At 38.5% G+C, this 72,089-nt stretch overlaps 1 protein-coding gene across 1 annotated transcript; it reads left to right on the top strand.

Moving 5' to 3' along the window:
- Positions 1 to 34,811: 34,811 nt before the first annotated feature.
- LOC139725878 (uncharacterized) lies at positions 34,812 to 70,471 on the top strand. The gene is made up of 3 exons (XM_071636954.1): positions 34,812 to 35,270; positions 65,191 to 65,478; positions 70,302 to 70,471. The coding sequence occupies exons 2-3, from the start codon at positions 65,226 to 65,228 to the stop codon at positions 70,448 to 70,450; spliced, it is 402 nt and encodes a 133-aa protein (XP_071493055.1). The 5' UTR covers positions 34,812 to 35,270; positions 65,191 to 65,225; the 3' UTR covers positions 70,451 to 70,471.
- Positions 70,472 to 72,089: the final 1,618 nt, after the last annotated feature.

Below are 72,089 nucleotides of genomic sequence, written 5' to 3'. Positions count from 1 at the left end.
TGCGAACAGATTTGTGTATGTATAGATATACACGTGTATATATATATTCCAAAAATTCATGACAAAAGAGAAATAATAAGCTGGCGGAAAAAAGACTCACTACGCCCAACGCTTCATTTCTCTTTCTCAAAGGAGACGAAGCTTATGCCTCACTTCAGTAATGAATGGAATTACAACCAAACGTCACAATTTCCAGGTATCTATCGGTACATACCCTTGATTTGTGGTGCCGTGTAGCATAATTTGCAATATTTTCAAATGCTAAAAGTTAGCCTCGTTAATGGTGATTTGAATTACGTAATTGCTCATATAAATAAATATTTCGTAATGTAGTCTTGCGTCACTCCTGCTATTCGTGCAGTAAAATAAGAGAAGGCTGAGGAGAAAAGCGCAAAATCAGTCTTTACCAGAAGACGAAGTAAGACTTCCGGTGACGTATGCAAGGTAAAGTAACTTGCTTAAGCCATTTTGAGCGTAGGTGGCGTAGGCCTGTGAGGGATATTTGTGTGTGTGTGTGGGGGGGGGGGGGGTCTGAGAGAAAGGGAGAGAGAGAGAGAGAAAGAGGGAGGGAGCGAGGGAGGAGACCTACCTTCACCCGTTGAACTGAGCAAAAAGAACAGACCGCAGCTGATAATGTCCCCCTGCCAGCAATGTTGCAGACGTTGCGTCTATTTTCGCAACAAGTATTCCATCAGAAATGAAAAAAAAAAACAAAAAACGCAAATAAACAAACGAGCATACGCACATGCAAACATTTCAGACGATCAACTGACACTTTCCTCGGCGCCAAATTTTTCTCCTCGAAAGCATGCAATCTTCCAATGTGCTTCAAATTTAGTTTTCATGCATAAACGGGGCAATTCTAAGAAAAAAAAAAAGAACACGTTGCAGATAACAAGCACTTAGGGGAAGGTGCAGGTGGCATTAATTTACCTTGAAGGTGGTTCAGTTTTAGAAACAAAACTTGCGCATACGAGCAAGCATTCATGAATTCTGATGAAGGCACTTATTAAAAAAACAAACAACCAAAACGTTTCTTGAAAGAAGGAAAGCCCATGACACAATATTGTCAGTTTTGAATGTGTGTGTGTGTGTGTGTGTGTGTGTGTGTGTGTGTGTGTGTGTATATATAAACATTGTAGTCATTGTTTAATGAAATAATTCAATAGAGACGAATCAAATTATTCAACTGAAGAATCAGAATCGCGTGTTTAATACCACGTGTATTACAGAAAACAAACAGAAAAAAGTTCCGTGATGGGAGGGGATCTATAGAATGGGAATTGTCAAGATGTCGTAACTGCAAAAATGCTGTGTTACTTCTTGTATAGGCTACGTTCATCAATTTCCCCATTTCATCCTTTACACTGTAATGTGTCTATCATTACATTATCACAGGTGAAATCTACATGGGCTGTGTTTAATATGCTACTCGACATACCTTGACTGGAAAGCGATTTTAATTCTGTTATACACTTCGTTGTTTAATACTTGCTTCATGATTCTTGTGCTCTTTAAACGTGTTAAACGATTGAAAATTTGAATTGGAGCGAGGTATAGAATGCCAAGAGTCACAAGAATGTGCCAACTCCTTAAAAACGAGAAAAGTGTGTATCACATTCGTAACTAAAATAGTGTATACATCACTCGCATTTTGAAGATTTTGTTTGTAACTTTTTGAACGACACCATGAAAAGTAATTGCCTCCTATTAACAACAGTTCGAGCCACGTTTGATGGCTTGATCGTGTAAGCGTTTAAGGCTGATGTGAGCTGTACTTCTTGAATATAAATCAATCTACGTGTCGTGTTAGTAACTCTTTTTTCGTGTAATCCGTTGAACTATTTCACGTTTTTTGTTGTATCTGTTCCCAACAGGAAGCGGGTAAACTCGTAAATAGACCACCGCGGGCTGGACGATACTGTTATAGGTCCACTTCTTCGTGCACACTATACCTGTTTTGAAGGTGTGAGCAAACCATTAGAAAAAACTGTAACAAAGTACGTGAGTATAGAGGGAGAGAGGTATATCGGTACAGGACTATGTCGCCAATTTGTGATTATCCTTTGGTTTTCTGCATACTTTTTAGATGTTGTCTTTAATTGAACAACTTTGTGATTATTTCAATTTGCGATAATGGCAACTCATTGCGTAAAGACTCAATTGCTCCCAGCTGTTTGGTTGCTTTCGAGCTTCTCCCATAGCTAATGCAGTTACTGTATTAAAGTTACAACAGGTAACAAACGCTTTGGAAAGCAGACACCAGCTATGGCTCAATATCATAGTGTACGTTTTAACTTAATACCTTGAACAAATATGTCACTCGCATTCCGTTCTCTGTTCTCTGTTGCAGTGACTTTGGTATTATAGTCCACATGCCTATACTCTCTTAACAACACGTAAATCCACATAACTCATACGCTCTACATACACACATATTACAGCACAAACACACACATCACACACAAACATCAAAACTCGTAATTGTGTATTGAACCACACAACGGACTAGCTGTGGTTATGAATTACTTATGAAAAAAGTCAAATAGTAAAACACAATTAAATGAGAGACAGAGAAAAAAAAAGACCACAAATGGTCTTTCATTATTTCTTTTCATCAGGGAATTCTTATTGTTATCAAGGGTAGATATGAAAAGAGCGTATGTGACCAATTCTGTTTTGCAAACGACAATGAGGAAAACCTCATGGTCATATATGGGACTGCCATATTCGAGAGAGACGAGCTTTAAGTCGTGACGAAGAGTGGCTGCGAGAACAACTCCATTGGGGGCGAGAGATCAAAATTGAGATTCTCGCGACCGGCCGATTATTCTAAAGCCCCTTAGATTATCCCATTAACCGTGAAATCCAATCTATTACAGATTCGCTGTCGCCAGCGATGATAAGCTGTGTCGCTCTAAATGACACTCGAGTGCACTATGGTGTCGGTAATTAACATTCTTAGATATCGTTTCATACTCACTGCATTTGATTAATGGATCACATGGCTTGCGTATGGTGGGGGGGGGGGGGGGGTGGGGGTGGAAGATGCTTATTGATGTCGTTGTTTTCTTGTTTTCTTTGAAGAAGTCGCGAGGACATACCGTTCGTAATGAACGACATCAATTCCGCCGTAAACGTTTCATGTTTCAAGATTTTTCATGATTTGATTGAAATTATCCAAAGCGGTATGGGATAGCAGATAGGCATTTTCAAATTACGTAATCCTTATACTAATGACCCCCTTCCTTTGACGTCCATGCACCCATGCACGTCACTGCTGTTCCTTGCGTACTTTTGACTTCCTGGTAGTCGACGTATTTTGCAAGCCGTGAAAGATTTATTTTTTCCGGAATTTCATCCGACGCTTGAAACTTTAGAAAGAAAGAGAAAGTTGGGATGAAATCCCTTGCCGGCGTTGAAAAGGAGACTTGCAAGGGGAAAAACACACAGTAACTGGAGTCTGATAAACAAGCCATTCAGATATCTGTCAACTGGCTTTTTAATTCCTACGGAAAGGTCCCCTTGTGGTAACAGATTATCCTCAGAAATTTGATATTCAGTGATTTTATTATTTGTCTTCTCGTTAGAATATAGGGTAAATATATCTTTTTATTCCATTACCATTTTCTAGATCTTTAATCATGGTAAGCAATCAACACTTGGAAACAAGCACTTACGTTACAGCGAGTTTATTTTTTAATACTCTTTTACAAAATAAGGGAGAGAAAGGGAGAGAGAGAGAGAGAGAGAGAGAGAAAGAGGAAAATACAAGCAGAATTTTTCGCGAAGTACTAAAGGTATTTATAGTGAAAAGCGAGTATTGTGCAAGAGTTGATTTTTCTTTGAGCTCGATTTAAAAGAAGACGGATGCAAATCTGGATCGATGGTTAACTAATTTTCAAGAAATACAAACGCAAACCATGTTATTAGTTCTTTGTTATTCTCTTCTGAATAAGCAGCATGTTGTCAAATAAGCTACTCCAACCAGCATTGTTACAGCCTAACATTCGCTCCTGAATTTCAAATAGTTTGCAAACAATGTATTACGTGGAATTATCACTGTCGTATTCACTTCTTGCATTAATGCTGAATATTTGAGAAATAAATCAGTAGAGATTTGAAAATCTATAATTGAAATGAATTGATAAATTAGTCGATAATTGAGTAAGTATATAAATGACCACAGCGCTGCCAGAATCTGAAGAAATATCAACATTTTTGTTTTATTTTTGATTTGCCAACTAAAAAACAAAACATAACCAAAAATTAAACTACACTCCCACATTTTTCAGCTCAGGGGATGAGTCAATACCGAATACATCGTAAAGACAAGTTGCACGCCGCAGCCAAAAAGACAAACAAAATAAGTCCAAATTATATTTGCTTTGCTCATATTTGCATAATTCCATTCCCCTGTAGAGCACTTCTGTTGATAGGGGGTCGAGAGATTCGGCCGAGACGTCAAGTGGTCGAGACTCGAAAAGCCGTCTGACCGCCTCAAACCAAACGTGACATCATAAAGCAATGTGATCACGTGATGTCACACCCGACTCACCCGAGTTCTCTCTTCGCAGAACGCGGAGAATGTTTACATTACCTTCTCTTCTCTCGTAAGTTAATAATAGAATATAGCGAGCCGATATCTGCGTTTAATTTTAGTGATCACTGCACCGTAAATTTGAGAATCCGAGCACAACCTACCTCAAGTGCGAGGTTTCACTGAAGTGTATTCTTTCGCGCTAAACATCTATACCAGTTTATGTCATCGCTGTAGGCCTACGGGGATGATAATGCCAACATGGCCAAACGCCAGCATAGTTTCCCCAACATACCTCCAGGGCCATTCGATTTACTAGAGAGCCCATGCGTGGAGGACCGCAGGTCGAAGGTGTTCCAAGAATCGCATGCATTCGAATGTCTTCGCTCTAATGGGTCCAAACCGTTCTCTCTTATTGCTCTGACGAATGCGCTTATGTTTCTAACCTAGATTCTCCTTTCCCACAAGGTGTACGCTTTTTGCCACCCCCCCTTTTTTTTTCCAAAAGTATAGTTTATGGGTATGGACATCCCGTTTCAAGGTCTAAGCCTTTTCCTCAGTTGTTTGACTTTCACAGAAGTATTTTTGTCTAATGATAATGATTGTTGCACAAATTCATTACTTACTTTTGCCACCCCCTCCTTTTTCCAAAAGTATTTATGGATATGGACATCCCATTTCAAGGTCTAAGCTTTTTTCTCATTTGTTCGATTTTCACAGAAGTATTTTTGTCTCATTGTAATGATTGTTGCACGAATTTATTTCTTTGCCGGGCCAAAAATAAGAGGAAATCTTCTCGCAAGCTAACCAAAATTGAAATAAATTTTCAGATCCTGTTATAGAAAGATGGGATCATATTATTCAAAGTAAATACGCTAAATATATGTTGTCTTTACCGCAAGGGTGCAGTCCTCACTGTTTTCTGATATCAGAATATATGCTATCTGAGCTGATTTATATATAATTTTACTTAGGAAGGTATATGAGAACCCCCCCCCCCCCCAGTTTCTATTGTGTGCTCATAGCTCGCTTAATTTTGTTGCACACTTTTTGACTTGGTACAATTCCTCAATAAGCTACCTTGTGAACAACAGTTATAATTGTGAGTTGGCAAGTCCGATGGGTAGCGATCTTCAGCTATATAATACATAGGGCCTTACATTCGGATTTCTCTCCACTGGGTCACTCTCAAAAGTGACCGGAAGCCATGTCGCTGCCACTGCACGCTCAAAAGTATATTATCCTGATAGTGATATTTCAATAAAGTGGATATAACAGCAAAACACGCGCTGACTATGGGAAATGTAGATTATTAGGACATTACTGTGATTCATATCCACTAGGGTCCTTAACGAAAAAGTGATTATTTTATCATTTATCCCCATTCGTGGTAACAAAAACGCTCCTTCCCCATAATCAAGAGTCCCTCAAAATCCATACAGGGCTTCTGTTCGTATTGTAAATTATATATTTTTTTTTTCTGTAAGTTTCTGACTAATGTATCAGAGGATTGTAAAGCAAAGTGAGCGCTGGTGCTTGCTCGCGCCCGCGTGTGTACCTGTGGTGGAGAGAGAGGAAAACAATAACGACCAACATCAATAAACGAGTCAGTTTCCTTGAAGTGTTCTGTGCTTTTGTATTTTTATTCCAGTGAATCAGTCATTTGGACGACAGTGTACCTACTACTAGTATACCGTGCGCTGTTTATTTGAACTGCCTTACTTCTGCAATATAACGCCTTTCGGATAGCAACACTTGAAATGTATGGAGTCTCTTCTCTCATGCAGCACCTAATTCTAAATCTGCCTGGCGGAAGTATTTCAATCGGAGAAATGTCGCTGGAATAGAAAAAAAAGGAGGAAAACGAACGAAGAAGGGGGTGATTGAGTTTCTAAACAGACCAAGCTAACGACAGGATACTTCTTCCCGTTCGACATGTTGATACAAGGGAACGCTGTAGATGCTTTACAAGGACGAGAGAGCGGAGTTCATTTCGCGGGTTCCAGCCCCTCACTCCGGATGTGGATTGAAAGAGGAAGGATGCTGCGCCCTCTCCCCCCTCCCTCTGTCGGAGCCCCACCCCATCCCCATCCTCTGCCCGGCCACATGTAATTGTCTTAAACAAACAAAGTCTATGTGTCCAGTGATTGTGATCAGGGATTGCATTAGCACCTCTTCAGACTACTGTATACCTATGGGAACACTCGCTCACTAGAAAACGTGTCCTTTGGAACGGCGGTTATCTGCATGGAATTCTTAATTTCGTTTTGCCCAACCTTAATACCTGCTTTTAACTTTTGACATATTCGATGTCATTTTGGTTATTTTGTTTATTTTTTGCTTTTCTTTGTTTTGTGTGTGGTTTAGAAATGCAGTTACAGAAAATGTAAAGCACTTAAGAGCCTCATTGCACCGTATCAATAATGGTTTTGAGGGGAATGCATATTACATGTTCTGCTTTTAAGCTTCCCCTCCATTTTCAACATCAGTTGGTATATATCGTGCGTCGATAACCTTCTCAATTCATCGTGTTTACATTATTTAGTTGTATGTAGAATATGTTTATGGTTTTTTCATGCTATGTTTTGTATAGTGAGTCTCTTTGTTGAAATTGAAAAAAATGAAATAAAATATGATTTAGAACTTTTTAGATGTATGAATGTGGCGTTATCGTTACCCTTACAAATAGATACATACATGTATCTATACATAAAAGTCGCCAAATATCATGAAATGAAGGCACAGGATTGAAGTTATGTCTATCTATGTACGTATGGGCATCCTCTCTCTAAGGGGAGTAAGTTTTGCCCAACCTTAATACCTGCTTTTAACTTTTGACATATTCGATGTCATTTTGGTCATCTTGTTTATTTTTTGCTTTTCTTTGTTTTGTGTGTGGTATAGAAAATTCATTTACAGAAAATGTAAAGCACTTAAGAGCTTTATTGCACAGTATCAATAATGGTTTTGAGGGAAATGCATATTGCATGTTATGCTTTTAAGCTTCTCTTCCATTTTCAACATCAGTTTGCAAATATCGTGCGTCGATCGCCTTCTCAATTCATCGTGTTTACATTATTTCCTTGTATGGAGAATAATATGTCTATGCCTTTTTTTCATGCTATGTTTTGTATAGGGATTCTCTTTTTTGGAATTGAAAATAAACGAAATAAAATAGCTATTTTGATGTATGAATGTAGCATTATTGTTACCCTTACAAATAGATACATATAAGATTATACATATAAAAGTCTCCAAATATCATGCAATGAAGACACATTCTGTATGATTCTATAAGATTAAAGTTATGTCAATTCATGTACGTATGAGCATCCTCTCTATATATTATTATTATGATACATACTGTGAAGCTTTCATAAGACGTACAGTCAGTCATTTGTCGTTGCTATACTGTTATTCTATTTTCAAATGATTTTAAAAGAAGGGGAGAGGTTCGGAAGCTCATTAAAGGGGCTTACGCATTTAGAGCGACGTTCCATCGGTGTCACATCTCTTATCTCTCTCTCTCTCTCTCTCTCTCCGTATATATATATATATATATATGTATGTATATATATATATATATATGTATATACACATATTATATATGATATATATACATATATATAGATAAATAAATATATATATATATATATATATATATATATATATATTGCACGGAGCGTTTCTTTGTGTGTGTGTGTGTGTGTGTGTGTGTGTGTGTGTGTGTGTGTGTACAAACAGGCTTTGCTTACATGTTGTGCAATACAAATTCACAGCGTTACAACTTAAACCAACCTCATAGACTAAACATTACCTAAACTCTTCTGGACCAACAATCTCCGAGTTGTCACAAAATCCGCAGTAAAAATCGACCTGTTTGTTGGTTTATTTACTACAGTACTGTATAAGGAAATTACATCCATACATTCTCTACAAGATTACAGTAAGTCAATGAATAGACCTGTTTCTCCCAGGATCAATTCGATACTTAATTGGATTACTGTTTTTACCCTGTCAGACCAGTCGTAACCATGTCTGGCAAACCTACAGCTGCAGAAGGCGTGCTGTCAAAAAACAAAACAAAACAAAATACAAATCAAAAATACGCCTGAAAACAAAATAACAACATCCCTTCTTTCTGAAGCTTCCGTCCTTAGACGTTTAGGTGCCTTAATAGCGGAGGGGTGGGGGGAGACCATTGACCCGCAGAGGGCCTTCAGCCCCTCCCCCTTCCCCCTCCAAAAAAAGTAAAAGAAATAATCAGCGCCACTGTTCTAGACATTTCGATCAAGCTTTGTTCCAACGGTTACGCCTTCGATTTGATAGTCTGTTCAAGTGCGTTGTTCCAGTCAAGATGGTGCAGCATGATTTACTTGCAAAATACGAAGGATAAACCATGAATGTTCATTCAATGACACATATTCGCACAGTGCGTTCACAGACATCGCTACGCAGGTGTGCGTGTACCAGAGAAGGGCTCCTCAACTTTTCGTCAACTTTCGTCCGATTCCCAGATGAAAAGCGATAAGTGTCAACAAACGTCAATCCTTTCTCTATAATGATGGATCTTGCTTCCCACACAAGTAATTCAGCGTCAGGATGGAGTGGACTCGAAATAAAGCGCTTGATTCTACCCCCTCAATCTCCCCGACCCCCCCCCCCCCCCCACGCGCCACCATCAGTGCTGAGAGATTGCTTATTAATGCCATGTTTTAAGAAAATGCAACAAAGGGAGGAAAAAATCGCTTGAAAAGAAGCTATCCTCACGTACACTCGATCGTGCCAGTAATAGAGAGGACCTCTTCAAGCGTAAACTGGCCTCAGTCGTGTAGAAGCATAATAAATATTACCCGAGCCCTGATTTCTCTGACTATATAAGCGATATTATGCTGCATCCTCGTGAGAGCAAAGAAAGACACGTGTTTCCTCACAAAGTACGCACGTGCTGCTGTAAATAATCCTTAGTAACGGATGCTATGTCGTGGATGAATTTGGGGGAGAAAAAGTTAAATGAAGAGACGAACAATCACATTGAGAATGACTCACTCTTATTGCTAATCAAGCGTTTCATGCGTGATGGCCTTCTAAAGATGTTAAACATGTTATTTTGCTTGAAGAAAAAAGAAATTCTACACGATCCGACGAGTAGTCGCTCCCTTTGCAAGAAATGAAACTACAGCTGCAATCAAACATACGGCACCTATTTGCTCTTTAAAAGTAGGCCCAAAATGCAATTTTGTTTTTCTGGATATCATCATGAACATTAGCTAGTGAGATGTTCCATAATTATGTATGGATGATTAGGCCTCATCAGGAGGATAAATTAAGTACTTGAAGAAAAAAGAAAACAACACTCGCTATCGTCTCTATTTACAATCTAATCCATTATCATCGTGCCCTTTTATTGTACCAAAGTAATATAAAAACAGAAGTTTTCAAAAAAAAAGGTGTTATAATATATCAGTGCGCTGAGGTAGGAGCCTATCGTCCCCCTTCCCCCTAAAAAAGACAATAACAGAAACGAGTGGTACAAGACAGCAATTTTCCTTACAGGTATATAGAGATGTTCATTGCTTGCCAGATCTTCCTGGATGTATGAGGATTTCCTGCCTTTTCAAGGTCACTTTGCTTACATCTCAACATTTCATTCCAACGTCTAATGGTAAAATTGCTCGGGCTCAATATATCAGAAAAGCTTGGCCGCGAGTGCTCATCAGGAAAACAAACTGATGGATTCCTGTATACCGAGGGGTATTTTTCAGGAACATATTCAAGGTTTATGGAGAGGGGTGCTAAAAAGTAAAATGCATTCGTTCTAATGTGCTTGCGTCTCCTCAGATCTCTGAGACCAACGCTGGAGACTGAGAGAGAAGTACAATGACAAATATGAACTGTATGAGCTCTCGACATACTAAATATATAATATATAGATAGGGAGGGGACTCAGATGGGTTATGTATTTGCCTTTAGAACTCGGAACATGGAGGTTCCGTGTGTGAGAGAGCTATACAACCCAAGCTCACCACGTATAAAAGATCCCGCTTCATTCTATGGATGTGGTTTGGCTCAGTCAGTAGTGCACGTCTGCCTCCAGATCCAAAGGACCCGGGTTCGGGTCAAAAGGGCTGATTTCACGGAGCGCGCCGAACGATTTGCAAAGGACGCAAATGTCGAAAAATCGCAATGTCCAACATAAGGAAAGGTTTTTCTTTGAATGTATTCCAACAGTGAAGCCGAAAACCAATTCTCACGACGTATCATGTACGAATGTCGTGTGTACCATTGCTAAAGTACAGCCAGTAACGTACACGAAGAGCACGCGATGGAAATGTGAACAACGCAATATTTTCAATAATCATTGTGGGATAATTTTTTTTTTCAATAATCATGGGAGAAATGTTTCCAAGAAGAGTTGATAGCTGCCTTGAGTTGAAGTTTTTTCTCTCCTGTATTTTTCCTTTTTCCTTTTTTTCCTTTCATGTAATCATACCGTCCCTTCTAGTGAGAGGCAAAACGTTCTGTCCCTAAAAGGAAGGACATAAACTGGACGTTCCGAGTGTGAGAGAGTCACAACCCACTCACGTAAAAGATCCCTCTTCATTCAATCATCGCAAAGAGCAGGGTGCCTAACCAGTCGAAGTGGTCCGCCTCAATTAAATACTCAAAACCGGACCCAACGGAAGACCAGCGAGTGCAGGTCAATATGGACTATCCAGCCATCTTACCAGATGAGAAATGAAAATGGACAAACAATACCACGAACTTTCATCATTCTATACTACATTATTTTTGAGCTTTTCTTTTGAGATTATGAAATTTCCCCCGTTTAGACCTTCCAGCAAATGTCCAGAATCACTTTTGGTTGTTTGGATCAACTTTTTCATTAAAAAATGTAATTTTATTCACATGCTACTGCATTTCTTTTTTGTTGCCTTTTGATTCGTACAGTTATCTTCCATCATACTTCAGAACCTCTTCGTAAAACAGCTATGCCAAGCCTAGCATCACAGAGCAGGCTTAGTCTGCCGAGTGCAGTTGTTTCAATTTTTTTTTTCTAATTGTGACAGTCGGGTTTTTAAAAACTTTATTGCCTTTATAAAAATAGGAAGAAAGTCAATACGTTGTTGAAAGTCTAAAAGGGTAAATTGATGTGATTTTCGGGTACTTCTTTTGATAGATTGAGGTAAAAGTTCAAAGTTTAGTTTCAAAAGTGGGTTCCACTCTCTTTCTCTCTCTCTCTCTGTGTCTAAAGAAAAGTCTGAACTTCGTTTCGTGATTTATTTCCATCAGGCCGACTGGTAATTCCTTGCAGTCACTGTTTAATGACGAAACGCACCCGATGGGAGCACAAAACGACACCCAGTGCTAAAATCACCTCGCTTCGGAGCGAGAGGGCCATGAAAATTAGAAATCAATCATATAATAGAACCCCTACTTCTCTGGCTTTCCTTCATATAATATTAAGAGCGAATGAGGGGCAAAGAAATACAGTATTCCCTGGGGTGATATTAAGGCATATGAGGTGCGCGATTTGCCTTCGTTCTGTGAAAGTTAAAAAAAAAGAAAAAGAAATCAGGCCGCAAAAAACTTCGGAAACCGGGGATGATGAAGCAGCAAACCCAGTTCGTCGTGTGACGCAACCACAAAGATAAGGAAGGATAATGAAGAAACACCACACAACAACAACAGCAATAACCGGAATTTGGGTTGACCAGATTTTATTTGAGATCGACGTTCATGGGAATATAAAGCAATACGGGGGATATATCCTTTCTGATTTCCCTTCTTTTTTTATTCGCCAAAAGATAAAGTGCTCTGGAAGCAGTACAGATAAGAAGAGTGAACTCGCAGAAAGATCAAACTTATTAAAATGATCTGCTCCCAGTCCTGGTGCTTCATTCCACTTTCCTATACATTCTGTCTTTACTGGAATTCACTATTTTTTGATGCACAAAGAGGGACTTCTTGCTTTCTCTCGTTTTCTCTCTCAGCGATCTATTAATTTATTCATCTATCTATTTATCTTATCTATCTACCTAGTATCTATCTATCTATTCAATCTGTCTATCTATCTATCTATCTATCTATCTTATCAAATATATCTGTATCTGTGTATCTATTTATCCATCTATCGAATCTATCTGTCTGTCTATCAAATATATCTGTCTAATTTATTGATACTTATTTATTTATTTATTTATTTATTTATTTATTTATTTATTTATTTATCTATCTATATATTCATCTATCTATCCAATCTATCTTCCAATACATCCATACTGTCTAATCTTTCTATCCATCAAATCAATCTATCCAATCTGTCTATTCATCTATCTAAGCTACTTATGTATCTATCCATCTATCTATCTAATCTATCAATCTATCTATATATCTATGTATCAATCCAATTCATCTATCTGTTCATCTAAACTATCTATCGATCTATCTATCGATCTATCTATCGATCTATCTATCGATCTATCTATCGATCTATCTGATCTATCTAACTATCTTTCTATCTATCTATCTACCTATCTATGTATCTAATCTTTCTATATATATCTATTCAATCCAGCCAATCTATCTATCTACCAAATGTATGTATTTGTGTATGTATATAGGCCTATTTATCTATCTAATCTGTCTATTTATTTATCTACCTGTTTATCTAAGCCATTTCTTCACTGTATCTGTCTATGCAATCAAACTATCTATCTACAGATCGATCAATCTATCCAATCTATCAATCTATCAAATGTGTCTATCTATCTATCTATCTATCTATCTATCTATCTATCTATCTATCTATCTAATCTATCTTATTCATTCATTTATATCTTCTCTATATATATTTATATAGGCCTATACGTATATATGACGAGCTATATCGCATAACGGGTCAAACACTTTTTTCAGACATTTTACAGTTTTTAGAATAAGTCCATTTATTAGAAAGAGCGAAATGAAACATTTTCAATGATGCCTCATTTCTGGCATTACAAGGAATATTCTTGAAGCTATGATTAAAAACATCGCTTTTTTTCTTATTCTTTCCCTTGTCTTTCAGAACGTCTAATTGCAAATATTTCGAATCCACAAAAAGGAGCGAACTTTATATTCTTATATACACATCGTTGATCGTCGAAAAGCAGTAAGCAACTAGGTAGAAAGCATACAGAAAGAGAGAATGGAGGGGGGGGGGGAGGTGATAGATAAAAAAAAAAACTTTAAGCCATTTGTTCGACAGATTTCGTGACAGTACACTGATAGCAAGACCAGTAGTTTTTGCAGTTCCTTTCAATATTTGCAGAGTCATAAAGACACTTTCAGCTAAGTTTACATATTTCACGTCTCACACCGTTGGGCAGAATTAAAATGTGTCGTTGTTTACTGAGGGTTGCGTCAAAATCAGAGGACATATCCAACAAAGTTTGCAGACATCAGTCCACGCGATTCTCTCATGCTCATGAATTGAGTCATCTTAAATTTGTTACTCAGAAAAAAACAACAATTGTTTGATAACATTTTCACGTTAAAGGGAGCGTAAGGCAAGTAGATGTGCTATCGTGACTTTCGAAATGCACATCAGGCGAATTGATAGTTTCCTAAAAAAAAAAAACCGCCCCAAATTCTCATTGTGCTCCAACGTAAATTATGCATAGCAGAGATAACGAATTAGATTCTAACACCTAATACGCTGTCAGAGCATCCCGGGCTGAGTAACAATTTTCTTCATTTGATTTGTTATTGCGTGCTTGGATAAGAAGATTGGCTAATTGAGTGAATGCACGAATAGACATACTTATGTCGTCATGACTTCGATATTGACATTTCTCTGAAAATTTTAGAAGCAGCCATCGTGGCATTTATGAACCAATGTACATCAGTACGAAATAGGTTTATATGTCACTTTGTCGTGCTGGTCTGAATCTTGAAAAACGACAGCTAAAAACAAACAAACAAACGAGCAAATTAACAACAAAACAAAAAATAGAAAACAAAAAAACAAGAACAAGAAATACAACAACAAGAACAAAACCAAACGTATATAAATGAGAGCAATTGAATAAGAAACATAACAAGCAAGCTGTTGGTGACATCCGGTAGAGCACATTAGGGAGCTTTAGATTTTAGACGCGCGGACGTTCAGAGCGAAAAAAACATGTTCTGAGCGTGCGCAGTAGCGTGCGTCAACTTGACCCGCGCTTCTGCACACGCTCAGAACATTTTTTTTTTCCCCTTTGAACGTCCGCGCGTCTAAAATCTAAAGCTCCCTAATATTGCAGACTGACAAACGCCGGAAGGATGCTCTATTTGAGTAAACAATATTGCTGATAGATGCTATCATGTGCAGGCGGATATCCGGAGACAATAACAAAGACCATGCGGATATCGATAAGCAATTACATGAGTTGTCGTCCAAACAAAGCGTGGGTGAGGTTGGGCTGGAAAAAATAAAGAAGAAAGAGGGAGGGAGCGAGCAACTGTCACGTGACCATCCGGGATGTTATCACTGAAGGTCACGGATGTCACTTGCAGTACAAGAGATAATCTCTACATTTTTCGTATCTACTTTTTTTAACAACATTGGATGACACGTTGGAATTAAATTATTATCTTCCAAGTTAGTTGGAGGTGCTTTTGTTTTTGCGTAAAGATATTATGGTCACCTTTTCACTCGTTCGGATATGCCATAACTAAAATCATCGATACCTCAGATGGGGGTAAAAAAGAGGTAATTGGGCACTGGAATTGAAAAAAAAAATGAAAATCAAAATAAACGGTCTGAGTTCAGCATTTATGGCTCAGCCTATAATGTTTGTTTTTCATCTTTGGATGAGTCAAGAGTCAGTCAAACTGATTGACAGCTGGTTTTGGTATGTGCCGATCCAGGCGCAAGTTGACAAAGTGAAATGAAATCAAAATGATAACTAAAACTTCTGGAACTTCTAGGAAATTGGACCAAGAGAGCGGAAGAAAAAAATCTTAATGTCTGTCTTAGTCATGTCATTACATTGCTGTTGGATGTGCCTTGACTAATCAATACTTATACTCTAAAGAATACAATTAAATATAACAATATACTATATATGAAAATCGATTTTCTTTGCTCAAAGTTGTCACTTTATATATATATATATATATATATATATATATATATATATATATATATATATATAGTTTGTTCAAAATGAATGATTCATTGTGAAATATGTCAAGTGTCAAAGGGCATGCACAAACGTAAAATATCTGTACGATATTTAAGTGATCATTCTTAAATGAATTAACGGCTGCTTGATATCATTTTTGGCTTCCTGCAACCCTTGAGCATGGCCTTACATCATCATAAACATGATACAAACAACAACATTTTGAGTGTTTTCGTAATTCCGTCACAACACGTGATTTGCTATATTGATGTATATCTCTTACGTCACACTTTGCACGCAACCACAGACTCCAGTTTGGAAACGTTCATTATCTTAAGGCTATATCACTGCCGTGTGTCCTTTGTTCCCCTTAGCTTCGCCTGATGGTGTTCTACGTCTTTCGATTTGAGCAAAAACAAACAGCAACATTTGAAGTGTTTTGTATTTGTGTCACAGCGTGTGATTTGTTATACTGATGAGTATCTCTTACATCACTCTTTACACGCGACCACTTACCCCATTTAGAAACGGGTATTGTCTTAAGGCTATCGCTGTCTCTCGCCCTTTGTTCCTTGGCTTCGCCTTATCTTATAATATTTATTTTGTTCTCTCTTCCAAGACGCAGATGCAGTAGGCCATGGGGTGAGCTGGTTTTTTCGCTTGTTTCGTTCCGACAACTGCGGCACTAAAATTTCTCCACAGCTACGTGTAAACAAATAACCAAAAAGGCTACAGGAAAAAGTTCGACACAAACCCTCCTGCAGTATTTTGGTAATTTAGGGGGAAACAGTGAACTTTTTTGTCACTGAGGAGCTGAATATGTACACTTTGCCGTGTACGATATTCATTCGCGAACGATCATGTGATGTATGTTATCCAATCCGAATCGAGAATTATTGTTTACGAGTCAAAATGGCCGCCCCCTGTGAGCCTGTCGACGCGTCTACGTCGTCTGCTCAGCCGAAACTTATTATGCGTTATTATGCATGTAACATCGATGAAGTTTGAAAATTTCACGGCTATGACAAACCGAAGATAGACGAAACCTATTTTGTGTGCCAAAGAGTGGATCAAATTGAGTGGGGGAGACCGTGAAATCGCAGACCAGAACGAAGTGATTCAGCTGCTCAGGGGGACTGACTGCAACCTACGTAGTAGGATAATTTACAGGTTAGTTTACGTGCGTACAGTCGAGTCGTAGCAGTCGACACTGCAGTGCAGTCTCACTCATAATGTTAATGACCATGATGACTACAAGTACAATTGTACAACGTTTAATAGCTATGTTATGAACGTTGCTTGTGTAAATCTTCATGTTATAATAGGCGCTAATGCAGTAGCTTAGCCGTTAGCGTGTCTGTTACTTAGATAAATTATCTTGAATTTCACCTTGGCATGGCATAGCGCCGTTATAATGTCGCCTAGATGTAATTTTACATGTTGTTCTATGTAACAGTTACAGCCCAGGTTAGGTTGATGTAGCTGATCGGTGATATTGTTTTGTAAAAGTCTTGACACACAGGACTGGATTGAAAAAGGTCTAAACTGCATGTAAATTTATATTTTCATAATTATGGCCATGGAGTATTAATATTAAAAATCCATCCTGTTTCTCCCACCCCGAAATTGGCGAATCCTCCCTCAAAACACACATTTAGCATCTCATTAAATTAACTTATTAATATTTGATATAAATAGATCTAAAAGACCAACAATGACAATAACATAATTGCAACAATTAAACTCCCTAAAACATATGATTACCATTATGTTGTGCCAAACTATAAAGCAGTGGGTGGTGGTGATAGTGAAAGGCCAAGGATTACTAGTATTAATGATGATAAGGCAGTTGTATTCATAATTATGATAATTGATATTGCATGTGATCAGGTGCTGAAAGCTGTACATGTAATTTAAAATCAGTAATTGCACTGCAAGTACAAGTTGAAGTAGTTGATGATGACAATGATCATGAGGTGTTAATGATTACCTGGCATAGTACTAGGGCCTGTGTATTGGTAATTACAAGATTCAAATATTGGCAGTCAATAGTCTACCGTACATTTAATGATATATTGAGTGTAATGTTCAACCCCTCCCTCTAGCATTTAGCCTTTTTTCCCCCTAACAAAATCCAACGGCTAATCATTGCTGTTCATTTCTCCATTGTATTAAATAGGATTCCATGAAACGTGCTACAAGAGGATTATAGATAGCAAACGCCTGAATCTCGCTAGGAAACGAAAGCTGAAGGAGGAGCCTGGTCCGTCAGCAGGAGCATCTGTTTCCTCCCCTAAGACGCTCACATCAAGATCAAGATTTTCTTCTGGAAGCTCTTCAGGTTCTGCTGTGTTGACTGTGAAATGCATCATTTGCAACAGAGTCAACCTGCTCATTACTTGCCAAGGGAAATAGGTTAATATGATTGATATTGAAGCATGAAAACATTGTCATGTTACTATAAGTTGTCCTTGATAAAATGGAGCAATATATAGGCCTATGCACCACTGAAACATTCACACACATACACAAAGAACTTCAGTGCAAAGTTCAGAAACAACAGAATGTACTGTATATGCACCAATGCTTTGGTCAATGTGATTGATATTCAAGAATTGACATCTTACCAAAGTTGTGCATGATAAAATGTCTTTGTAATACAGATTGCTTCCTGTATTTTGAATGCCAATGTTTATGCAACATGTTTTGACTCCTTGCCTCAGTATGTGATTGTTCGCCCTTTAGCAAACATTTCTGCCCACTATTATGATTTGATTAGGGTTGAATTATTCTAAGAACAAAGATGTTTTCCTAAGTGTGTTTTTTTTTTCACAAAACTGATTGACTACGATTAAAATTTGTTTCTCCCACTCTGGGGAAAAAAATATGTAACTATTATTAATACTGAAACAGAATGTTCATGTAGAAAGGTCAGTACAATGTAGGTGTGAGTACAAAATCAGTTTGCTAAAACTAATACACACCAGCCAAATGAAAATTGTGCATAAGATGAGTCAGGTTTGCACAGATCCTCTGATATTGGATGTTAATTGCAATGTTATCATAATTTTTAATGCCAAACCTGTTTTATTCTCTCCAAGATTTTCAGGTACACATTGCCTTCAATGCAGAATCCAACAGTTTTCACTCATGAATGGGTAAACTATAATTTTGCCTTTATTTTATATATTGGCATTTTTCAAAACTTTTACACCCTTTCAAGGATATTTGGACCATGGAATGTTCCAGGAAATTTATTAAAACTAGAAAATTTGACTGATTATCATTTTGAGCTATCTGACATGAAAGGAGGTAGTGTCCCACCATGTTGTAACCTAATGATAGCAATGAAAACTTCAGGAAATTTTATGAAGATTAAATTTTCTAGTGCTAAAGTAATGTATAATATTTCATGAACAACGTGATTGCTATGTGATCTAAGTATATTAAAGCTTCATAAGAAGAAGAAGAAGAAGAAAAGAAAAACATGTTTACTGATAAACAATATGATCTGTTTAATAGTAATGTCTCATGTGTGTAAATGAGTTTGTATGTGTGCGTGTGAGTGTATATAATATGTCAGCGTTTTTATGCACCTGTGTATGTGTAATGCACTGATCAGTACATGTATTATGTCATTGTGTGTGTTCATGTTTATGATAATCTTTTTTATGATGCTGATGTGATAAATGGCCAAGGCATGTAGAATAATATTTTAATACACTTGGGTATATTGAATCTTCATAACTATGTGTGTGCGTATGTGTGTGTGCATGTGAGGGTGTGTGTGTGTGTGTGTACAATAAGATTCTCCCACATGCACGCGGACACACACACAAACAAACACACTGATTTTTTTCTTTTTTTTTGCCTTGAATGATTAGTCATTTGATTAATAACATGTCTTTGAACAGAATATAAGGCATTTGCCTTGACCAGCTGACGGTCAGTCAGTGCTCTCTCTCATATGGTCTTGAACCACTTTGCTCTTGTCCTCCTTTGCATAGCCAGCATCAGGAAAAGCTGAAACATGAGATATAATGCAACTATTAAACCAAAACTTCACTTTTTTTCTAGGTATATGGCTAAAAGCAGTGCTTTACAAATGTGTATATGCATTTCAGCTTAGAAATACTATGGGAACTATACTGCGGCTAGCAGCCCCATACGCATAACTGCGGCCAGCAGCCCCATACGCATAGCGTCATGGGGCTGTGAACTGTAGCATACAGGATCATGACGGATATTTTATCGCGGACAAATATCAACTTAAAATCGGGAAAAAATCTTCAATTTGAAGACTTATTAATAAATTTGAAGTATTGATAACAGAGTTCGTGCAAGGTTTGCTTCTGCAAATAGTTCCTTTCTGTTCAAATTGATGACTAAATGTGACTCGGTCGAGAGGAAACTGGGAGAGCTACACTGAATTGACGGCCAGCGCATGCACACACAGACATCTAATATCCAGTCAATGGATACGAAATTTGTGCGCAGTGATGTGTGCGCCTGCGCTGACCGTCAATTCAGCGTAGCTCTCCCAGATTCCTCTCGACCTAGTCATATTAAGTCATCAAATCGAACAGAAAATGACTATATGTAGAACCAAACCTTGCACGAACCCTGTTGTCAATACTTCAACCTTACTTGTAAGTCTTCAAATTGAAGAATTTTTGTTCGATTCAAGGTTGACATTTGTCCGCGATACTTCCCTGTCATGATCCTAAATGCTACAATCCGCAGCCCCATTACGATATGTGTATTGGGCTGCTGGTCGCAGTTTATAAAATATGGATTTTCGCAAAAACTGCAGGATATTTCGAGGAGAACTTTTTACAGTATATTTAGGATGTACAAAACATCACATTTCCGCATTCAGAAAGTAGTGCCAGTGTTGCTGGAACGAAACCCATTTTCTAAGCCTCTTTTTCAGCTTCACCCCATGGCCTACAGTGCCAGCAATTACGTACGAATTCAATTCAATTCAATTCAATTCGATTCAATTCAATTCATTTATTTCATTCTCATTTTCTTTCCAACAAAACATCACTACACAAGGCAAATCAGAAAATCCATCATAAGCATATATACAGTACAGAGGGCGAAGGATAAACGATATACAACAAATTGATAGAGAATCGGAGCGTATACAGTGTCAGCTATTCTATAGTAACAATGGCGCCTTATGCCTTCTCTTTTGCAGTTCACCCGAACTCGTCTATGTAAAGGTTGTGCCAACGGAACAGGCATGGCTGACATTTTGTTGTAGATTGTGATCAATGATTTCTCACAATCACAACAAGAACAACGAATGAATCAAACTCTGGTACTGGACTACTTACGGTCAAACCACTTCAACTGAATAATGTGCAATCACTCTTTCAGTGTCGTTTGGCAGAAAGATAAAAGGTATTTTCCAATTTACGATAACATAAAGAGTGGTGATAAAAGAAAATCGTTGAAATGAGGTTGTCGAGTATCATCCTCTCTGCTTGAATGAAATAATAAGACTGGCAAAGTGGTTTGATAGGGGGAAAAACCCAACGGAAAAAACAACAAAGCCACTTCATGTGAACGCTCAATAATGTCAGAAATAAAATCAGACTTGGAAAACTTTCAGAGGGAAAAGGCTTTGTTTGAATCTGTGAGATTTTTCTTTAACCTCTGACATTTTTACTTGTAATATAAGATGACTAATGTGGAATGGGAAAAAGGTGCTGATAACGTTGGAAATAGGACAATTGTAGACAGAGTTGCAAAGATAATGGTCTCCATACAGTCAGAGGAGATACGTTGGTAAGCAACAATATGCAGGTAGTGACAAAAACAATTACTTTACTGAGTAAGTGATAGTGTACATTAATCAATGGCAAGATGCAGCTCTACAAATAACGTTAGACAACGAGCAGGTCTATTTTCTCCCTCCGGAAAATCAAATTGTCATGAAAAGGCTTGTCTCGTAATTGAAATTGCAAACTATACACGACCTGAGGTCGTACGACCTTCCGACCATGAGACCAGGTCGTGCGACCTGGCAACGCACACTATACGACGTGACCTCACGACCTGCAACGTGCCTCCCGCTCGCTTTAGCACACACTGCGTGTGCGCAGCTAGCAGCTATAGCTAGCTTAGCTATAAACGCACAACCACTTCAACATGCCAAAACCTTCCGACCAGAGCCCTGTTTCATAAAGCTGTTCGTAAAGTTACGAACAAATTACGAGCGACTGGTGATCAGTTCTGATGTGCTATACTTATCAGAATTTCATAATTCAGCACAAGAAATTCAGCTTTCTGAAACACCTCCCAGGTCGTGCGACCTAGTCATACGACGCACTTAGGTGTTTGGCGATGTCAGACAGTCGGAAGATCATACGACCTCAGGTCGTGTAAGGTGTGCGGCGGACTTTATAAAATATATAGCCCATAACACATAGTGTAGGAATATCCCTGTGCTCTCGGAAAAAAAGCAAAGACTATGATGGAATATCCAATTGCAATGACAATGGTATAGACACGTGATAGAGTTCAGTTTTGATTTGTTAATTGTAAAAGATATTTCTTAAAAGCACGATACAACTGGGTATCACAAGCATCAAACAGCCCTTGAACACCGAATGAATCTACCAAACTTTCCAAAGGAGACTTACACAATGTAAACATAATTTGACAATTGGTCAAGATCAATTGGTGACACGTACAAGCTAATCCGTATAACTAACTTATTTTTGCTTTAAACATGATAAAGGGAAGGTACAGTTTCGGTTGAGATAAGGCTTCAGGTTTCCAACCGTTTTTCAGGATGTGTGCTTTTTTTTTAGACAATGAGAAAAACTCTTATGAAATATGAAAGTGTTTATGATTCCATGAGGGATTAAAAGTTTGTTCTGAAATGGCTGAGATATTCAAAACTAAGCCATCATTATATAAGGTGGCACCAATCTTTTATTAGGATCGCTTTGTTGTACCATGGTTTGGGATAATTATCTCAACCATCTTAAAACCGATTTTCATCTAGTAAACTTAAAACAAATCCTCTTAAGAATTAATTGCTCTTCAACATTTTACAAAGTGGTGTTAAAGTATCTCGCAAAAACTTAAAAGCTAAATCCTCACCTCAACAACTGCTATACCATCACTTTAAGGTTTTGGATTGCAGAATAAGACAGCATAATGTCGCGAAGTCAAACACAAACATGAAACAGATAGGAAATATATTAAGTCTGTGATAAACCAGGGTCCCTTCCGAGTAGATTTTGCCTCATCCTGTCTCTCCTCGTGTCAATAAAACAGTGAATCAGTATTTCCGATTTGGTCCACAGGCGCAGAATTCACTTTTTCATTCTATTTATAAAGAGATGAATGTCCAATTTGGTCTGACACCAAGGTGGTATAACTGGGTCAAATCCACGTGTATATTAGATTTCGTGTATTTCTCCCATTTGCATTGAATGTGCTCCAACCATCAGCTCCGTCATTTGATTTTCGCGTTCCCTCTATTGAATAAGTCCTCTTTCGGGGGTGGGGTGGGGGCTGTTTTACAAATACAGTAAGAACTTTACAAAAAAATGTAATATCACAACGACGCAAGTGGACTAACAGAAAAAAAAAAGAAGAAGATGCGGATGATCCTTAACTTCGAACTGTCACCACACACACGCACACATACACACACACGCAGACACACGCAGGCACATACACACGTACACAACACAATCAGATACATAAACACCACCATCTTTTAAAGTACACCCACACACACACACGCACCCACACACACTTACACACTTAAACACATGCACACACATATGCACACACACTTTCACATAGATTCTTGCATGTAAATTGTCCATGTTTTCAATTGCGCAAAAACTGAGAAAGCCTCTCAACATGCAGTCTTGGGGGCGTTTCATCAACGAGTTCGTCGGAGGTTTTCACCGACAAATTTGCTATCAGCCAATCAGACGCAAGGATTTCAGTAGCTTTTAACAGTTGTCGGTGTAAATCACCGACAAAAAGTTTCATGAAACACCCCCCTGGTTTGTGACGCAGGAACAGCGGTCCATTTTATTGAAGTGCTGATACCGTGTATTCTTTACATATGATAGGATGTTCTTCAAAAGTACGATGAATTTCTATTCTGCAGAAAGCCATGTACCATCACGTGTTTTGATCGATCAGACTATAAAAATGTTATTGTAAATGAAAATGCAATCATCACAGAAAAAAATATATAACCTAGTAATGACCTGTCCATCGTTATGACACACTGGCTTAAAGATAATGAAAGTATGAGAAGACTACGTGTATTATTCAGTCGCGTGAAAACAAATTAGTTATCACATAAGCCACCCACATAAGCTTTCGAAGAGCACGTCAGGCTTTATCGAATTAATAAGGGTAAGAGTTCTCTCGCTTGGACTAATCTTTCTATGCTGTCTACAGTATTTGATACAAAAATACCTGCCAAGGTAAATGTTCGCCGGCCAATACGTACAGCTCGGAGCTCAGGAAAATAATAACACACCTACTACTTCTGAAGAAAAAAAAATCTAAGCAATATTTTCTGTTGTTACAATCCCTGAAAATAGCAATCTGATTTATTCAGTCGATGATTTTTTTTCTCCCCTTTACCCTCGTTAAAATCTTCTCCTTGTACGCTTGAATCCTCACTTCTCGATCAGCGCCTATGCTGACTATGATTTTCATCTCTCATTTCTTCTGCTGAGAGCTGATAAGAGAATCTTTTTCATCATCCCAAATCGCTAGCGAATGGGAGCACTGCCCCTGGAATCTTCCACCGCTCACGTTCTTATCTATTGCCATTATGACAATGGTTTGTATTGAGACTCTGTCAAATTTTGCAGACAGTTCCTCAGATGTGCTTTGACTGGAAATGATACGAGTAAAGGATAGTTGAGTTCGACACCCACGAATCATACGGCCACGAGTCACACAGCCCACGAGTCATAAAAGCCTATGAGTTCGACACTAAGCAACGAGGCCCGCGCACGAGACCCACACATTGGTCATTAAGCCCGGTGTTGAAATGTCGAACTCGTGGACAGTTTGATACCTGGGTGTAGTTCTCGTGGAACGACCTCTTTGAGTAGTGTCACTGTAGTATAGTGGAAGAGGCTCTTGCCATTAAATTCGGAAGTCCCGAGTTCAAATCTCGTTAAAACCTATTCCCTCTAGAAACAGGTGTATGAATGGCTACAGAGCAATGATGAGGTAAATTTGATATACAGTAGGGTCTCCTCTCGTATAGCTCAGTGGCGACAATCGCACCAAAATGAGGGATTGGCTTTACAAAACGTTCAGTCAGTCCGCAGCGCGAGCGAAAACGCACGTATTTATTCAAGTCGTATGCACGGCTGAGCGGTGCTTGCATACGTAATGAGCAGATACATGGTTATGAATAAATCCGTGTAGAACGAGTATTTCTTGTCAGTTTTCGACACTTTTAATATCGACTGAAAGAGGAAACATTAGCAAATATGCTCATGATCAAAATAAAACGGAAAAGAAGAATATAGAATATCAAAATCTCTCTCTGATTAGGTATTGTATTCAAAAATATTCCTTCACGTTTGACGGCAAAAAACTAACCTAAAATCTTTCATGCCCCTCTAAAATATGGTGAAGACTATGTCCGCTAAAGTATATAGCATCACAATAAGGGCAAGTTTTCTCATCTTCATTTCAATACGGGTCAGGAACTAGCAAAATTCAGAGACATGTCTAGCGTCGAGTTTAAAAAGATTATCCTCGCGTTCGCACCGGAATTCCGGGTCTGTGATTGGTCGAAATCTGTCGCAAGACGCGGCGTGTCGCATTGCGTAGTATCCATTGGCTGCTGACTCAATGCTGTGAGTTCAAAAACTATGTATCAGATAAAAGTGTCATTGATATGAGTAATAGCTGAATAGTGTACAATTGAGTTGGAGGTAATTTGAAAATGAAAGCCTATATTAGTTTCATGAAATCCATGATTTTTTTAAATGTTAGGTTCCAGATTGTGATCGAATTTTCACTCTCTATACAAAACTTGAACTTTACACAGAAACCGATGATGAGTGTGCACTTACAATGACCCTGAACAATGGACCTGGCTACCACCTGTCCCGAGCTCTGCTGCAAGGCACATGAATGCTTTATCAATTATTCATGTGGATTGCCCTGAGCACTGCTAGTCTGAATTCTTGACACAGGGTGAAATGCATGCACATGAAAGAAGTAAGCACATGTTTCCATGTGCTTCCACACACCACATTTCAGAATGAACAAAGACTAGCTGCGATAGTGGAATTCCTCATGAAGCATTCCAATCCTGGTCATTGTCCACGACCATTGTCTGGGTATCAACAACACACTCCACGCGTGTTCATTCACTACCCCACTTCCGGTAAGAAAACATAATTTGCCTCGTTTTCAACAGGAAAATTCACAACCTTAAAAATGGTGCCCCTCTTCGTTTTTTAATTGATCATACTCGCTCAAGTTTCACGATTGTGAAATCGAAGAAATTACGGAGATCTATTTTCAATACCAGTCAGGAACTAGCAAAACATCAAACTATGATCTAAAAGCTTCTTGAACACTGGCAAAATAATCGTTTATTTTAATGCTAAAATGGACTACTATATTGAGATCAAACATAGGGAAATTAGGTATCAAATTAATGAGCATAATCAGCTTTATAACCTACCCAACCATCCTGGCTCAAACAATGCACTGCGAAAGCTATGAAAGCCGTTATTGCGACCTCTGCAAAAACTTTCGCAAAGTATCGCGAAATCTCGTCAGTCTCAAGGGCACAACTGCGCAAACGAATAAAATTGTCGTTCGTGCCTCATTATCGCACGCGCTGCGGACTGACTGCGTTCTCAGTGATGGACAGGGTTTATTTGTGGGGGGGGGATTCATCATTTTCCTCGAACAAATAATAACAAACCAACCAACCAACAGACCGACAAACAAAACAAAGCAGTCCACAATACTTCCCTTCCTAGTTTTTATCATTAAGTTTTATTTTTATCATATTAAGTTCTTTGTTATAGTATGGTACGGGAAAAGCTGTTCGAAAGAAGAAAGGATCAGTCCCCAACTCGTTTGGATATCAAACAAAATGGAAGAGAAATTCGTTCCAACATACAGGAAAACCAATCTTAAACCTCTCAACCAATCAAAAAGAAATCTGTGATCATTATTTAGAATACAATCAATCAATTAATACTCAGTATTTAATCATTACCCACCACTTATACATCTAATGAAATCTGTCAGCCTTGACAGCAGCGACTCGTATATTTGCTATGTAGGTGAATGACACCTTAATGATATCATGAGTCTTCAAGATTAACCTTCTTAACACCTACACATCAGGTCGACATTGACTTTGCATACAAACAATTGCTAGCAATCCGGACAGAGTTAATCTAAGTCACAGAAAGGAAAGCAACGACCCTAGCATCTGCACTCACTTGGTGACTTCCCCGTTGAACGGACCAAATGGATTTTGCTCTCCTGTTATTACATAAACAAACACAAGAACACCAAAGAAAATTTTGATGCAGAATGATTTTTTTTTGTATACTTTATATAACATTCCACGAGACTGAAGGGCTAATTCCTCGCGATGATATTGATACAAAAAATCGGAGCTGCCTTTTTTTTTGTCTTTTAGGCGGAGGAATGTATTTACCACTAAACTGTGACGTAGAATAAGGAAACAATACTGTCATCTACTCATGTTGTTGGTTTCAGGGTCTGTTGTTGACACTATTTAACCTGCAGAGAAGCAATTGATTTGTTTGCTGCAATTTCGTCCTTCTATCTCCCCCCCCCCCCCCCCCATTCCAGTGGGTATTTACTGTAGGTTCACATCTAACGTAGATAAGCCACTGCTCAGTCAGTCACGATCCGGTAAAGGTGGCACGTGACATGTGACATGCACCCGGATGTATCAATATCGATTTTCCCCTCTCCTGCTCTCTCTCGTTCCTTCTCCCTTTCCTTCTCGTGAACACACACGCAAAGCAGTATTGCTTGTTAGTGATCGCCAAAACAATCAGCGTCCCTTTGGTGGGAGTCGATACCAGTCATGGACTCTAGGGGGCGCTCTGCGGCACGTCATTCGTGAGGTTTAGTGACAGGCTGACAGCAGGCGGCTGAATGGAGAGTTTAGGCGGGAACTCTTTTTTGACATGTTGCAGGGCGCACAGCCGGGTGCACTCAAGCCCCCACTGTCTTGGAATAGGAGGGCGAGAGCAAAGACAGAAACCTACACCTCTGAAGTGAACGAGTGGTTGTGACTGGGGAATTCTTCATCGAATGCCGTTCTGTTCTTGAAGACAAGTGATAGTTAACGAGTGATCACAGAAGGCAGGTTTCACGGGAAACGGATAATACGGGCCTCGCGGTGACAGACATAGAGCAACAAGTATTAATGTATGGATAGTTTCCGGGTACAGGAAGGATCAGGATTCGGGATGGGAAGGAAAAGGGGGGGGGGGATAGGTGGGGGGGGGGGGGGGCTGGAGGAGGAGGTAGGGAGGAGGGAGAGGCGTGGGTATTGATTTCTATTTCTGAGCTTCCCCTTACGTTACAAAGGGTTTAGCTACTACCTACGGTTCATCGTACGAGAGAGGGCGAATAGATTGATAATGAGTATGATGGAGAGAGAGGAAGGAAGAGGGAGAGAGGGATAGTGAAGGAAAGAAAAAGAGGGGGGGGGGAGGAAACCAAGCACCAGCTGCATGATTACATGCCCAGGAGGAAGAAACATTAAGAAAACATCTCTAATAGAGGGAGCAGCTAGATCAAAGAGGGAACAGCTACATCGAAATGGTCCCTTGTTCCACCTTCCATCTTCCAACAAGATACAACAGAACAAGTACATTTTTCTTTTGTTGGAAATATTACACTTTCGCACTGCCTAGAGGCAGTCAGTTTCTTTTATGATTGTAATGGTTATATGTAGTATGGTCCATCTAAAAATAAAACAATTTTACACATTCCTCTTGCTATTTTACCAGCTGTTGTACAACAGACCTACAGCGCTAATTGAATTATTTAGCTGATTAAGCATAACTACCTCCAAAGAAAGAACTGTCTTTATGAAGAACAACTTTAGTCATATGCGTGCCACACTATACCACCTGCTCAGAGATCTGTGTATGAAATTTGGTTCCATGACATTTGCTCCTGCGACAATCTATTGTATAATAATATGCTTGCTTATGTTGATTTTAAAAAAAAATGTAAATGATGCCTCACGCAGAATGAATAAATAAATCATAGAATCAAAATCAATTCTTGCAAGCTAAGCCAATCATACTATCCAGCCACAAATATTCGTATTACATTAATCCTAATCCTCGTCGCCATATCAAATTAAACTTGAACCCCTATAACAACCTTAACCCTAAGTCCTTGGTGAAAATGAGACCGGGGCAATAATATTGTGCACGAGTTAAAGAATGTTGTGTAACCGTGAAATATGTGTACATTTGACTCACTGACACAAAATGGGTTAAGAACGGATCTTGCTGGATGTTCGAGAAAGGAGAGCGGAAGAGGGATTTTCACATTCACAACCTCTGGAAATGTATATATAATGTAAGAAACTCAATGAACTTCACGACCCCGAGCTTCTCTCTCCATTATAATTATTTCCTTCTCTTTTTTTTAACGTGTCACCACCAAATACAACGTTGACATGTTGCTCATTAGCCCAGACGTCAAGATTGTTTAAGAAAATCTCGATTTGTTTCCTAGATGCATGTAACACCCAGTTTATTCTCTGCTACCTCGTTTATCCACCGGGGATCCATCATGGTCATTAACGCAGTCTTCCTTTAAATAACATTTTTTTTTTTTTACTCCAAGGACACAGAGTTGTTGAGCGCGCGGAAGTTGTAAAACCCAATCTACCCACGCAAAAGCAGTGAGGATTCTTACAGCTCCATGCTCGTAATGCGATAGGAGCCTTCTGTCAACGAGGTATACGTCAGTATGACGACGCAGCAGAACCGGAAAGCGGTCAACCGGAGCCATGTTCTCCTGGACCCAACCGGGAAGAGGGGGTCGGCGGGTAAGGTTTGTCTCATCCGGCGCTCCGCTTTAACTGTGTTTAGGGTATATGATGAAATACATAAGGAATACTGCTTGATCTCTCTCATAAAGAAGCGCTCATGCTATTGAATGGGGAGTAGAAGTTTAGGTCTCAAATGAATTTTAATCATTAGTGAGACAGTGATATTTCCGACATCTTAATATGACGTCATTGTCTTTTAAATGCATACCGTTGATCAAAAGATATTTCTTGTAATCAAAACATAATTTTATCTATCGAATAATGTGTACGAACCTTGAGAGTTTCGAGGTGATCGCTTCAACGTCTCTGCAAGTCTTGCAGGTGTAGTGGCGAGAAATCCTACACAATTTGGTGTTGTTTTAAGTCCGATTCTGATCAAGCTTTTACCACTTTGAAAGTTACTCTTTGAAGTAAAGTATTTGTTTTTTTTAACTTAGGGGAGAAAGAAAATTGCGACCTGCTGCACGTTTGTGACGTTTGCTTGTGTTTAAGTGTGCAAAGGACAATATTTGTGAACACGAAGGAAGCATGAGCGGTATCCATTTCACGTAACAGCTCTTTGGCTTTTTGCGATATTAATGAGTGGTTATTGACTCATTCTGCACCAGGGACGTCTAGCAGTGTGTACAACGCTCTGAGGTTTTCTGTGCCTTTACTGATGCTAAAGTAAAGATTTTGTATTTCTTGAGAAACGAGGCAATGTGCTAGTTACGATGATACCAACTCAGTTTCGAATAAATCTCACTTGGCCTGCACAATAAAATTTCTCGGGCGTGCTGTCAAGAATTGCATTTTGATAGATTAAGATATGACTTTCTCGGGGAAAATGCAAAAACATCATCAATCATAAGCGATAATGGCTGGTGTTGGCCACATTAAGGTAATGCGATATTCCGCATTAACATGAAAATCACCCAAAGTAGGGAATTCCAGCTCATATCAGTGCCTCTTCCCCCCCCCCCCCCGCCTTCATGCGTGGCAGTGTTTCATGGCTTCTGATAACCATGAATAAGCGTTCTTACCTTTATCAGGAGTGCTAATAAATTAGATATCAAAATATGTGAAACGATGCGGTCTTCGTTGAGATGACACACTAAATTATCGTATAGTCTGTAATCACGTTAATTGCCACTGCGTGACCGCAAGGAGTTGCGGTGATGAAAATAGGCAGCATTGGGGTAGTGATACCTCATACGCCCTTGGCGACACCTTACGTAATATTACTACTCACGATATTGTTTTCAGTCTGATGAGCAATGGTATCAGTGCAGAAGTTTAGATTGCTAACAAAAAAAAAAATGATTATGTAGGTATGAATGATTGAAACCAAAAACAGATTATGAAATACCCATGTAGATATCCAGTCCTTTCTAGTTATTGATATGAATTATTATGTAATCATGTATTGTATGAATGCCTGATTATATTCAAAATATTTATTACTATTGCTGGAACTGCAGGATCCACAATACATATCGACCTTAATGAAAATAAAGTAAAAACAAAAACCAAAAAACTTTCTCCTTTTTCCCTTTTGTCACTTGTCTAATTTCGGATGTAATTATTTTAATGATTTGAGGCAAAAATAATGACTTGGAGCAAACTTAAGAAGATGATGTCTTTGATGACGCAGAGGATGACAATGACAGGGTGACTGACTTCACAATGACGGTGTCATTTATAGGAAACTCGGGAGGCGGGGGGGGGGGAGTTGAGGCGGGTCGAACGGAGTAATGGAGGACGAAATCCCACGGGGATGATGTAAGTGCAAGAGAAAAACTTGGACCCAACCTCATGACTTGCTTAATTTTTGGTTTTAATAGTTCCAGTTCTTATCCTGTTAAGGAGTATCTCAATATTGAAGAGAGAAATTAATAGATGAATTGCAGAACAGTACGCCAACGAAAAGTTCCTCAGTTCAAACCCCAGTGCCTCGAACTCTTACCCCCAAACAAAATGTTTTGCCCTTGCTGTTCCTCTCTACATGCATGGGTGCATCAATGGTGCTACCTTGTCAACGCTGGGGCAGTGATAATTGCAGAACTCTCTTTAGAGCTTCAGAAAAATTGTGAAAACTACGCTTAATGATAAAACTCTATAGAGGATAATACCTAATGATACAATAACTATATCAAAAGGCATGATGAAATAATATATCAATGTATGATAATGATGTTACGACAATATAACGTTACACGATGATACTTAACAGGTTATAATGTAATTGGATATAATACAATGTAAACAGTGTCATTGAGCACCCTTTACCGCTCTCCTTGTGTACAGGATATGTCAACGGAAACGGATATGTATACTTCTACTAAAGAAAACTTGTAATCCGCAACTTACGCTACTTTTTATATCTCTTTCGCCCACCACTCTTGTTTTTTAATTTCAAAGGTAATTGCGATACCCACAACAACAACTGTCGCTACAGAATCAACACGACCATGACGGCCGCAAGCATCCTGGTTCCTATATTTCTTTGCCGGTACCACCATCTCGTCTTTAACCACAGCCTATCCCTCCGACTGCCAACCTCCTCACCAGCCGCTAAAGTGTGGGCAAGACCACAAGTAATTTGTTAACATAAAGGCAGAAAGATGCATTATACAGCAGAGAGGACATACATTCAAAAAGGGAAAGAGCGAAACCTTGTGACATCTTTTTAAAAGGCATGCAAGAGATAGTGTTCTGTTAGAAGCAAACATTTAGTAGTCGTAAGTAAGTATTATGCATGACTTGACGAGTTTTTGTCAGAGGAACACAAACAAAGAAAAGAAGAATATTAATGTATCTTCTTATTTCTTTCATTTCGTTACTATTGTCCGATTCGTCAATATCTCTTCTCATCATCTATTGTAATCACATACAACGTTCCTGAATGTGTACAAATTCTTTGACAGTAGAAGGAGAGAAACAACAACAACAACAACAACAACAACAACAACAACAACAACAAATAACGCGAATATGCTGTATGGACTCAAGAAAATAATAACAAATTTTCTTATCAATGGAAAATCTATGAATTGGAGGAGGCAATGGAGTCAGTAATTTGCCTCGTGCGATTCTACTAGTGACAAAAGAAATCGAGGACAGATGTTCATGTCAATATTATATACACATTTTTTTTTCTTTCACGCAGTGTTATTTTTGTATTCTTGTTGGTAAGATCCCTAAAGAATAAGACAGAAAACTTAAACGATCTTGGATGTATACGCTTTAACGTCTTGACTTCGAAAGGATCAAATTATCAGTTTTGAAGGTGTGTACGACAGAGGAATATCTATCACGTCTATTCTGTGTGTATACCAAATTATCATCATCAGATGTTTCCTGCGTAAACGTCATATGGCAAGCTTAAGACTTTCTCTATATGAAACTGGATGCCTATCTTTTTATTCAACGGGTTAATGTCAGGGGCGGATTCAGGAATACAGTAAAGGGGGGGGGGGGGGTGTAAAACAGCGCTTACGGGTTTAATCAGCTGACAAACAAAGAAAAGGGCCTTAACGGGAAACTTCTCGTACCACTCCCCCGAAAAAACAAAACAAAAACAAGAAGGTGCGCATTAAAACAAAATTAAAGGGGGCTCCCAGTGCGCCCCCTGAATGTTATCTTCTCAACAAGTCTTTCACTAATAAGAGATTCCAGAGTGAAAAAAGGTCAAACTAAACAAGAGATATTTGCCAACGAACATGACCAGACAGAAATAAATGAATTGCTTCATACATTGTAAGCTCTGAGACATTTTGTTCAACTCCATTGATTGTGTACGATTGATGTAGTTACGCATTTTGAAAATTGTGAACAAAGAAGACCAAGTACTATATAGCAGCATGGGGAAAAAACAGGAGGTCTACACTAATCATGCTTATCATCGTTCATATATATATATATATATATATATATATATATATATATATATATATATATATACATACGTTGCTTTATGTATGTTTTTATTTGCCAATCGTGTCATTTCTATAACCTCTATAAGATCTCCAAACAAGCAACTCATATAAAGGAGCATATGCAACAAATCCTCCTATCTTGATCAGTTGATACAGAATTGCAAAGCTTATAGTACTATTTTCTGTTTTCGCTGTTATTCTGTGTAAGAGTTCACTCTTTGATAATCTACTATCTAGAATTAACGGATATCAAATCAGAAAGTGTCGATTTCACATCGGCATAACGGTGAAGTTTTACCTACAGCGTGTCCGTGCTGTGTGGAAATTGATAGTAGCACCCAAATAAGGGATTGCGGCGTCACGAAAACATGTCGAGTTTACCAATCCCCTTTATTCTTCTTAAACATGTTAAACGAGCTATTTTACTGTTTTAATGTACTGTGGGAGCTTTGGAGAGAAATAACACGTGAAAGAGCTACAGGTAGAAAACACTGTTGCAGTGAAAAAAAATCGAAAGTCAGTTAGCATTTGGTCAATCTCTGCCATGGCTTTAGGCGCAGGTGGAATTTTTGTGAGTGAATCGTTCAGCAGAGAAAAAGGAGTAGAATGATTGCGTTGTGTCTCACATCTAAGAATACGTGAGCTGTAAAGTTGGTCATGACAGTACGGCGAGGCGCCTTTCAATATGTGAAGGGAGGGAGGTTCTTCCCCGTTCGACTGTCCAATCACAACGTTTTGCGACTGAGTGATTAGAACCAATCGAATCACTGCGAGCAATTTAGTGGCAAATCGCTTCTCGAGGAGTCGTAACTGCGGACGCACACTTACCAGTCAACAGCGCCGCGCCATGCGATAGCAGGTAGCGTGAAAAATCAAAACTTATCACAGGCAAAGGGCCACTCACTCATACTGGAACTCTTGGCACTTTTTTTCCCTTCCCTGCCCACGCATAATATTTGACCCAAAGACATAAAGGATTAAACCCCACCCCGCCAGGCTTAAAAGCAAAAAAGAAAGAAAGGAAAAGAAATAATATCGTTCAGCCCATAAATTTGCGCCGTGGTTGTTGAATCGCGACCAAACACGTAGTGAGGGCGATAAGTGGCAATATATAGCGAAGAAGTCGTCTGCAAACTTGATAACGGCGCTTTCATTCGCGGGATCGTTGACTCTGTTGTCACGTAACTTGTTGGCGGGAAGCTTCCACTCATTGATATTTGCTACGACGACCCGTTGAAAACAGAGAGAAGAGTGAGCGAGAAGGGGAGGGCGAGAGAGAGGGTGAGTGAGTGAGTGGAAGAGAATGCGAGCAGATCGGACGGAAGTACACAAGCTTTTCACTGGACGGCAGGGATCGAACTTTTTTCGTGTTTCTTGACAAGGATCGAACTTGATTTGTCTTGTTTCATTCGGCGACGCCAGTTTTCCAATTGGAGTGAGTCCAAGTACGCGCAGGGACACTCTTTAGTCCGCTCAATCTGGGGTCTTGGTGGTATACAGGAGATAACATCCATTCAGCGTCGGGCTACATTCTCTCGCTGTCCTACCATTCTAAGGTAAGCAGACAATACCATGGGCCTCAACCATATCATCAATTAAGCTCTCCTGACGCGTGTGGATGTAAGAGAACGTACTTTTGAGAAGCGATTAATGTTTAGCATTGTAGAAGAGTGTAGAAGGGGGATTACATCTTAGTCCCTCTTTAACAAACGCGTTGATGACGAACTGTAAGCTTTAAGGGTTGGTATAGTTTTGGTTGAGATGGGGCTTTAGGTTTCCAACTTTTTTTTTCCCCATAAAATAATGAGAAACCTCTTAATGAAATATGAAAAGGCATCTAATTCTAAGAGGGATTCAAAGTTTATTTTGATGAAAATTGGTTTTTAGATGGCTGAGATATCGAAAAACAAAAGGATCCTTATAAAAGGTGTGACCCACCTTTTATTAGGTTTTTTGCTTTGTTTTACTTCGTTTTTGGATATCTCAGCCATTTCAAAATATATTTTCATCAAACAGATCTTTGAATTGTATGCTCTTTAACATTTTATAAGTGGTTTTTTAGTATCTCGCAAAAAGCGAAAAGCTCAATCTTCATTTATCCAATATCATACCATCCTTTAACAACACGCTAACTTCTCCATTTTCCTCCCCCTCCCCATTTATTCAAAGTTTCAACTCCTCGAAGATTTTGATGTGATATTCTCTGTATTAACGTGTTTCATCTTTGTCTGATAATAACCATTATGTCTGTGAGTGTCGTACCTTGCATTATTGGGATTACCATAATCGCGGAGTTAAAAGTTGGCAAGTACGTAAGTTACTTTTCCCTCCTACTCAAGCAACATTGGAGGAATTAAATTTTTTTATATATATAGATCTATTCTAGAGCTTCAATCTAATCTATTGTGGAAAGTTGGCGGGGGATAATAAAATCCCTAGTTTGCGTTTTAAAGTCAGTTCTCATTCCTCTCATCTTCCATAAGCTGTTATATCATATAATCATGCCTCTATATTTAGCCTTCTCCATATTTCATGCAAAGATTGGTAATCCTGTAGATATTGGATCCAAGTTTGTGGTAGATTCATGAATGGATCACTGCTTCATCTTTCTTCCTCATTGTCTCTTCTTTTATGACTTTTTTGATGTGTGTAGCTCTTGAATGTCTTCTTTTGTCGTTTTTAGGAGAGTGTTGACCAGTTGTGTTTGTTTTGTTTTATTTTGAGTTTTTACGCAAAAAGAATCGGACAAAATTACATGCCCGGTATATTCATTTCTGCATGAAAGTCTTAAGTTGCTCTGTGACGGTCTGTCGTCACAAAGCAAAATTCTGTGGTGAAGCTAGATATAAAGCTGTTGGGTTAACGACTTAACATCCTCTCTCGGCCGCAAAGAACACCCTTGTATGTATCTTCGTGTACTCTTTGGATCTTATGATCGTGAAAATGAATTGAATCAATTCATGAGCTCTACCAATTCTATTTTTTTTTTTGTAGTGAAGATAGAGTCTTGGAACATTTCAAATTTTATGCCAAATTATAAAGCAGAATACAAAAAAGAATAAGCGTATCCAACGGAAGATTTTATTTGGACAATCGTCCTGTTTTTCTGCCGTTGAGCTATAGCAATATCCTCTCTATGAATGTGTCTTTTTATCGAACATTTCGGTATATTCAGCGGGAGCCTTGTGGTAAAGAGATGAGCTCTTGAGACGAAGCATTTCTGAGCTCCAGCCAAGAGCATAATAAATTTGACGATTTCGTCAAATCAACGATTAACACTCTGCTTTGTAGGAAAGAATACGCGATAATGCATCAATGTTTATTATAAGATAATAAGCAATGACGATACTACGTGGGGTTATACTATAGAACAAAACAAAGATCTTTCTTTTCTTCGTCAGTTTCTTTTTTAATTCTTCTACCAATCATCTTCATCATCAGTGATATCACCATCGTTATCATCTACATCATCGTCATCGTTTGATGTCTATTATTCATTTTTACTCTGTTTTTTTTGTTGCCAAGATTAAAGCGTCCTTGACTGGCATTGGCTCTCTAAAAGAGTCCTTTAAAGGTCATTTAGAAGCCATGACTATAAGAATCATTGCTTTCACACTATCACGCCATGACGTAAGAACACAACATGGACCGATCTCGGCAGAAAGAGTAATTTACACACATAAAAGTGAGGATTATCGCTCTTACGACAGAGTCAAATCGCCAAAAGAGACTTTCCCCTGGCCCTTTTTTTTTTCGAAGAGGGACTGTCAAGGTACAAACGTATGGAGAGAAAACATTCACTCTTTTCGTTTTAACTCTTCATCCCCTCCCCCCTCCCTCTTCATTACCGTCATGTCCCTCTTCTAAGGAGCCAGGGGACAACCTTAATAAGGCCCAGCTCCATTAACAGCAAGCTTTTCATCATGTGGGAATTGATTCCGGAGTTTGATTCTTTGGGTTTTTTTTTTTAAATCTAGATGAATGATTTACTTAATTGCGGGACAATTTTTCAGCTTCTAATTTTCTTTTTCAAAGTCATTATAATGGTCAAGCACATAATACACAACTACACAATTAAAGAAGCATACTGTGCTGCTGCCCAATACTCACCGTTTTAACATGAATATGTTCCTTCCCACCACCTTAACAGGAATATGTTCTTTCTTTTATTTTTTTTTATTTCTTGTGTTTTCTTCGACAATATCTCCCAGACAAAGCCTGTCTTGTTTTAATTTGTATTCAATTCTATCTTCTCTCTCCTGGGGCGTGGTAGAAAAGTGTATTCTATCAAATCACATTTTGTTATTTTCTCTTGCTTTAGAATGAATTGTAAAAGAAAAAAAATACACATATCTTCTTTCTTTTTGGTTCCAACTACTAGTATGAATAGGAGTGTAGCTGGAATCATCACTTTCAATCTTATTGGTTTCTTTACTCAAATTTCGCAAATATGTTATACGAGAAAATACGAGTAACACATTTCCTCTGGCGCCAATAAAGCTAAACGTCTGTGAAAGGTTTTAGTAGAAGGCATTAAGCAATTACATTCTCTTATGTTGCCCCAGGATTGTGTGATGTCTTCCATTTAAATAGAGCGAGTTTTTTAGAGTAATCAACGATTACTTTACAGCCGGAATACGATTTGGCAACAAAGCCAAACGTTATATCCTTACCTTATATAATACGCACCTTCTTCTTCACTCTGGCAAACCAGCAACTTAAAGCATTGATCCTGTCATTTTTTTTTTTTATATCGGTATACGTGTCGTCATATAGAAATTGCATCCACTCTGAAGTGGAGACGGCCGGACATCTACTTGATATACTCTCTTTGTTCCATTTGATGCAATTCTCTTTAGCCTGACATTCAATCGCGTTTCAAAAGGGAATCAGTTTTCACTGTCTCTTTAATGACGCCCCATGACGTCATAACTACAGATTAGTGACAAATTATTGTCAAAGTAGTTAATGTTGTGTTCAATAGTACTTGACATGGAAACCGGTAAACGCTTGTGGTCTCAGAGTAAATAGGTAGTCACGCTACGATCTCGCACAAACACTTATATTTTTTTATCATGTTTGTGTTGATATGTGGACACATTGTCGCTGACACTTCGTGATTGGTCATAGTTTTTGTCACCATGCAGTATCCGCTCCTTACAGGCGATGACTTCACTGCAATGACTGCCTTAATTCATCAAGTTTATCATTATATTCTTCAAACATTTATCACGCGTAAAAAAATTTAATGGAATGGGTAAACGAATTCATCTTCCTCAGTCGTGCAGACACGAATGACATACATGGGGGCCTCAGTTTCCTTTCCTTTATTTGCAATTTTCAACAAAAACACTTGTCTCATGAAGAATAGAACATTTATGCAATTAAGTTTAAGAGGTATATTCACCTTCTACACACGCTTTGATCGACAATTGGTGTCGAGAGTCTTCATAAAAAAAAATCAACAAATCGAATGTGGGTCATTTTGCTTTCAATAAGGTAGGTAGAATGAACATTTTTGATGTTTGTTTTATTGTTATTAATCTTTTTTTACTGCCATATATATATGTATATATATATATATATATATATATATACCTATAGCGAGTGAGATAATCAGAAATCTATCCACGCTATTGAGGCCCACTTCTGAGAAAAAGAAAAAAAAAGTAGAAGAAAAATCAAAGTGCAGCGAGCTTCTGTAATATAGACAATATTATCAAAGTCAACGACTTTCTTGACATTTCGTAGACAAGGCTGCAGACAAGAGAGATAATTAAGTGTAGACATGTTGATGCATGTTTTATCGTCAGGAGAGAGAGGACGAAAGGGTTCTATCAGACAAGTCATTGTAAGCATGTTTTTTATTGAGAGAGAGAGAGAGAGAGAGAGACGGGATGCCCTTTTAATTCTGATTTTACTCCTTTGCTGTGCGTTCTGGTATGTTTTGCAGCGATTAATTCCCATGGTGATAATAGAAACACAACGCTTTTTACCAAGAAACCATTACTCCTCCCTCAGGGGTCAGTGGAAAGGGAAATAATGAATTATTTTTTCAGCAATTGAGTTTCCATTAAGTGATGAAATATTAATCAAGAATCTCGCTTAGGTTAATCTGATACAGCTGCCAATGACATTAGTGTCGAATTTGTGGAAGAAAATACACTGTAATGGCCTTGTGTTTGGAATAATATGTATTTCAGTAGAGCGGAAAGTTATGACTGTGACGTCACAACGACACTCCTCCCACGCAATTTTGCGTTTTTAATACACCGGATATTCAAATGAAACCATTACCCCTTACATGCAAAACTATTGTTTGAAAATATACTCCCAATAAACTAAGGAGGGATGATTCGTTGAAATGTGCTAAACGCGGGATAGTTGCTATATGGTATTTCAGAAAGAGAGTTCTGTTTTTTATGTGGGGGAGGCGTGGGGATTATTTAGAAGACTGTTATTGGTATAACTAGATTGCCTTGTGTTCTTCTGTTCTGAAAGGAACGAGAGCTGTGAAAATTGTAACGAATTGACCAAAACACAATGGGACTGCTGATTACATCATAATCACCCGCTGGGAACACCAAAGTCCCGGGAGCTAGGTATCCAGTACCACCCCGTCCTTGTAAAGGCACAGTGATTGGATGTGTATAAAGCATGCGGCGTTGGCGCGTTCATTGACCGATGCAGCTTCGAGCTGATTCCGGTAATTGGTATTAACTGATCAAAATGGATGAAGGCCTGGCAGAACAGGCTAAAGTAGTTTCTCGTCCTTTCGCTCCAGGACACTGTCCTCCAGGACTCGAAAAGTGGTCCGTAAATGACCTATAGACTCTGAACTATAGAACTAGAAATGGAAGGCGTGAGCTTATCGGCCTATCTGAAATACATGGTATAGTTTTGGTTGAGATAAGGATTCAGCTTTTAACTTTTTGCGACATAATTAGAGGCCAATATTGTGAAATATTAAGGAGCATACAACCCTAAGAGGAATTTAAAGTTTATTTGATGAAAATCGGTTTTGAAATGGCTGCAGATATCCAAAAACAAAGTAAACCAAAAAGATATCGATTAAAAGTGGATCCCACCTCTTGTTAGGATGGCGTTGTTTTTGGATATCTCAGCCTAAGAGGAATTTAAAGTTTATTTGATGAAAATCGGTTTTGAAATGGCTGCAGATACCCAAAAACAAAGTAAACCAAAAAGATATCGATTAAAAGTGGATCCCACCTCTTGTTAGGATGGCGTTGTTTTTGGATATCTCAGCCATTTCGAAACCAATTTTCATCTAATAAACTTTGAATTCCTTTTAGAATTGTATTGCCCTTTCATATTTCAGGAGAGGTTTCTCATAATCTCACAAAAAAAAAAAACAGTTGGAAACCTGAAACCCTATCGTAACACTCGCCATTTTGTTAAGTCCTCTATTCGCTATTACAAGAATTTACAACTTTCCTGTTTTTAGGCTCGTCAGAGGGGGCTTTAAACTTGGCTTTGAGGACTGAAATGAAATAACGCTCAAAAGAATCGTTATCAATTAGTGTCAACAGTATCCCCCCATTTCCGCGGCCCCCGCGATACGTTATTCAAGCTGACGGTGCCATAGAAAAATAAGCTATACTGTCTTCATGTGGATATGTCATTTCTGATATCCATTTGATTTTGTACATGCATTAGGAATAGTTGTGAAAAAACAACGCAAAAACGGTGAAGCAAAACCAGTTCCAAAGTAATGAGGAAGATGACTACTTTATTCCCTATAACGCGCGATTTAATGGCTGCTAAGATTGCCGGCTACATCAAAGAAAGTCGTGATTACATCCTGTGCTTTTATCAGCTAGTCGACAAAATGTCACCAGGTAAGACACCTTAACACATTTTTTTTTCTTCATTTTAATGCAATAAAGTTTTTTTTGAAGTTTTATATGCTCTACATATCAGTTGTGTCGCAATCAATATCACATAAAACTCATCAACCCCTTTCGAGAAATATTAACATCAATTAGCCTTAATCGGTTGATAGCAGTATCAAAATAGGTCTTTTCGTACAAAAGTGATATAAGCATACAATGGACACGCACAAATACTGTCTTTAAAAAAGATATAACTTGAATCGTTTGCTCTTTGTTGGTTAAATTCTCTCATGCTGTTAAAAATTGGGAAAATGTATACAAAAGTGAAACATAGACAAAATACGCATTTTTTAAGTTATCGATCTGAAGGAAGGATAATAATTCTTGATAAACAATGAAAAGGATAAAAAGATGTTTCAAAATCTTTTATCACACTGATGGGTTGAAAGCTCGTGTGTTTTGTGAGCAAAATTTCAGTATAGTGGAGGACCTTTTTTTTTTTTTTGTCGCCGAACTGCCTGATGTATGAACTGTTCAGTTGCGGATTCGCGCCCCATTTCTTTCTTTAATAAAAGAAAGAAAAAGAAAAAAAAACAACCTTTTTTCAAGCTTTATTTATTTTTTTCTTTACTTTTTTGCTTGTTACTGGTAGAATCCGGGAGTGGAACCAGAAAGATAAGCTGCTTTGCGCCCCCTCCCTTTACGGAATTCCTGGATCCGCCCCTACTGTTTAATAACAGATTATCTACTGTGTCGAAATTGTCAAAGTCATCATCTATACTAACTTGTACAGTTGGTTATTAGTTATTTTTTTCGCGTGATTACCAAACATCAGTCATACCAACAGCATGACTAGTGCAAACCATATCGTAACTGAAGCGCTTTTTTGAGTGTGTTTGTGTGTGTGTGTGTGTGCGTAGGGGTGTTTCTGTCTGTTTGTCTGACTGTTACTCTGTTTAACATTGCCGCCACGTCCCATGCCTCGTTTAACACTGACCCTGACAGCAAATGCAACATCAATCAGATATACCGATAGTTTTTCCTCCGATATGACTTGCGATATACTTAGCGCGCCCGGGAAGTATCGATCTTAGGTTTTCTTACGCCTGATGCATCACATTGACAAGAGACCGTTTATCGATACGTTGACTTGGGATCCGATGGCACGCGGTGATTTCTGACTTACGAGAGTAGGCGTACGATAAGATGACGCAATCAAGACGCCAACGTCAAAAGCGAGGAAAACTTACACAGAGGTTTTCTTTGTTAATAGTGGAATCAACTCATCAAAATCATCCATTAACAAAAGCGTCCATTAACGACTTGTATACTTCAATCGATTGAGGTCAACTTGAGTAAACGAAAATGTTTGATGTTTACGACAACCTTGTCGATCACCACGCGGGCATAACCCCGAAAGGCAGAAGACTGCGAATCCGCTGCCTCTTTTAAAGATTTTAAAGATGTAGCGCAGATGTTTTAAAAGCTCTAGAAATTTTCAGCTCAGTTAAAAAAAGGAAACGCATAGTACTGTAGTTATGACGCCACATTGGCAGCTTCATGGCTCTATTCCTGAGAAAGAAATTATCATAATTTTGTTATATTGTTATTGTTATTATGATTATGATGATGATGATGATTACCATTATTACTATCATCTTTTTACTGATTTAAGTTTAAGTATTCATATTAGCAGTATCGTCATTTTCATTAAATCTTTACCACTCATATACGTGTGAATTGGGAAGGGGTTTAATGCTTACACATTTTTCTTACAGATTGGTAAGACTAATCAATCCTTGACAATGCCCCTCATTTCTCTGGACCTAAGAATGTTTTACTCTAAGAAAAATAGGTTCAACTTTGCACCTTTACCAGTGCCAAATTGGGATATTCTTTAAAGGTGTTCACAGTTCTGAAAGGTGCAAAATTTGCACCTTTCAAGACGATCCCAGTGTGACACTGGTAAAGTTGCTAAGTTGAACCTTTTTTCTGAGAGAGTAATTGAAAACATTCTATGTCTAAAGAGATGAAGGGCATTGTCAAAGATTTATCTTACTATAATGTGTTAGAAAAATTTGTAAGCAAAAAATCTGTCTTTACTCTAGAGCGGTTTCACTATGACCCCTATAATTATTTCGGTGGTCGATGAATGCCATCAATGATTCATTTATTCATTCATTCGTAATCCTATCCATATATGATCCTATTCATGTATGATCTTATCCATTTGATATTATGCTCCTATCCAATGATCCTATCCATATATCCACCGACATATAAACTATTTCAACTAGGCATAAATCCATAATTTTTGCAATGGGATCAGCCAAGTCTTTCGTGAGGTTTTTCGTGACGTGGAATAGCGTAAGAATTTAAAACGCTCGGAAGCATTTCTTTCTTTTTTCCTAGTATTTCTTTTTTACACGGCAGGTTGTAATGGGGAAATGCAGATCGAGGGACGGAACAAATCAAGTGATAATTCCAAGTCTCCTAATGTTCATTGTCACTTCAAATTCCACAAGATATCGGCTGCACCATGAAATTGGTATATGGGTAAAAATCTTTGTGCTGAGATATCGCGTGATATCAGTGTTCACTAAACTGAAAGAATATAATCAAAGTTGTTGAAGTCTCATTAGTGTCCGTTGATACTAAAAACCCTACCCATGTCTGTTCATATAGTGTGTGTGTGCGTGTTTGTGTGTGCGCGCAAGTGTGTATGTAAATGTAATTGCTTTTCGTCCATCAAATTCTGCGTTAGGGAAAAAATGTGTTATGAAGTCGGCTTCCGATACAAAAAAAAAAAAACAAAAAAAAAAAAAAAAAACAAAAAAAAAAAACAACAACAACCGAACAACTCAAAAAAGGCGAGAGAGAAATGATAATGAGGTGATTGTGCAGAATTGCGCGTGTATAGTTCTGGCGACACCAATTGCACCTACGTCACTACATGAATGCATTGCAAAATACTTGTATTTCTCGAGATTCTCAGCACGTTAACGGAGCAATTACGTTTTCAATCACTTTGCATCACGCGCTTATTGTACAACCTTATAGACGTTCTAATAATGTCAGTTGATTCATTGAAGACATCAGCGGCGTGAGTGCAGACGGGCCTAGAGAAAAGAGAGTGCATTTTCTCGGTTTGCTTCATTCATTAACCACTATAATAACCCACTTTTGTCTTTTTTTTTAAACAAGACACCTGTCTATTTGTGTGTGTGTGTGTGTGTGTGTGTGTGTGTGTGTATATATGTGTGTGTGTTTCTTTACATAAAACGATCAAATGAACTAGTTCTCTCAATCAAATGATTGTAACTTTATTGTGCACACACACACACACACACACACACACACGCCCAGCACATCCACACACCCAAACCAACACACCCACGCACTCACTTGAACCCACACACCGAAGTAGTATTCATTCGAATAACATCAAAAAACATTAAAAACATCAAAATCATACTCACGAGGAAACGAATACAACCCACATACCCACACTTTACACAGACGCCCGTACAAACACAAAATTATAGCAACTGGTTTTCTACTCAACAATGCCGCTTGATGAACATTCATTCGTAGGCATAGGCCTACTCATTAATTCAGCAAAAAAAAAAATGAAAACACACACACGCACACACACAAAGGCATGCAGCATAGTAACAGTCATGCATCCGTATATTAAACATATCACCCTACCTATCCCCTTTACCATATCTTTGTGCAAAAAAGAAAAAGAAAAAAGGTAGAAGAAGTAATCATATATGTGTGTGTGTAGGGTTAACAAATGTTCATCCCTCCCCCTGAAAAAGACCAAAAAAATTGCTCTTTATCCCGTCCTTATTTTAGCATGTCTCTTTCGCCAAGGACCACCCAAACCATCCACCCCGCAAATTGGCAAACAAGCTCACTCTACCAAAAAAAAAAAAAAAAAAAAAAATGAACGACACTTGCGTACATCCCTATTCACACCCACACACGTAAATCAGAAATCCAGGAATTCCGTAAAAGGGGGCGCCTTTACAAAATCAAGGGGGGGGGGGTGCGCTCCTATTTTTTCTTTTAATTTCTTTTGTTTTGACAAAAATTAAAGGGGTGCGCCCCCGCCTGGATCCGCCACTGTTTAATGCACCCGGTTATACGCTGCCCGAAGTGTACGTATACCGGGTCCCCTCGGTAACTTCGAAGCTACCCTCAGAAGGAGGAGGAGGAGGAGGAGAGGAGAAGGAGAAGGAGGAGGAGGATGAGGAGAAGGAGAAGGAGAAGGAGGAGAAAGTTATCCTTATCAATGCTTTCACTACCATTACTATTATTAGCAATATCATCGTTAATATGAGTATCACCGTAATTATCATTATTGTCATTAGGATTTGTCCGAAGGGCCAAAAGAGGAACACACACATGCAGACAGATGATTATATAAGTATGCATACAATTTACATAATAATTCAAACAAAATGGATGCAAAATGAACCGTATTCGTATAGAAGTGAGCCTACGTCCTGCAGCAGTGATGATGTCAGTGAAAAAGACTTCAAGATGTAACGGTCAGTCCATTCTATCATTCTTTTTAAGTGGAGGAGAACCCATCCTGTAAGGTACACGAATCTAAACACAAAAGGTTAAACTCGTCCATCGAATCCGCATCAATCAAACCCTAGAAGGGAGGGGGGGGGGGGGTTGACAAAAAGACGTCACTTGGTATTTAATCATGTTTGATTAGTCGCATCGCCAGGTTTAATGAATCTCCGCCCCTGCCAAGTCAAACATATCACTGCGTCGTCCAACCATGTGCGTTCCAGTTGATGACCAACCTTGATGATCACGCAAACCTCATCCTGGTATACTAAGCACGAAGAGAGACAGAACTTTTTCTTTCTTTCTTAAAGGAGGCTATTCTGCCCTCAGAAATCCAATGGCATGTTGACAATGGAACTGTGAAATCGACTCCGCACATGTTGATATACATACCTCTGTAGAGATATTCCAAGTAATGACTTTCGTCAGACTTCGGAAAAATTTGTACAGCATTGTGTTGCGCATGACTGATTACAAAGTCATTAAACCATACTGCATTATATACTAATTTTTTGAAGGAAGATCAAATTATATGTTTAGATATATCTCTTTGGTCGGTCGCTGTTTTTACATCAAGACGAAATGGAATTCCAGTCCGTGTTAAGTATTCAATGATTAGTAGTGGAAGATAACAGTTAAGTTAATGGTCCTTCAGGTGCGTTAGTGAAGTACTTATTCTCGCATAACTCCACATAGAAATCAACTCCTGTTTGAATTGACCCACAATAGAATTTAGCCCATTGATGGTAGAAATCGAATGAATGTATATAATGTATATATTCACACACACACACACACACACACACACACACACACACACACACACACACACACACACATACACACGCACACGCACACACATTGTATATAACAACTATACACGTAGGCCTTTATACATGTATTACCTTAAGATAAAAATATTTTTGTTTCAGTTAGAATAAGTCTGAAATAACTTCAAGAAACAATAGAATCGGTGGTGATCACTCTCACATAAATGATCTCAAGTTCTGATGTCATCACATCACATCTCTTCCCCTTATTTTTCTTTTAGTTTTTTTTTCTTTTAAACAAGGTAATCTTTTTGAAACTTTATGACTCTGTCTGCATTTCTCTTTGACTGTCGACTTGGACATAGAGGAGGAAAGTACAGTACGTTAAACTCATTGTTGAGAAAGTAGTGAAAATAAGTGCGTATACTAAACGAAGCTCTTGCATTATGCACAGTAAAATCTAGTCCACATAAGACTCCACCACGGCAGAATTCCACATGGGGACAAAAACCTTTGTCTTACATGACAGAAAGGAAAAATGCTTTGTTCTCGAGTGATAATGTTGCCGTGGCGGAGTTGGGTTCTAAACGTCTCCGGGCAATGTCTCCAATTCTCGATCGATTGCCATTGGATTCTTGCATAGCAACGTATCGACGGGCGATTAGAGTTTCGCCTCGATCTGTTTCCATGCAGAAGTATCACGCCTGATGTGGAGGTAAAGCGAAGCGACCTCCAAACTGCAATCAGCGTTTTGGAAGTCTTCGAAAAAAACACTTTGCAGTTGTTTGCCCAAAATTCCATGTGTATAATGTTGCTGATATAATCAGTGGAAATGCTGAGGGATGATTGTTCCAATCCTTGTGGGATTCATTTAAGAGTACATTATATATTCTATTGTTGTGTGAAAATCATTTGCTTCAGAATGGTCTCATATTCAAGTAATGTGCAGTTTTATGTTTCCAGGTTAGCGTGCCTGGTCAGTGACGGGGCATTAATCTGCACATTACTTGAATATGAGACCGTTCTGAAGCAAATAATTTTCACACAACAGTAGATATATAATGTACTCTTAAATGAATCCCACAAGGATTGGAACAATCATCCCTCAGCATTCCCACTGATTCCCACTGATCGGTTACTAGCCATCCCCTTTAAATGAGATGTAAAAATTCACGTCAGTGAAATCATCATAGTGAACTTTAACTTTCGAAGAAAATTTATTACAGAATGTAGGCCTATACAGTATCGTCTGTACTATACGCCTTGGAATAGGGGGACCGCATCACATAGAGCTAAAGAGGAAGATATAGATATAACGTACCCAGACATGTTGCATATACACATATGATTGTATAATATACCAATACATACAAATATGTACTGATTTCTGTAAACAGCATTAATAAGACAAAACAAAACAATATTGGTGTGCTACAACCATGTCATTTTATATATGTCTTCATCCCCCCCCCCCAAAAAAAGGAGAGAAATATATAGCATGTTACCAAGGTGTTGCGCCATCTTCTTCCTCCTTTCTTTGATTTCCTCTTTGGCACAAATCTGAAAGTGATGGCGTGATTGACGCAAGGAAAATTGTCATATTAGGATGGGTATACGGATTTAATTTGCTAGTTTGTCTTCTCTGTACGTCCTTCTGAATTCTTAACTTAATTTCATGCAATGAATATAAGCACGTGGGTGGAGAGAAAGACGGGGTTTACACAAAGAAAGGAGAGAGAGGAATAAAATATGAAATTCCAAACCAGAGAGAAAAACAAGTGAACGTCTCACCGACAAAACGAAGCAAAAACGCATAAAAAAGAAAAGTAGCGATCAGAACTAGACCAACAATCTTCAGCTCTGTGTACATCACTCGATCCAGCCTATCAAGCGACCTTATTAAAACGTTGAATTTCACTTCCTGATCAAAACGACATTGAGAGGAATTGTGCAAGGGGGACAGATAACAAGACCTTCAATTACTTTCTAGGTTAAAATCATTGATCTCTCTATCTCTTTGAAGGAAACATGCATTACAACGAGAGTATAAATCGATACTACTTGTATACGATTATCCGCGAGTACTCTTTCCTGTGACGTTGCAGAAATCTCTCCTTTTGAAGTAAATATGCCCCACATACTAAACTCTTGCAGTGAAAGCGTTTAACGAAATGGCATCTGATCGAACAAAGAGAAAGCAAAGGAAAACTAAGACAGACGCTAATTTGTTATGGGACTGCCTGCCGTTGAACAAAAATCATATAACTTTGATATTATCGCAATGTCTGGTACAAAATAAATATTAAAGGATAATACGATGACACTCGAATGTCACAAAAAAGAAAATAGCTGTTCATATTCAACGAATTATAATGAAAAAGGAGCGAAGAGGAGAGACACAACGACGTATTTTTCCTAGAAATTATTGGCCTTCAACACACAGTTAATGGGGGGGGGGGGGATGGGAGAGAACGCGTTTAAACACTTGAAAAAAAAAACTCAGGAAGGAAATGTTAAAACCTAGGCGTGCATATGCTGAGAAAAAGGCTTTACGTGATTAAAGTGATGGTAGGGAACAAAACAAGATAGGACAAATTAATGTAAGTGGATTAGGAGCAGGAAAGAAGACGTCCACGAGCTTCATCTTTCCCACATCGTATTCATTCCTTGTCGCCTTCAATCTATAGATCTATCTGAAAGAAGGAAGCAAAAGTCTGCCCAGAAGCTGATATAGAATTGTTTCAAAAAAAAATATGCCTCATCGAACTCCAAGGATGCGTACTGATCCGTCAGCCGCATATCGAGGTGGACGGATGAATATAATGATAATAATACATTGTCCCCCCTAACAGCTACAGATAAGTGTCTCCGAAGCTCAGATACAAACTTAATTTCCTCGTAGCAAGGTGAGTAAGATCCCTAAGCTACCAGTCATTCTATCAATTTGTTATCTTGTAAGTAGATACAACGTGAAACGAATGCATTTTTTTTTTGCCCTTGGTCCGAGAGGTTTGTTTTTTTGTTGTTGTTTTTGCTTTTTTATAGAATCCAAGACAAAGACTGATGGGGAAATTAGATTGTTAACCGCACGCCGTTGGCAGAATGTGTTATCAGAGATATTGAATTTAAGTCATATCAAGCTTGTCACATTATGTGAAAAATCTTTCTACATACACTGTATCATCATTTTTACACGTCTTTCTAGCAAGTCACTTATCCCCATTTCTTTTCTTGTAAATATCCATCGATAAGAATGTGGATGTTTAAATGCACATTTCTATATTTCTTTGAAGAGTATGAATAATGAAGAGGTATGTTTCTGTGGGAGTCTGCTGTCTCACATGGAGCGAAATCTGCATGATTTCACTCTCAATTTAAAGCAAACATCAGCGAACATATTATTAAAGCGTGAAGGCGAAACGAGGAGCCAGCATCAGTCGGTTGAAAAAAAAAAGCAGCCATTCCACTTCATTTGTTCGCTTGTTGGAATGGACGTTCCCTGTCAATTGCGATCGGCGATAATGGCTTGAGAAAAAGCCGAATCATTTAGATTGCTAATGCTCTGGTGTAAACTGTGAACTAACGTCTGCCAGAGCCCTTAACCCAATTAGGATAAGGCTGTCAAATAATGCAGGTTGTTGTTATTGTCGTTGATGTTCTTGTTTTTTCTCTCTGTGTGTTTTCGTGAGGCGTGAAAGTGAAAGTGTGAACTCCACTTTAATGTGATGGAAACTTCGAGAGACAAAGAGAAAGATATAGGGAGAAGTAAAGACAAGCAAGAGCTAGATTTAGAGTTAGAGTTAGAGATAGACATAGAGATAAAGATAGAGATAGAGATAGAAAGAAAGAGAGAGATAGAGAGAGAGATAAAGGGGGAATGAAGAGATATAAAAAGATAAAGATAGACAAAGAGATAAAGATAGAGAAAAGTAGAGAGAGAGAGAGAGGTGGAGATATTTAGAGCTATATATATATATATATATATATATATATATATATATATATAGATATATATATACATACATAGAGAGAGAGAAAAAAAGAGGGAGAGAGATACAGATATATGTCAAGAGAGAGAGAGATAGCGATAGATAGATAGAGAGTGAGAAAGATAGAGATAGAGAGATAGAAACATAATTTTATAGAGATATATACAGAGAGAGAAACAGAGATATAATTAGAGATAAAGATAGATTGGGAGAGAGATCCGAGAAACAGAAAGAGAAGAAAGAGCTACAACGAGGCACTGCATCTTGTAAAGTAGAAAGTATCAACGAAATGGAAAGAAAACAAGCAAGCAGCTGCTCATTGTATTTTCTATATTGATCTCCCGTTTTGCCTTTTTGGTATTTGCTTAAGCTCTAAGATCCAATTGCAAGCCATGGAGATCTCACACTGACATGAATGCAATAATACAACTGCAAAAAATATCCGTGAAAATCAAGTGGGATTAAGTAGATAGAGTGTTTCAATTAGAATGACACATCGGATACGAACCAATCTGCGGTCGCCTGAAAATAACTGTCCAAGCGACATGTGACAGTGACGTCATTAGCGTAAAATGTCACTGAACTCATAAAGCGTGGCTGTATCAATGGATTCTCCTTCACATAGTATTCTTGATCAGTTCGTCACATTACAGGACAACACATAGCAGACTGATTCCTCTGCTCAAATTCAAAAAGAAGGTCTGTGATTGTATAGAGTGTACAGTGCTCTAAAGGCAAATCCCTCAAACAATTTCTCGGTATCATGAATTGGATTTTAGATGGCAGTGAAATTGTATAGGGCTTAGGTGATTTAAATTCATCCAATTTTCCACAAATTTGTTGACTCACGTGTCTTACTCTTTCCAAGTATTTCACTCTTAATATGAATAGGATTAGTCCTAGGGTAAAAAAAGGGGGGATCACCACCTTGAGAGCCACGTCGTCAAAGTTTTATGATGAAAAGTCCCTGTTTGATGTTCTGAATTCTTAAGAGGCATTGTTTTCATTTTCTTCCTTTAATTCCAAATCAACGTCTGCTTAAATTGTTAATAATATAAAAGGGAAACATCAAACCTCTGAAGATTGGATCATATTTGAGAGGTAGAGCAAAGAAAAACGAAGCCTTAAACAGCTGTATTTTCATGATTTGATGCGATCAAAAGAGAGAGAGAAAAAAATAACCCAGCGATATCGAAGGCAAGTCATAACAGCCCACGCAAATATTCAAATCACATTTACCTTTTAGAAAGAAAAGAAGAAATATGTTTATAGTACTTCCTTGCCTTAGCAGATTACAAATTCCTACTCTGTGAGTCTTGGAGATTTAAGGATTTCTATGCATGTAGTTTTCTGACTTTCCACACGCTAATTCCAGTTATTTCCGGGGAAGTAAGAATAAATAATACTACCTCTTCGTGTATCAGCTAAGAAACGTGACAGTTATCATTCTAATGGTATGCGCAGCTAATTCTCATTTCAGCTAATCCCCCAGTAAAACCCCTTTTACCTAAATACCGTGTTAATTTCACTAATTCATTTTGAGACCCTGATATTAAGCTTCGCCTAATGATGGGAGAATAATGCATAAAAATTATTACAAAAAAATGTGATACCCATGGAAATGTTATCCAACATTCATGTTGCGAGGTTACGGGATATACAACACAATGAATGCAAGGTAAAATATATTATGACACAGCTCAATTCATCGAAATAATAACCAGTATTAGCATTTGCTAAATAAGTGATTTACATTAGATTCCTTTTTCATGTAATCATAAACACTCTTGGAAATAATTATTGAGAAATGCAGGAAACCGTCATCTGGGCCATGATGGCGACACTCATAGCGACCTCCGAAAAAACAGTTCTCTTTGTCATAATTATTATGAAGCATTTTCGATATTCTAAAGACACTCAAAAGTGTGGGTGTTTTTAAAATATCGTAAGAACACTTGCTTGCAAGGTGTGTATTGACTATCTGCAACATAGTTTTAATTCTGATAGGATATAAAATTTGCTTTCTTTTTTCAAGGTTTCGTGGAATAGATACCTCCTTAAACTCTTTTTCGAAAATGCCCGGGCGTTTTGGTATACACATACCTGAGGAGATTACATCTTCTTTTCCTGTGTGTGCAGCGTTGTTTCTATGTTATATAAGGAAATCCGTCTTCAGGATAGAATGAACAATAATGAGCTGTTTGACGAATGCGTGATCAACCTAATCTATCTTAATCACACGTGCTTTAGTGGAAACTGAAGCTAAATATTGGCAAAAGTATGTTGAAAAGGACTAATGAAAACTGCGTTAAAAAGTCTATAGGGTGGGAACTTTTTGTTGCAGAAAATGATTTTTTTTTACTTTGGTTGGCAAATATGTGACTTTACATTAATTGTGCTCTTCCTAAATCTAAGTGGAATTACTTTCCCCATTGGCCTGTTTTCAAATCATCTTCAAATTGACCAACTGTGCATTGCAACCAGGCAAATGGATGTGTTTTTGTTTTTTGTTTGTTTGTTTGTTTGTTTTGTTTTTTTTTTGGGGGGGGGGGGAGGAGGAACTGTCTACTCTGTTATGCAGTGTGAATGTAAGAGCTGTCGAGCTGTCCAAACGGGTTCTACTTGTATTGCTGGACCCACTGACGTTGCCATAGCAACAAGAAAGGTCGGTTCTGCAGGGACCATACTGCTGAGAGTTTGCTGAGAAATGGTGCGAACCGCGCTTCAACAATCTTCTGGGTCATTCGTGTCTGAAAGATCGCGCATGTTTTCCTTGTGTGTGTGTGTGTGTGTTTTGTTTTTTTCTTCCTTTCTTTAGAAGTTGTAAATGGGTCCTTAAAGACCGTCTACGTTTGACGTGTCTCGAATTCGACCTAAGGGAAGATCGGCGGCACGGGAATCTTGAAACCTCCTCCCCCGACCCAACTCGGTGTGACTGCGTTTTGATAGCGAGTACGTGTGCGGACAAGCGGTGCTTAGCACTGAGCAAGCGTGAAGGACTTTCAACATTTTTACTACAAGAGCCATAATATGGGGTAGGCGGAGGTTTGGGAGAACCCCCCCCCCCCCCCCAAAAAAAAAAAAAAAAAATGCCATTGGGAGAAAGAATTAGCATTATTGTCTTATGCGTATTTGCTTGTCCATCTGATTTCGCTGCTTTAAAACCAGGCTCGATTTTTCCCAATCATTCACTCATAATATCCCCTGCAAACACACATGACACATGGATGTAGTTATCTGCCATGATTTCACATTTTGAAATCATCCTTACTTCTTTACCCTTTTTTCTTTCCTCTCATTTATTTTTCATCAAACTGTTCTGGCTGCTTCTCCTCTGTATATAGAGCAGGATACTGCCATTAATTATGCTTTAATACCTTACGTTATTGCCATGAAAATTCATAGATGTCGTAAGGCAACTTCGATTCTTAATTCCCTCTAAAATGCCTGTAGCATTCCGCCTTATATCCACGTACGTTGCGCTAATATTTGAGTTGATCATGTTGAGGTCGTACGTTTGGGAAAGACGTAAAAGGGGCTCAGTCTCAAAAGGGCATAAACTTCATTTGCAATTTCATCGGTCACTTTAAGGCCAAGAGGCGATTAAAGTTCATGAATTGTCACTGCCATGACTGCTGCTGAAAGGTTGGATTCGTTGATCTTGTTGTTTGTTTACATAATGAATTTCTGCGAAAATGATCCGCCAACCTAACATTCTGATCACGTTGTTAATAACTGCGCGAAGGCGGAAGCAATCATGCTGAATATATCAGTTACGATGTAATTTAAAGTCTATTCAACTTTAGAACGTTTACCATACAAACCATCATTTTGCAGTATTTATTAAAGCAGAAGATACGCCATTTTACCTACAGACTTTTGACGTATACGAAAAACGATTGATTATCGAAATTCACGAAACAGATTGTTTGATTTCAATAGTTTATTAATAGTAGATCAGCATTTCTGATCAATACATGTGAATTACAAAAAATTATTTAAAAAATCCAACAACAACTTACACACATACACAAAAGCGCGTGCGCGCGCGCGCGCGCACACACACACACACACACACACACACGCAGACACACGCACAAACAAACAACGAATCTCAGGCCCCGAAAAAAAAAAAGGTATAGAGAGCTCTCTTACACACTTACGATGACAGGAATATATCGATCCTTTCGTTAATATTATAGGTCAAAGTTAGGAGAGATGGACAAGGGCTGTGTGTATAACAAAGTCCAAACCCGGGTAAAAAACCCTGACATTGTTTGTATAGAGCTCTTTGAGATTCTGACTAGGCAGTCAGTACAGTTTACCGGCGTATAGAAGTCATTTTATTGACATTATTGACCCCGTGGCATTGATTTTATGCTCTTCCTGAAAATGTCAAGTTTGCAGGACAAATGACACTGTCCAATCAAAGCGAATAAACAAGCCACAATCCTTTTTTGTTGTTGTTGTTTTTAAAGAAAAGTGTATTAGAAACTATTTCGAAGAAATTGCGAGCAAGTACATACGATTAGTTCAACTCCGATATCTCACTGGAATTGACGTACTCGATAAAAGTAAAGAGAGCAATAGGTTCAACGGAAGAAAAAGAAATATGAATGAAAACATGAAGAACACAAAAACCATTTCATGCATTACAGAGTTTGCTGGTTTAAGTCCATTACTAGTCCAATCAACTTGCGGTTTTGTTGCTCATCTCTTAATGCATAATTAAACATTACTTTGTCCATAATTCATCGTATAAAATCTTATTCCTGGAAGAAAACCCGAACGGACTACAATGTGACTTCGATAGAAACAAAGCAAAAAAAAAAAAAAAACAACAACAACAACAACAACAAAACACAGAAATGTTATCCATCCTGTTTTTCCAACCGTAACACACAGAATGATATGGTACCTGAAAACTAAAACAGCATGTATATTTATGGTCATGCATCTACGACGGTTACAGCAGTTCTGTGTATAATAAAGTCATTTAACGGTTTCATGCAACTTAATTACAGGCTATCAGTATCACATTTCTTACGATTTCCACAAAAAGAATTAAAAAGAAAAACAGGAATGAACCCCCCCCCCCCCAAAAAAAAAAAAAAAAAAAAATTACGACAATAATTCTTTGGCGTTTGAGAATCCCTGTCTAGTAATATAATTCACTGTGGATTGATGCGGCGTGGAGAAACACTTGCACGTATAGGCTCAAAAGGGCGAAATCGTTCCCTCCCCCCCCCCCCCCCCGGGGGGGAACAGCTCCCGTGAAGGTAAAATTGCGCCGAATCGCCAACTATTGCGAACTTATAAATCTTCACGCATCAGTTCTCCCTACATCGCTTGAAATAAATCATCTTAGAAAAACAAGAAATTGTGAGTTTATTATTTTTTTTCAATCCAAATGCATTTTATGAAACCGCTCTTTTGAAAATTACATGGTGATTCCCAGTTGAATTGACGCATTTTGTATCCGATTCTTGTAAAATAAGTTGAATGTCTTTCGCTACATCCTTTTAATGACGTCTGTCTGCACACGTGGGAAAAAGAGGAGAGTATTGAAAATCACAGTTTTTTTATGGCGTATAGACTTTTAAATTTTCTCCCAGGAAAATTGTGCTTGCTATGTGGGCGTGAGGTACCGGGGGAGGGGGGCTACAAAACAACGATACGATCGATTTTGCAGTATAAAACGTTTCCGTTGTTTCACTGTCACATCTGTAAATAAATATTGATTACTGAAATATCAGGGAGAAAAAAATGCGAAATTCATATCCCGTCATTCACCTCAACAAATCCAGTTCGGGTTCCACGTTACTTAAAGATTTCACTGTCAACACTTACTATACACATTTCTCTTACTGTCAACAACAGTGAGCAATACTCGGTATCAAAATCATCGCTTTGACTTTTATCATCCCAAAAAGTCAGCATTTTAGAATTATTGAGATCTATCGTTGTAATGATGATGATGATGATGATGATGACGATTACTCTTACTGTTTTTTTTTCTTTTCATTTGAAATATAGGACTTCACTTTGTCAGGAGCCTCCTACACTGCAAAAAGTCTGGTGTTAAATATGAAACACCGAGCTGGTGTTAGATTTGCCGGTGCTCATTTGTGGTGTTAGATTAACACCTCAGATTTTTTTTTTTTTTTTTTTTGGGGGGGGGAATAGTTTCTTAGTTCCTGTTCTTCTTGTTGATTTTGAACTTCAACAAGACGATCAGGAATTTTCCGATAAAGTACTTAACTTTTGAAAAAAAAAAGTGTGAACACATTTACACCAAAGTAACACCAGCTGGTGAAATCACCTATTGAAGCTGGGCGGGTGTTATACCATCGACATTAACACCAGCAATATCAAATCAACACCATACGGTATCATTGTTGAATTAACACCAGCGCAGCGTCAAAAATATCATCAGCTACAGTGTCAAATTGTCACCACGAAGTGCCAGGTGAACACTTTCAACACCATCACAACATACTTTCTACACCTGTTGGTGTGGTCCTCTATTGACACTTGATCGGTGTTGAATTTAACACCTACGGTGCTAAATCTAACACCGATGTTTTTGCAGTGTAGAGTGGCTTTAGTATTAAACTTCGTATTATATTCTCACCAATAATAGACTTCAGGCAATCATCACTTCACTGATACCAATGGTTACTTCCCGTTTATTTCCAGTGGTTAAAAAAAAAGGATAAAAATGAATATGGATTTACCTCCGTTTCTGGTTAGGACGTAATTTGGAACGTGAGGAATTTCCTATACCTTCTTGCCCTGTCGATATTTCTTTCTTCTTTTTGTTTCCATTCTGTAGAATAGTCGGACAAAGTCGTGACAAATCATCATTGATTCGCAAAATTGGCAACGCGCCGCGTGGCTCCATATCCTGGCGGTATTAAGGCATGTACCGAGCAAAATGAGGCCAGTTTCACGTTACCCATTCATTGCGTCACTACTAAAAGAAAAAAAAAAGAAAAAAAAAGAGTGATTTTTTCCCCCATGATTCTTCTTCTTATAAGTGGAATTTGGAATTCGGCTGCAATAACATGTCGGGGCCGGGTAGAAAGGGAAGGGATAAAGATGTGTTTCCTTTGCTTCTACTTAAATCTCGTTTTGTGGTGTAATCTCCTGTTGCAATAAGAAAAAACTATTGGGTGACCCACTTTGAATAACGAAAAGTAACATTACTGCTTACCCACCTACGGGGCAATAATGTTTGTTTTCTTTCCAGCCATTAGTTCACGAATGATTCCCGCAGTCTGATTTCAACTTTTGGTCTGTGTAAATTCGACCACTTATCTGTCTCCTCATCCAGGCTCTTTTCTTCTCCCTTTTGCCACCTGCAATAATCAATAATCCCAGTATGACCCAAAGTGGAAACAAAGCAACAACAAAAAAAAGTGAAGAAAACCCTAAAACTATTGGAAACGTGATGACGTGATCTGGAATGTGTCCTGCAGCAGTCACGGGAACAAAAATGGCAGCGACAAGAATTTCTTCCACCAAGAACAAAATCAAACCTTACATGCCTTAAGACGAACATAAAAGAACAGAGAAATCTTGTGACCGTCGCCTCCAAGTCGAAATGAGCGTGCTAAGATATGACGTTATTAAGGAACTTTGTGTGAGAGATGTTTACCGCTTAAACAATCTTTACAAGCATGTAGGACCCTACAAGATTCTAAAAAGGGGAAGAATTTCTTGTACTCTTCAGACAAAGTCCAAGACTACAAATCCAATTCTTGTATAAAATCAGACCATTGCATTATGATTGCATGAGATTTCGCCACGAGAGAGAAGCCAGACATATGCGTGACATAATCCTTCTCATCGTTGAAGGCCAATATTTTGAATGAAATTTAATCAATCACTTTGGCTTACCCGATATTACTCTTTTAAGATGAACACACACATGAATGAATACATGCACAAATTAATGAATTATAGTGAATTGAAGAAAAGCTCAATGAAAGGATTAAAATGATTCTTTGATTCTTCAAGTCTAAACTAGAGCCATAATAGCGTGATGGCTGTATTGATTGCCACTAATGCCGCACCTGATCAGTTCTCTAAACATTGGAGGCGGAGATTTCTTGTCTTTCTTCCCTCTTTCTTTATGAGATCATCGAACTGTGGCTCGCCAGGGGGCGCTCTTGACTGGAACGGTCTGGATAATCGGTACGACGCACCCTAGGGATAGATCTTTTGAGTGATGCCTGTAATTACCTCGGATCTTCTTTCCTCGATTCCGGAAGAGCTAGGAGATGTTGAAAGGGGAAAGGGGAAGGGGGGGGGGGGGGGTTAAAGTAGCCTATACGAGTATGACAAGTGAAGTATCCTGTCCACAATGAGAGCTTGATCGATGGATTAAATAGCATAAGGGAAACTTAACAATCTAAACGTATTAAGTCTTTCTTTTACTCTATTTCCCTCTCTCTTTCTGTCACTGCCGTACATTGCTCTTTTCTTTCTCCAGACCAATTTCTTTTTTTTTTTGAAATCCCATTTTTAAATGCTGTGTCTAACAGCTCACATCTCCCACCCTCTCCGGACAATTTGATCTATCTGCAACCTTATAATGCCTATAGTTGTACGATGAAGTGTTCGGTTCTATTACACTTGATTACTCTCTCTTGTCTGAAAGGAGCAGAACCGGCTTTTTCCACCCGCCTCCTTGGTCCGTTGAGCCAACGTCGAGATTTCATCTGGTAAACGAGGCTCTCCGAACACCGACAGTTGGGCTTGAATATTGGATATGATCAGAACGTGATGTTGACATAAAGTCTGAATAGACATTTTTTTTTTTTTTTTGGGGGGGGGGGTGATAGCATCTCTCATATTATGAGATGTGCATAATATCATGCTTTATAAAGGAGTTTATTCTACAAAGTCTAGTCTTTGGTTTGACAGTTCGAAGTCAAGCAATGGGTAGTTATGATAATGATGACAAAGAATATACCAATCTTTTGCATCTACTTTCCTGTAATATCTTACTTTCATTTTTTTTTTTCGGGGAGACTAAGAGCATAATTATGAGACAGTTTTCTCATTGAGTACAGTCAAATCTGTCTTAGTGACCACCTGTCTATAGCGACCACCTGCCGTATACGACTCCGATGCATAGTACGCCTTATGACTGTCTTCGAAAAATTACTACATTTCACTGGTAAATCATACAAAAAAAAAATGAATAGAATGAAATTGAATTGAATTGAATTGAAGTGAACACGTAGGCTTCAGTTTACTTTGTCATGATGTTTTTCTTTAATAATATTTTATCTTCGTTTTTATTTGTTCAGTCACTAATCCCTGATTAAACACATTATTCCTTCACTATGGAGTCATCCCTTATGTTTGAAAATAACCTGCAGTTTTGTTTAAATAAAGATCCTTCAGTTTTATCAATGGTTTCCCACTATGCTGAGGATTTTTTTGTTTTGATGTTTTGATGATTTATGTTGAGCTACATTATTTGTACGTTCAATTAATGTACATGTGTTTCAGAGTTCATCAATGTAGAAAACATTGGCGATGAATTATATCAGAGGGCATACATATTGTTCTTCTCCCCACCCCTTACTTTAATTTGTCTGTAATGAAAGTATCTTGATCTTCCTCGTGCTGTAGTCAGGAGTTATATATACACAGGATATGAAAATACCGGTCACCGCCTCTCGCTTTCCTAACGCACTTCTTGCTCGTAATGAGCTGGTTACATATACGCTGTAATTATACAGAAAAGAAGTAGTCCCTTAAAAACAAAACAAAACAAAACAAAAACCCAAACAAACAAACAAACAAACAAAGAAAATAAAAAACACACACATTAGACAAAAACCAACCAAAAGCCCCCCCCCCCAAAAAAAAAAATAAAAAGAACAGCAACCCCCCCCCCCCACAAAAAAAAAAGAAAAAGAAAAGGAAGGTGGCATTCGGTTCTATTGTTTGTTGCTTGCCCTGGATCACTGGCAAAATAGGGAAGACGGTATTATTTTTAAACATGTCGATGACGGAATGATTCATAATGACTTACATTTACCGATAAGGTATTCTGTGAGAAAAGTGTATTAACCGCGCAAAGAAGAAGAGGCAAATACCTCATTCAGTTGTGGGCCTGCATGCAAATTACGAGATACAATGTACCAAAAATACTTCCTTTTGTTGATACCATCTTACCAGCAGAACGGGAGCAAACAAACAGAGAGTCCCAAGCTTACCCGTCACGCGGAGGAAACAGATTCTATTCGGTATTCAGAACGTTTGCTGACGCGATTGAAATCGATTGATTAACACATTTTACCGCAACGCTTTGAGGAAAATCAAAACGATTGACATGCTATTTTTTTTTTTTTTTGGTATTTCGTTTGGAAAGAAAATAGTGCGCTAAATTGAGAAGAGCAAAATATTTTCTTTCTTTTTTTTTCTTCGTTAAAGGATGCCATTTCAGCTGTTTGCAGATGAAACAATGGGGATGGAGAGTCTGATTTTCCCCACAAGTAACCCGAACTTTTGTGTTGTCAGCACATGACAGCCCTTCCCAACGAAATCTTGCTCGTCTTGATGACATGGCACACACGTATATCGCCATTGAGATACTCCACGTTCGTGATTAAGGAATTTATTGATGACCGAATTGCCATTATTACGGAAGGGAGGGAAATTCTGGTGGCACAACAACATGTCACACATTTTGACAATAAAACAAATCACCACCACCATGATAATGTACTTAAAGTAACAAGAAAACTTTATTCTTCCCTCGCCTCAAGCGGCATCGTCCCAATCTCGATCACTGAACTCTTCAATGTGGGCCGAACAGGCCACACCCCTTTGTACAAATGCGTATTCATGACACCATATTCATGTCATTCTGGTTTGCCTGTTTGTTTGTTTGTTTGTTCATTTCCATCTGAGAAGATGGCTGGATAGCCCATATTAAGCTACGTTAAGATGGCCTTCCATTGAGTCCAGTTGGATGTGAGGTGGGACCACTTCATCGGGTTAAACATCCTGCTCTTTGCGATGAATGAATGAAGTGGGATCTTTTATGTGCATGAGTTGTGACTCTCTCATACACTGGACTTCCATTTTATGTCCTATCCAAGAGACAGAGTGTTTTGCTTCTTGCTAGAGGGGACGGTATGATTACACACAACGTTGCTCAGTCCAGACTCGGGTTCGAACCCGGGCCCTTAAGATCGTGAGGCAGACGCGCTACCGACTGAGCCAACTCACCGCCCTTAATCATTAATTGCATTAATTGCATGTTCATTGCGCTACTCCGTTAGCTCAATGGAATAATGATGGTGTGATATTTATTTCATTTGAATTTATTTCCACTTTGTCTTCGCAAGAACAAATGGATGACAGAAATATGGGATGAGAGGATAGGAGGATGCTTGAGGTCGGTGAAGAAGTGGAGAGCGGAAAGGTGGTCCAAACGATCAAGCGGGAACATGAACCTCCGAACTTGATAACAAGCAGTAAACTATGTGATAAATCTGAAGATTTCACGAGGCCAGACCTCTCCTTTGTCTTACCAAGGAAGTATATTTAAGAACCTCCTTGGACATACTTTAAACAGAACACACATATACAGTCAACAAAATAAGCAACGGTTTATTACAAAATAATGAGAGACAGAGAGAGAGAGAGAACATATTATTTTCTTGGTGCACTCTTTGTATTTCCAATGAGGTATTCTAGCAAGCCCAGTACCTCCTTCGTGAGAGTGAAATGTTGAGTAAACATTCATTTTCATCACAAGAAAGTGGAATAGGCAGCAACAGCAGTGTGTGTTATCTGCTACTCAACCTCCTACTCGCGCAACATCTACGATTATGTAGATATGTCATGTTTTTAAAGGGTAGATTGTGTGTCTTCAAGTCGCATGGATACGGCGCGACTAGCCGGAAGTGTGCCATCGATACTTCTCTGGGATGATTAACGAGCACCATGTGCACAGTTGAGTGTAATCCCCAGCCTCGCAATACGTTGACACACTTTTTTGGGGAGAAGGATCGAAGGTAGATACCAGTTGCAAGAAAATGACCCGTGACGGGCAGAGAGAGTCCGGTTTCAGCGCCCTCTATCCCTCCGAGGCTGCAAGTCAGTGTCACCTCGTTGAGTCCTTGCTTTCTCGTTGCAATATACTCGATTTAAAGGTCATATATACCTTTTTCAAAAGTCACGAAATTTTGCATTGTTGAAGAATGATGTCTTTGACCATTAGATCGTGAATGAATTTTACTGTAATGCACATAAGAGTTTATAAATAAAAAGAACAAAGCTAACCCCATGTCACTGGATGATACGCTCACCTTTTCTATGGAGAATAACGATTGACTTTTTTTTTTTCAGGGGGGATGGGCATAATAAATTCACTGGAATTAAATACAAAAACTATTGTTTCTCCCTCCATTATAAAGAAATTTCCAGTTTTATCATTCTGAGGAAAGATCTAAATTACCTACCTCTACGATATACGAGCTAATGAAAGTAATCTTATTTGCAGGGTTGCAAGAGGGACACACGAATTTTCTATTTTCATTTTCTTTTCTAGTTTTTTCATCAGGCATTTAGCCAATATTTTGGAGAATGTATCCCTATGTAGACAAAGAAATATGGTAACGAATGAATCGTCGATCCCCAGAGCCTAGCATTACTCACAACTCTGCTGGAAAGAACATGGTGTCTCACAGTGTACTCACGATGGTTCATACTGTGGGACACTGTGCTCTTTCCAGCGTCCCACAGTGTGTTAACAATGTTTCACAGTGTGGGACACTGTGCTCTTTCCGGGGACCCACAGTGTGTTCACAATGTTTCACAGTGTGAGATAGTGTGTTCTTTCCCGCGTCTTACAGTGTGTTCACAATGTTTCACACTGTGGGACACTGTGCTCTTTCCAGGGTCCCACAGTGTGTTAACAATGTTTCACACTGTGGCACAGTGTGTTCTTTCCAGGAGGGAATGTTAGGGACTCTTCCCAGGGACCGCGGCCCCCTCAACCACACTCAACACTGGCTCTTTTATAATAAATAAACAAATGAATGGGATAAAAACTTGGATAAAACTGAGAAAAAAGTTCTGTCCGAGATTCTTTGAATGGCAGGTGGTGGGGTGTGGTGGAGGAGCAAATTGTCGTGAATCATTATCATAGATGTCAACACTTTAACAGAGTCAAAATTAAAGCTCTCAGTCTTTTTCTCTTCTGTTTTCAACTCAAAATCAGTAAAAGATTAGAGTTGAAGCGGTTTCATTATTCCTGTCGTTTTCCGGTCGGAGTTTGTTCGAGAAAGTCAGTTCATATCTTATAAAGATTACTGGTTACGGCGTAAGGGATCGGACCAGTCTAAAATGACGCCTATATAGTAATCAGGAGGTCGCGGGGTTTGAGTCCCACTCGAGTATGTGTGCCATTATTATTATTATCATTATTATTATTATTATTATCATCATCATCATTATGGCTATTAGTCAGATGCTGAATAATCTTTGAAGATATACTTCGATGAAGGGCGATTGTCCGTCAGTTGTAATCATCATCATATTCTTTTTCCTCCTCCTTCCTCTCCCTTCTACCTCCCTTCCCCTCTGCCACACTGTAAAAACATCGGTGTTAGATTTAACACCACGGGTGTTAAATCTAACACCGATCAAACTCCAATAAAGGACCACACAAACAGGTGTTAAAAATGCACTGTGATTGTGTTGAAAAGTGTTCACCTGACACTTCGTGGTGTTAATTTGACACTGTACCTGGTGTTATTTTGACACTGTACTGGTGTTACATCAAAAATGACACCACATGGTGTTGATTTGATATTTGTTGGTGTTAATATCAATGGTTTAACACCCGTCCAGCTTCAATAAGAGACCACACCAGCTGGTGTTACTTTGGTGTAAATTTATTTTCACATTTTTTCAAAAATCTAGTATTTCAATGTAAAATTCTTGATCGTCTTGTTTAAATTAAAAATCAACAAGAAAAGCAGTTACTAAGAAACTCTTCAAAAAACAGTTTAAAATTTGGAAATGACATTCGGAGTTGTTAATTTAACACCATAAATGAGCACCGAAAATTTAACACCAGCTCGGTGTTCACTATTTAACATCGGACTTTTTGCAGTGCATATATATATATATATATATATATATATATACATTTTTTTTTTATGAGTCCGTTTTTTCATAGTTTTCTTGTGAGTGATAGCATGATTCCATGACGTTTCCTCATTTCCCTGTTCCCAGGTTTCGACGGTTGCAAAGCCGAGTCACACCCAGCCATGAACGATTCATCGAGACTCGTCTTACTTCTCGCCCTTTTCTCCGTTCTCCTCGCGTGCCTTCCATCCCTCGGCCAGTGCTTCATGCTCTACGATACGGACGCCGACGAGGAGACCGAGGGCGACAGCGAGTGGAAGAGAGGGTACGCCGGCAAGGTCGTCGCCGAGCCCGTGGCGCGGTCGCCGATGAACTACAAATCTATGAGCAAATACCTTCAGAATCTGGCTTCCCGCAGGCTGGTTTCCGATCATGGTACGGTGACTTTAGGAACCATTTTTACGTATCAATAATATCATCCACTTCCTTCAACAGTTTCGACTGGGAAATTGAATGAAAAGATAAAATACTTTTAACAGAAGCAAAAATAGAGCAGTGTTTTTGGGCGGAAGAATGTCAGCGATTATGAATTAAATAGAAAGAATCGGGTTTAACAGTGTTTAACCTATTGAGTGCCGGTTATGTTATTGTGCCACTGATATTGTGAAAACAGACTTTATAGTAAAGAGAGGGTTAGCAAAAAAAAAGTGCGTACAAACAAACCTCAGTGATTGCGAACCTAATTTCATTTTCGGATCAACGAACTGTAACTGTAGAATAGTATAGAGGGAAAGTATCCGTCTATAGGGTTGATGCACATTTCACCTGTCATTTCAATAACAATGATTTCTGTCAGGTGTGGAACACATACACAGACACATAAACACACAAGCACACACATACATACACATAAAATGTACAATATTTACATTGATAATCACTCATGAGGCGTACATACATGTTTATACTGTACATCCCACTTATGACGGTTTGACATTGTGCGATGCACTGAGAAATATTGCAGTCACTAAGGAGATATGATTAAAGAGAAGATTTGTTATGGGAGGGAAGGTAATTACACACGAGGTGGCTCGAAAGTGTTAAGTCTCTCTCTCGACCCGATTTTTCATCAACTTCCTCCACTGAAAAGCTTGTTGAGGTTACCATGACAGGAAACGAATGAGGCTGAATATATCGACCCATAAATTCAAAATGACCGGATTGACAGACACTTCAAACGGTCGGGAAGGTCAGTCAGCTTAGCGCCACGCTTTATTGATCGTCAGCTTCAGTTTCCAGCCGAGCGGCAACAACATGATGACGCAGGCAAGGGAGTGTCCTCTTGTTTGGAAAGCCCCGTCTAAATGCTCTTATGTTTTACTCCCATTTTTTTCCAAACAAAGGCAAAGGAAATATGTTGGAGAAGTACCCACTTCCCCACTCATATCGACCTAGACGTAACCGAATATCCGCTCGTAATTTGCCCGACACTCCCTCGCCTATTACATTTTCCGGGAAAACAGCGGGCCGAGCTTCCTGCGTAAAAAAACAATTTGGATTGGTAACGATAATGATTCCTGAAAAGTAATCATAAAAAAAATCGTTATGAAATTTACGAGGCATTAAATTCAACTTTTCCTAATTACAGGTTAGGCAGGATATGTCATAACCAAACGTGTTTTGATATCACATGGAAGGTCATGTGCTCCAACTCGTACTCAAGTGGGTGTTTGACAACGCAATATGTGTAACCTCTTTGTTTGCAAACTGATGACTTTTTGACCCATAGCATGCTGACGGTGAGTTGACTTAAAACGAAACTTCAACAAAACGTGTTGATAAGTCTTGTGAAGCCATTGTCATTGTAGAATGAGAAGAAATCTATGTCAAATGTATATATATATATATATATATATATATATCAGGATGGATGCAATTATTCATTATTTGAGAAAATAGGAGTAACGTAATTGCGGTTCTGTTTTAGAATCACAGCTATTGGTTACTTTTGTAATTTGAAGCGGAAACGGGATATGTGTGTACTTCGGCCAATCAATTTCAGTTATTCGATACTACATAATATGATAAATTCTTCCAATATAAAAGCTGATTACGGAATATTAAAAAAAAAAAAACCGCAAACGATACTATGATCTTCTAAATTTAAAGGCATTATTCACCATTTCCAGGTGAAACAAAAACACAGCTTCAGTGCTTCAAAATAGCTCTAAAATGTGAATTAGGGATAGAAACAACCAATGTAAAAATTTGAATCAGTATGATTAATGTTAACTACACTGTAAAAACATCGGTGTTAGATTTAACACCACGGGTGTTAAATCTAACACCGATCAAACTTCAATAAAGGACCACACCCACAGGTGTTAAGAATGCACTGTGATGGTGTTGAAAAGTGTTCACCTGACACTTCGTGGTGTTAATTTGACTTAATTTAAATCTGGTGTTATTTTGACACTGTACTGATGTTAATTCAAAAATGACACCACATGGTGTTGATTTGATATTTGTTGGTGTTAATATCAATGGTTTAACACCCGTCCAGCTTCAATAAGAGACCACACCAGCTGGTGTTACTTTGGTGTAAATTTATTTTCACATTTTTTCAAAAATCTAGTATTTTAATGTAAAACTCTTGATCGCCTTGTTTAAATTAAAAATCAACAAGAAGTGCAGTTACTAAGAAACTCTTCAAAAACAGTTTAAAATTTGGAAATGACACCCGGGGGTGTTAATTTTAACACCATTAATGAGCACTGAAAATTTAACACCAGCTCGGTGTTCACTATTTAACACCGGACTTTTTGCAGTGTACTGTTAAATCTACATTAAAGTTATCGTGAACAAAAGTTATCGGAAAAATGCTTCTAGACTAAACCGTCTACAGCAAAAATGGTTTAGTGAGAAAAATAGTAATATCTCCTTATATTATTGCGCAGTTTGTACATGGTAGGATGTTTTGTAATACAACTGACCTACACATATATGCATCAAATGTGATATTTTGAACATTTTTTCTTTTTAAATCACTGCTCCCAATGGTAAACCTTTAATACTTGTGCATTGTCGGAACATTGCGAATGCAATCTTCTTATTGGTATGACATTCACATTTTGTCCAGTCCTAACAATCAAACAACATACGACAACGTATTATACCTCCCAGGTGAAGAATAGAAGAAGAAAATGTCTCCTCCATGATCTTTAATCATGTTAATACTTGCGCCCTGGAGACAACAGCTTAAAGCTCTCCACACATCGCGCGCGGAACCAACCACCACCGAATGTGCAAATCCGTGTTGACATTGCATGACAGATGAGAAGAAAGTCGAGGTGCGACAGATGAATATTCCATTAGTGATCATCGCAAACCCTTTATTACCCGCTCATACTTTTCCCGCGAGAAATGGCGCAAATGCGAGATCTTAGCCGCAGCGAAACAAATTGCACTGATTGTTTTACCCGTAGGTTTAATTTCAAATAACGTACCCCACCCCCACCCCCAAGAAAAGAAAGAAAACAAAATACACTCAACGAAACACTGGTCAGATATTACTTGGCCAGTAACACAGACATAGGCACCCATAACATAATCATGAATCTTATTATATCGTTAGGCGCCATATTTTATCACGATTGACATCTTACGAGACAGAGCACACATAGATGCCTCTGAAGTAAGGACTTCCTGTAAAGGTACTCCATATGGAAACAAAAGGGACACACGTAATGACGAAGAAACTGAAGGCAAGAACACATAAAACAGTTTGATTTGAATGGTTTAAGATTCCGCAGACGAGGCCTTTTCCCATTGTTCAAGCATAAACACAAGGGGGGGGGGGGGCACTTCTTGTGGGCTGCTATCGCTTTGGAGTAGTTGTCATAGGCAAATCAGATAGACCGAAGCAGGTCCTGCAGAATCGATGCGGTTTCTTCTCCGGCTTAACTTGTGTGTGTGATGATGTTGTTGTTGCTGTTGTTGCTTTTTTATATAAAGGCGCCGTCTTTTCAAATATCTCTGATTTCCTACTCAGATTCGATTATGTAGGCTTTTAATCAGGGTTAGTAAGCTCTGTGGGATAATTTTGAGGCTACGTGAATCAACAGTCAGAACTGATTTAATTCGTTTTGCGCCAAAGGCTTTGTTACATACTATTTGCTCGAGGTCTTACGGTATGTGCATGGTTTTGTGTGGTGCGCATTCTTCGGAGGATGTATAGGCTTGTTTCAGATCGTACAACACCCAGGTTTATCGAACAACTACACTTTTAGTGGATCTTACACAAAATTGATGGTTCATCAATTTTCCTATATTTGATGGCAGTGGTGGTAAATTTGACAACTATTCTAATCACCATCGCTTCATATAGTAACGCGTCATCATCATCATCATCATCACATCAACCTCATGCTTGTTGTCATAATAGAGTTTATGTCCATCATTGCAATGATTATTGAAATGCAAAGCTATTTGTCTTGAAAGTCTTAGTGTTTGCCGCCATGAAAACGATCTTCAAAGGAGATTAAGGAGAGACAACATGGATAGGTTAGGAAGAATGACGAGGATCTTTAATTTGAAGTATCACTTATGAACATGCATATGAAGCAGCTGGTTTTAGAGGTATACTGATCTCATTCTATTTCAAAACAGGTTATGATTTTGACCTACATACCATCATGTGAAGACGAAACCCTCTACATGGGAAACGTCGATAAACTCTAGTTTCTTGCACATAAACCCTACGGCTTAAAAAAAAAAAGCGTTACATACAATCGACTCTCCTTTCTAATTTTGCGGGATGTTTTTATTTACGCAGGGCTTGACGCTGACTTTTTTCCATCCGGTAGCCAGTTCGGACCACTGCTATCTTGTAATCTGAAATTTTAGTTGCCCTCCCCCCCCCCCCAAAAAAAAAAAGTACTGGACCGAAATAAAAGGTAACATTACAATCCGTTTTGAATCTTAGTTGCCCGATCGGGCCACGAGAAGAGACACTTTTTGGAAATTTCGTGGCCTGACGTAGATTTTCTATTGACACCAGGCCATCGGGTCATCGCTAATGTCTAGCCCTTATCTACGTGAATTTCTATTTTCATTGTAATTATGTTGCACATCATGAAAGGTTGACAAATTACTACAACGCTAATAATCAACTATGAAGAAATGAAAGATGAAATACATGAATATGATAACATTTGTAGCAAATTGAATTCCATCCCCTCCTCTCGTTTGTCAAACAGAGTTTGGTAAAAGACAGGTGAACTTCGGGCTCCGCCTGGCCGCCGTCGATGCGTTACGTAATCAAATGGACTCGTTAGCGGCGCTGAGGAACAGGCAGGCGGTGCGGAATAACCTGGACTTTATGACCCGTGTTGGCAGGAGGAGATAATAAAATCATCCGACAAGAAAAATCATCAACGGTAATCAATTATCTCTTCATTACAGTGCACCGCCTTTATAACGAATACGGTTATAACGAAACTCTCGTTACGACGAAGTAAAAATTCAGGTCCCCCAAATCATTTATAATTTTTAAAGGCTTTTTTTGTTCGGCTATAACGAATTTTCGATATTACGGCCAAAAAAAAAAACAAAAAAACACACTGTCGGTCCTGAGGACTTCGTTATAACGGGAGTTACATATATCAGTAGATACAGGATGATTACATCATGGTGAATTAAAGAGAAAAACCAAAACAGAAAACAGCCACTCATTATTGGACAAGTTGAGTGAAATCAACCAACGATATCAAAAGTAATCAGTGTCTTTTCATTGATAAAAGGAGAATAATCCCCTGCACCTCATGGAAAACCTGGCTCGGCATATAATTGTCTCAATATAATATTTTCAAGGAAGTGTTTTGTTGTGCACTATAGAAAACATCGTAATAAGTGACATATATCTTTCTGACCCACAAAAAAGTAAATATTTGTTATTCATCGTCACCTTAAGGTGTTGAAATGACGTGATTAAATTCCAGTTGAAGCTATAATGTTCGCATCATAATGACTCTTCTATCATGGTCATAGTCACAAATTGATTAAACAATTTGGTTGCTTTAATTTTTGGACATTAATGATCAACGGCAAATAAAGCAAGACATTACGATTCGTCTCCTTTTCATTAGGAAACAAAATCACGAAGTGTGCCTGAAATGTGGTCACGCTTTGATATTTAGAATATTCTATAGAACTGGGATTGAAGACAGGTCCACTATCCTATCCCTGTCATGCAGGACAAGTCAGCAGTGTGACGTACACATTCTACGCCGGGAACTGAAAGTACAGTGGACTTTTGTTATAACAAAGTCCTCGGGACGGGCAGTTTTCTTTCGTTATATCGAAATTTCCCCGCTGGAAACAACACAATGTCTCACAGTGTGTTCACACTGTGTTCACATAGTCGACTATGTGAAAAAGCTCGAATCTAACAGTGTGAAGATGATTTCACACAGTGGTGTGGTTTTTCACAGAGAGTTCGCGTAGTAACGTTCTGTTTCACTTTGTGATTGATGATTCACGCTGTGTTCACATTGTTCAAACGCTCGAATTTAACAGTGTGAAGAGATTTCACACTGTGTTCACTGTGTTTCACATTGTGTTTCACACTGTGGAACACTGTGTTCTTTCCAGCATGGTTCGTTGTATAGTCGTAATTGTTTGCATTAAAAACGTTAGGTGATTGTGTTCATCTTCAGAACTCTGAACCTTATAAGCTGCCTATTAACACGTATGAACTGCAGAGATCGATTTGCCATGGTTTAATTCGTCCTTTCTGCGGAGGGAGGGAACTACGTTTTCAAACAGTGGAATCGGGGAAGGGGACACATCATTACCCATACTGAGGTGCATTGTAGATTAACTTTCAGTCATGATTCACAACAAATTAATAATTCAATTTTCCATTTTCTATCTTTCAGCTCCAGTTCTACTCCGGTCTGTCACAGTTCTGGAAGAAAGCGATGGAGCGAGGCAACAACACCCAATTTCCTCATTTTTTTTCTTTAAAAAAATGCATGAGTGAAAAT

This window comes from Diadema antillarum, unplaced genomic scaffold (assembly GCF_040938485.1).
Source record: "Diadema antillarum isolate AM-2024a unplaced genomic scaffold, OU_Dant_1.0 seq00000063_RagTag, whole genome shotgun sequence".
NCBI classification, from domain to species: domain Eukaryota; kingdom Metazoa; phylum Echinodermata; class Echinoidea; order Diadematoida; family Diadematidae; genus Diadema; species Diadema antillarum.
This window is presented reverse-complemented; position numbering and strand designations above follow the sequence as displayed.

Coding starts and splice junctions, on each gene's coding strand:
- LOC139725878 (XM_071636954.1), top strand. CDS start 65,226: ATGAACGATTCATCGAGACTCGTCTTACTTCTCGCCCTTTTCTCCGTT. Junction 65,479..70,301: donor CAGGCTGGTTTCCGATCATG/GTACGGTGACTT, acceptor TTTGTCAAACAG/AGTTTGGTAAAAGACAGGTG.